Here is a 72089-nt window from a genome sequence, read left to right as displayed (position 1 = left end):
GTTCAATTCCCTATTCGACAACCCCATTTGAACATTATGATAGGTTCTATTTTACAAAAATGGTAACAAGCAATATTTCCAATCTCCTGTACTCCCGCTGTGTTGGGAGGATGTCTAAGCCACATGAAGAGATCACTTACATTGCTCTAGCCAACAATCACAGGCAAGGTTCCTGTTGACAGCTATTATAAAATATCAGACATGGAAGTCAGGGAGTGTAGATCATTCCATGCCCCAACTTTGAGCATTACTCAACCCCAGTCAACACACTGAAATAGAAATGGAACTGTTCCCTCCAGGCCATATCAAATAGCAGAATTTGAGCAAAAGAAATGTTGTTCTAAGACCCTACGTGATGGGGCAGTTTGTTGGCTAGAAGTAAATAACTGAAACAAGTAGGTCTTAATCATCACAAAGTTAATTTGTATCAAACTGAATTCCTAGTTTACCTTGCATCCTATACATGTGGCTTTCCGTAATCTTTCTCATCTTAGTGGTATCTCGATCCTTTTAGCTGCTCAGGCAAAACCAATCGAGTCACCCTTGATTCTCCTTTTTTTCATATCCCACGCCCAACGTGTAGGCAAATCCTGTTAGCACCACCATGAGGATATATCCAATATTTCAATCTCTTCTCATTACCTCTGGTGATACCAACCAGTCCCAACCACCTTCACCTCTCACATCGTCCTACCTTTGTAACTGCTTTCTCCTTTGTCCCTCCATAGTCTTTTCACAACACAGAACATGGAAAGTTGAGTCTGATCCCGTCATTACTCTGTGTGGAACTGTCCAATGGTTCAACATTTCACTGACAGTAACCACCAAGGTCCTTCCTGTCACAGACAAAAGTCCTGCATGATTTCTAGTCTTGTCTCACTCTCATCTACCTCCCCAACCTCATGTCCCACCGTGCTTCCTCTTGTTCTCACCGCCTCACCACATAGGTCTGGTTGATGTTCTTTGAACACATTAGGAATTCTCTGTCCTCTGGGTTTTTGCATGTGCTCTCTTTCCTTTACCTGGAAAACTTTTCATTCATTCCCAGTTTCTGCACCCTTATTGTTGTATTAATGGCGATCATATAGAAAATAGTCCCAGGGCACCTGGGTGGCCTGGTCCATTTAGCAACCGGCCCTTGATTTCTTCTCTGGTCATTAGGTCAAATCCACATCAGGCTCCCACTCAACAGGGAGTCTGCTTGAGAGTCTCTCCCTCTGCCCTTCCCTCCACTTACACCTTTTCTCTTGTTATCTCTCTCTAAAATAAATGTTAAAAAATAAAAAAAGGAAAATCATGTTTGCCCATCCAGCCCTCCATCCTCTGGAGATTCACCTTACTCTGCTTTAATTTTCTCTGGGGCACTTAAACATGACATATTTTACATGTTCATTTATATTTATATTCACTCCCCCTTTCCTACTAGAAGAGAAGCTGCATACAGAAACAACTTTGTATTACATGCTACTGTATCCCTAGAACCTTAGATAGTGCCTGGCACTCAAGTAGCTACTCAAAAAGTATTTGCTAAACATACAAATTGAGAAACATACTATGTATCTCTCTCTCTCTCTGTGTCTCTCTCTCTCTGTGTGTGTGTGTGTGTGTGTGTGTGTGTGTGTGTGAAACCTGGATGGTTGTATACAATTCATTTTATTTAAATCTGATAATAACACTGTCAAGTAAATGAGGCTGTTGTCATTTTGCAGAGGTGAGAACTGAAGGAAAAAAATGATCATTGAAAAATGTACTAGAGTGGATGGGGCCATGGAAGAGCATTCTGATGGTGTGCTAGTCCTTGCTCCATCCGTCACCACCTACGTGATGCTTGCCAAGTAGCAATTAGCCTTTCAGAATCTGCAATTTCATTACTTATCTGTCCATAAGAACTTTGCTGTCTACATAGTGCTTCTTGAGGAGCAAACTAAATAATAGATGTTAAAACGTTTTGCCAATTTGAACAATAGTGTACAAATGTGTGTGCCCATTATTCTTAAAACTTAACAAAAATAAATCTTTATACAAATGAACCCTCTCTCTGCCAATTGTGGACCTTCTCCCTCTGCCTTCTCTTCTTGCTGTCCTCTGGGCCCCTTCTATACAATGGTGCTCACTATCTGTCCCTGCCTACTTGTTTTCTTATCACCCAAGTGCAAATCTTTCCTTGAAGCACAATTTTTAATCGAGTCCTCCCTGACCATCAATTTCCCTGCCCTCTGAATGAATAGTCTGTGCTCTGCAGGATGTGGTTAATTATAATAACACCAGTTGCCAAATATATCTCCCCAGTGCCAGTCACCTATCATCACCTGGTGATTTATATTTTAATTACCTTATCTTAGATTGTCAGCCCAATGGGGAGATATTTTTTCCAACTCCTTTGTCTAGGAGTGGTCCTAGGACTTTTGTGTTTTAGTAAAAATTAAATCATAAGAGTCTTCCTGATGGAAAGAGCAGATAAATGAAAGAACTCAATATACTCATCTGAAAAATGGAAACATATATAACCCCTGCCCTGAAAAGGTTGTAGGATTTTTGTAAGGTTCAAGAGTGTTAAGGCAACTGGGCAACAGAAATTACTTTGAAAATTTCATAAGCCATATAAATGTAAATGCAAGTAATTGATAATAATAATAATAATAGTGAAATACGTGCATAATCATTACACATTGATGTCTAACCAGACAAGCCAAAAAAATTATTTTGTTTTCCTTTTAGGGAAATTTTTCTTTCGATGTGTCCTAAGACATCTATATTCCAGCTGCTAATCCTGATCTGGTGAGTTCTCTGCTAGAAGCCACAGTTTGTTTCGTGATTTTTTTTAAAGCTGAAATAGCCTGAGGGATATTACAGGGGGTTAATAGATACATACACTTTCTTCATTTTTGTTGGAGTAAAGAATCTGCTTGATATAAAACTTCAATCACAAAACCTTTGGGCTGGAGTAGCCCTCTAGAGACAATTCAGCCCATTACCCCACTTGGCAGGAGAATTTCAGTTCAGGTTGTGCCTAAATAAAGAGCAATCAGGGGATCCCTGGGTGGCGCAGCGGTTTGGCGCCTGTCTTTGGCCCAGGGCGCGATCCTGGAGACCCGGGATCGAATCCCACATCGGGCTCCCGGTGCATGGAGCCTGCTTCTCCCTCTGCCTGTGTCTCTGCCTCTCTCTCTCTCTCTCTGTGACTATCATAAATAAAATAATAAAATTTAAAAAAAAAAAAAAAAAGAGCAATCAGATGGTTTGGGCAGTTGAAAAAGCATGTCTCACGTAATTGTGTGATAAATCAGATTATGTCAATGAGGTGGTAGAGAAGTGTTACCGGAAGTGGTTCACTCACTGCTCAGGCATCATTATGCTTAAGACCATCTTGACTAACTTTGCAATTCTCTTCCACTTTGGTGAGTTATCATTCTCAGGAAGTTCTCTTTTCTTTTCTTTTCTTTCTTTCTTTCTTTCTTTTTTTTTTTTTTTTTTTTTTGAGTAAGTTCTCTTTTAGAACTTGGGACTCTGGAATCCAACTCCTGGAGTGGAATCATGGCTATTCTACTTAATAGCTGTGACTTTGAGCGAGTTATTTAACTTCTCTTGTGCTTCATTTTCCCCATCTATAATATGGTGATGTTTTTCCTATTTACATTTTAGGATTGTTGTGAGGATTGAAGCAATTAATACCTTTGAAATGCCTAGCAGATATGCAGTATGTAGCCAATAAAGATTTGTTGAAGAAAGGAAGTAGTACAGTCTGTGTTGTTTTTGTGGTTTTTGTTAGCTTTTAACAGAAAAAAAGAAGGATATATGCTATCTTATACTTGTTACTGGGTACAAGTGTTTACCCAGGACATATACCTAGAAGTGGAATTTTGTAGGGCTCTCTGGTATGTTTATCTCCTCCTTTTCCAGATAATGCCAACATGTTTCCCAAAGTTGTTGTACCAGTTTAAGCCCCTATAAGTAGTGTATGAGTTTGCTTTGCATCACATCTTGGGAAATTTTAATTTTTTTTTAGATCCAGGAAGGTGCCTTGTAGTTTTTAATTTGTATTTTTTGAGGCTTAATAATGTTGAACATTTTATAAAAATAGTGTTTACTGACATCTTCTGCAAAATACCTTTTGTGTCTTTTATACATTAAACAAATTTATACAGGGAAGAATTTCATTCTGAGTTTGATAATACTTGATATTTAATATTCCTTGAGTTTCAACAATGGACCATGTATATCTTGTTGATACAATAGTGAAACAAACAACAAAAAATACCTTCCTGGGGAGCTTACATTCATGTGGGGGAAAAAGACAGTAAGTAATAATGATTATTAATTAATAATTTTCCCAAAATAAACACAAAGTATATTCACACAGTGGGATATTTTACAGCAGTGGGAAAACACTATATATTTAATGAAGAAATAAAGTGTATACAATTCATTTTACTTAAATGTTAATGTTTAAATGTTAATTTATTAAATATTACATTTATTACTATTAATATGAGTATCATTAAAATATAATAAACATAAAATATATAAATATAAGAATATTAAAATATAAAATAAATGTAAAGTGATGTAAAATATAAATTTATTAATATTGAAATCTTAAATATATATATATATTTTGAAATCTTAAATATATATTTATATTAAAGGCAAAATCAATCAGCATGTATCTTTTTGGGGTAGGTAATACACATGTACTCAGACCTTAAAGTTAGCGAGAGTCTGCTTGACAGAAACTCAGGACAGTGGATCCTTCTGTATTGGAAGGAAGAGGTTGTGGTTGAGAAGGGACACATGAGGTTTTCAAATGTGCTGTGAATACACTATTTCTTAAGTTTATTGTGGGCACGTAAATGCCCATGTATTCAGGTTATTTTAAAACTCTGTATGCTGTATATATCTATTATGTCTTTGGTATAACTCATAAAAAATAATAAATATTGAAATTACAGTCAAGAATGGATCTCCCAAATGTGGCAAATATATGACTTGTTTTTAAAAGTGCTGTTGGGCTATTGACTGGATCTCAAAGCAAAATCAATGTGTATCTTTACCTCATACAGAACACCAAAATAAGTTTCAGATGTTTTAAAATCAAATCATAAGAAAGTTATAACTTTGAAGTTATTACATTTAGACTTTTTATGCTCCCAAGTTCCAAATAGTATAAGAGGGAATCAATAGGTATTGATGGATTTAAGGTCCAGATAGATAGGTTTGCTATTTTAAAAGGTAACATGGTGGATGGACCAGACAGCAGGCTGAACTGTTACCCCATGGAAACAGGAGCTCATGCCTCTTGAAGAGGAAATGTCCTAGTACCTAAGGCAGGTCAGCTGCATGGACTCACATCAAGTGTGCCATGTATCTTAAACTTAGAGGCCTTTTGCTGCGCTGGATCCTTCCTTACCGCTCAAAGAGAGGTAACAAATGAGAGCTAGCTATACAGACTAACTACTGAGATTCTCTGTTGACCAGACAAAAAAATCATAAATAGAACCTCTTTCAGGTTGTTTATTTAAAATATTTATCCTTAAGGAATTGTGAGTTTTCATATAACTAGATAGGACAGCCTATCAATTTAAGGCAGCAGAAGGAAATTTAGATAAGTCTGGGTATAACTATCCCAGTTAGAATATTGAACTTGAAGGTGTGTTATCCTCTATATGTAACATTACTGTGAGTTATATACCTTCACTGAGAATGTTGCAGAGCTCTTATCCATGGCTCCTTTTAGAGGGGACTATATTACAGATTTATGCCTTCAGATGACTCAGCAGAAGGCAAATCCTTTCCTAGTCCTAACCCAAGAGGCAGTGCCTGAGGTAATGGGAAATGTGCACTTAACGAAAATACAGGTTGATTATAGACAGGACACATCAGAATGCTCCTAATCTTTAACTCTGTTAAAACCACTTTTCTTTAGTCATTCTTTACATTTTCTAAAAGTCTTCTGATTAATCTAGAAATGTTCAAATTCCTTTCAAAGTCAGTATTGGACTTTATTTATCACACGCAATACAAGTTTGAAATGTTCCCTCATGGGCTCATTAAATTCATCTGCAACTGCTTTCCGGATCTTTTTGTTGAAATATGTACAACATTTCAAAGCAAAGTAAAACTAGCAGAAATAGCAAAGTATAGCGTACTAGTGAAGTCCGGTTTTCTATAATAGAGCGAAGGTCAGGAAATCGCGGTTTCCTTCAAGTGAACTTTGTGACTTTATAAATGTGATGACATAATGCAAGACAACTAATTGTTGCAGGAATGTCCAGCAGCAAGGTGTTCCCGGTAGACATTGGGCGGTTTCCTCAGTAGAATTTCTGGAAAGTGGAACTTTTTGCCCAGTTTTAAGGATACAAAAAAAAATGTTTCAATTCTCGAATTTCATGCAAGATTGTATTCTATGGAATGGAATGAAAAGTAGTATGGATTATGTCATAGGTCAACAAATTTTTCTTTAAAGGTCCTGATAATAAATATATTCAACTGTATAAGCCATAATATATGTGTCACAACCACTTGACTGTCAGTGTAGCGCAAAAGCTGCCATAGAAAATATGTAAATGATGGATATGTCTGTGGTTCAGTAAAACTGTATTTAATAAAACAGGTGGCAGGCCACATTTGGCCCATGTTCCATAATGTGCCAACCCCCAGATTAAACCATAAGAGTAGAATAAATGCAGACTCAGGAAAAGGTGGAATTGAATAAAGATGACGGTCAGCAGTAAAAGTCGTTAATAATCATAGTCAGATCTCATGAGTGGGAAAGAAGCTTTTTTTACAAATCTACAAAATTGCCACTCTTCCATGCGGAATTCAAGCACTCCTGTAAGTACAGTGTTTAAAAATGCATTCTCTCTTATTTATGATGTAAATGAAAAGGAAAATAATATCCTGGGTCAAAGCTTTGGCAGCCATATGACTACGTATTGTCTGTTACTAAGTATTCATAATAAAAAGCTGCAGAGATTGAGAGGGCACCAGTCAAAACAAAGAACAGAAAAGACTGAGGCTAATTAAATCATAAAGAAAAGTAAAAATTATGCAGAGACTCATTATGTCATGTAAATGTATTCCACTAAAATGTAGAAAAAGAGTTCCAACACATGGATGGCTCATGCTTTATAATAGGCTCTATTTAGAGAGATAAACCATGATCCTTATAATACCCTTTGTTACTTGTGAAAAGATCACATTTCAAAGCACAGAAGGGGACCTCAAAGGGCTGTATTGTTCAGCCTTTTATCTCCAGGCAGGATTAATTAGAGTAATAGCTAGCGTGTACCTAGTGCCTACTGTGTGCCAGACATTTGCCATATATCTCCAATGCTCCAATCCTTTGAATCACAACTGTGCTACTTACTACCTTTGTGAGTGTGTCGAATGAAATGTGTCTCTTTGGACGTCTGTTTCTGAAGGGGATCCTCTTGGAGTCAGCCAGTCCCCATGCCATGAAAGTCTGGGTAAAAAAGTCCTCCCTTTTGAAAGGTCTTTTTTCAGGGACTTGGAAACCGTATTAAGTATCTAAGATTAAAATATAGGGAAATATGTTGAAGCTAGAACACCTGTTGAAATGCTGAACGCATGTGGTCAATAGATAGATGCCTCTCTCGGAATGTCATGTGATCTGGGGCCAGTCTTGGAGACCTGGCTCCTCTTCCTTGCAGTGGCTACCAGAGAGTGTGGGGATAGAGGAAAGAAGATAGATCGTGGCATAACTGGCTATAGAGTGCAGTGGGCATTTTGTCGCTCTTAACCTTTAAAAGCTGTCACTATCTTCTGGGCTTTTAAATGCTCAGGACGTGCTAATTCATGCCTTTAAGGTCTCTGCTCTTTCAAAATCTCTTCCCTAGCCTCTTGCAGGTTATCACCTTTATTTTGTATTCCCCTCTCCTCTCACCTATAATGAGGAGGTGGGAACTGTACCACAGCATTGGGCATGTTGTTATTCAGCACTTAAGACATTTGCTTTACTTTATGGTACTACTAGTGTAAGATCCCCAGCTTTAAGTCTCACAAGGCTGGGATGATGACCTTTCCTTCTTCTGGGTTCCCAGTGTTTAACTCCCTACTTGGCAAAAAGTTGGTATGTGACTGCAGTTTTCATTATGTCCTTCATCTTTTCTTTGCCAGGCACTGAATTAGGTGCGAGGAACACAGTGTGGTGCAACAATAGACCCGTTTCTTGCTGCCATGGATAGCTCTTACATCGCAGTAGGGAGATAGACATCAATTCAGTAATCGGGCCAATGAATTTAAAACTGCAATGTGATAGTTTTATGAGGGGTGGGGGACGTTGAGAATGGAAAGTGATATGTCTCTGATCTTTAGGAGCTTCTAGTTTAAGGCACGTCAGTAGACAATCACGAGACACTGTGACAAGTGCAGTACTGAGGAAAGCACCAGGTACTGTGGGATCCCAAAGAAAGGCTGTCAGAAGGGAATGCTTCCACTGACTTTGGAAAATACAAGCACAAATGAACTTGATGGAGTTGGAGAAAGGAATTTCAGGTAGAGGGGAGACCATGGGTGGAAGTGTGGACATTGGATGCGACATGACACACGTGGGAGATAATAGTCATTTCGGAGCTTCCAGTGAATGACCTAAGAGGATGGAGCCCAGAGGAAGATGCTGCCAGGGAGAGAGGCAGAGACCAGATCATGAAGGGTTCCCTCTAGAGTCTCAGGTTTTGCAGAGAAGTGGAGTGGAATATTACAGGATTTTAAACAAATGAGCCATATGGTCAGCTTTGACTTTTTCGATACATTATGATGGAAGCATTATGAAAGTTGAATGGGAAGTGAGAAATGCTTAAAGGTGAAAGATCTGTGAACAGGTAACTGCAGTGTCCCAGACAAAAGATGATGAGAACTGCTCAAGTGGCAGGTGTAGTAGAATATATAGGGAGGCTGGGCAACCATGGAGAGAGGCTTAAACTTAAAGGATTTTGTGATTGATTGATTGCTTGGGTGACAGGTGTTGGGGGAGCAGTGCTAGGGAGAAGGAAAATGAGAGGAGAGAGGGTAAGGATAAGTAAAAGGGAGAGAGAGTTCAAGAACAATTGGTTAGATAGTGGCATCCCTGAGAAGGAACACTGGATGAGGTTCCAGAAGAGAGAGAACACAGCAGGTGTAAGTTCAGACATTGGAAAAAGGCCACCTTGATTTATAGCCCAGCTGTGACAATTATTTTCTGTGTGACCCTGGAGAAGACATTTCATACTCCTTTGCCTCAGTTTCCTCATCTGTAAAAGAGAGATAAAATAGTACCTATCTCATAGATTGGCTATTGAGATTGATTAGGTTAATGAATATAAAATTCTCAGAACGTTGGTTCTCAATAAGTACTCCATAACTGTTCGCTTATGATTCCGTTAGGAGAAAAAATGCACTTGTTCAGGTTTGAGTATGCTGATGTTTAGATGCCCGTGGGAGGTCCAAGTGTTGATGACCACATCTGTGTTTGCTCACCACTATACCCCTCCGTAGCTGGCAACGTGCCTGATTCATAGTAGGCACTTACTTGAGATCCGTCAATTCAGATGAGTAGATAAATGGATGAAAGGATAAGGTATAAAAGAGGGAATTAGCTATACATCTGAAACCTATGGAGAAGGTAAAGATGGAGTTAACAGATGTGGTAACGTGGGCCATTGGACAGGCTGAGACTTTTCCTTTAGGATGGAGAGAGCACAAGACAAAGGATGGGACACTCCATCGCTCATTTCAGGCTTCTATAACAAGTTACCATAGACTATGTGACTTATAAACAACAGACCTTTATTTAGCATAGTTCTGGAGGCTGGAAGGCCGAGATCCAGGTCAGACTCTGGTGAGGGTCCTTTTCTGGGTTGCAGACTGCAGACCTCACATTAGTCAGAAAGACAGTGCGAGTTCTCTGGAGATTTATTTATTTATTTATTTATTTATTTATTTATTTATTTATTTATTTTAATAAGGGCACTAATCCCATTAACAAGGGCTCCACCCTCATGACTTAATCATCCCAAAGGCCCCACACATGGTGGGGGGATAGGATTTCAATGTAGGAACTCTGGAGCGACACAAACTTTCACTCCATGACACTAAGGGACATTTAAGGGTCAGAGACATAACACTAAGAGACAGTAGCATTTAAGGGTCAGAGACAGCAAGGGAAAAGGAGAATAGAGAGAGGGTCTTCAAAGATCTGGTGAATGTGTTTTTCTGAAGCTACAAGAAAGTTTCTGTGAGAGATTCACAATGCCAAGTGCTGTAACAGCTTTTAGTATGTTAGACTATAATTTTTTTAAAGAAATTTATATTTTTGAGAGAGAGCGTGCATGCACGTGTATGATTGGGGTGAGTGAGGGAGGGGCAGGGATATCCTAAGCAGACTGGGGGAGAGCCCGACTCAAGGCGCCATCCCATGACCCTGAGATCATAACCTCATGTGAAATAGTTGGTCGCATAACTAACTGAGCTGCCCAGGCACCCCTAGAGTATAAATTTTCAAATCCTGCTTTGCCCCCTTAACCAACAGATTTTATCCCAGCCTGCTCTGTGCTACGTCTATACGCCATTCATATGCGTACTCCTTCCCTGTTCATTGCATGTGTGTCCAACTTTCTCCAGTAGATTTTGAGCCACTTGAAGGTAATCCTTCGTCTTCTTCATCTGTATGTCCCTTGTATCAAGTGCGATGTTTGGAATATAACGGTGGGCTGCTTGAATGCATCTTAAATGAACTACGTTTATTTTATGTCAAGAGACTAAATTGTCTCAGGGACATGATTTTCTAAGGGAAAAATAAATGGCATTGTTATTCATGCATAACTTAATTCCAACAAAACTAAATGGGTGGAAGGAGTAGTCCAAAACTGAAGGGACGTATGTCATCCACTATATTGACATTTTGTTCTCTCTTGCTCATCCTACTGGGCTTTGGAGGAAGCACTGTCCTGGTGTAATAAGCTTTGGAAGGATTTGATTTAAAAATCATGGATCTGGTGAAACCCAGCATGTGAATAACTTACTTGAATTTGACAGACACTTCATCAAGGAGCATTTAATAGGTACACTCGCCAGTGACCTTTCAGACTCGAAGAAGGTAATATTTCTTCCCTTAGTGACAAAATTATACCCCAAGAATAGCTTACTCACTGGTGGTTTCTGTTCAGATTGATATTTTTCATACCCTCTATCAGATTATGATATCCCTATGGTTAGGATCCACATCTTGTTCGTCTTTATATCCCCAGCAGCCAACACAGGAACTGACAGCTTGTAGGCTATTGGTAAATGCTCACTGAATTAATCATTAGCTCTAAATCACTTATTATGTGTGTGAATTCAATTCAAAGGTAAGAAATAGTACAATTTTAAATGTCGGTCCTGGTTTAGAATACCCCCTTCTTAGAGTGTAGAAGAGAACAAAGCCATGGGGTTGTTCACTTCAATTTCATGGAAAGACCAAGAAACTTGTTCACTGTAGTGCTTGTGTGGGTGGGCTCATAGCAAGATGAAGGAATGAAAGAATTACTGGTAAACAAAACAAAATAAAACAAACCATGGTTAAAAAAAACATGATGGAGGGGCAGCCCGGGTGGCTCAGCGGTTCAGCGCCGCCTTCAATCCAGTGCGTGATCCCCCCGGGATCGAGTCCCACGTCGGGCTCCCTGCATGGAGCCTGCTTCTCTCTCTGCCTGTGTCTCTGCCTCTCTCTCTCTCTCTCTCTCTCTCTCTGTGTCTCTCATGAATAAATAACAAAATCTAAAAAAAACCCAAAACAACAAAAAAAACCATGATGGAATATCTGTGCACCACTCAGAGGGATTGTTGAGATGACTCAGAAATTTTCAAAAGGAAGGTTATATAATTAGTTGATTTTATTTTTTAAAAAAATCCCTCAGAATGAATATAGCTAATAATTACCTAAATGGAATCCTGCATGAGTTTTACTGATTTTACCTGAATTCATGAAAAAAAAAAAGTCATGCTAAATAATTGGTGTTTAAATCTCAATTACACAGGTTGAATGAGGGAGGCCAGTAATTCATTTTTAACATTTTACATTTAGTATCAAGAAACATTTTTAATGTACAGTTCTATGGATTTTTAAAAAGGTTTATTTATTTATTTGAGAGCAAGGGGTGGGAGAAGGGCAGAGGGAGAGAATTTTTCAAGCAGACTCTCCCTCTGAGCATAAAGCCCAGTGAGGCGCTTCATCTCACAACCCACGAACTATGTATGACCTGAGCTGAAACCAAGAGCCAGTTAGCCAATTGAACAACCGACCCAGGCACCCCTACAGTTCTATGGATTTTTAAAAAAGATTTTATTTATTTATTCATGAGAGACACACAGAGATAGGCAGAGACATAGGCAGAGGGAGAAGCAGGCTCCATGCACAGAGCCCGATGCGGGACTCGATCCCAGGTCCCCAGGATCACAATCTGAGCCGAAGGCAGGTGCTCAACCACTGAGCCACCCAGGTGCCCCTCCAGTTCTGTGGATTTAAACACATATAGATTTGTGCAGCCACCACCATAATCAGGATACAGAACTATTCTCTTACCCCCATAACTCCTTTGTGCTACCTTTGCGATTACATTCTCCTCTCACCCTGGCAACTATTGATCTGTTCTCTATCTCTATAGCTTTATCTATCAAGGAAGCCATATATTGGAATCATACGTGTGCTTTTTTCTTGAGATTGGCTTTTGTTCAGTCCACGTGATTCCTTTGATATTCATCCAAACTGTTGTCTGTGTTGTATATGTGTGTATTCATAGTTTGTTTTTTTTTTTTTTTTTTTTTGGTGCTGTGTAGTATTCCAGTGCAAAGATATATTGCAATTCATTTATCCATTTACCGCTTGAAGGTCATCTGAAGTATTCCCAGTGTTCAGAGATTATCAATAGGACTTCCATAAGTATTTGTTTTTTAGGAATTTATGTTAACATAAGTTTTTATTTCTTGGGCGTAACTATCTTGCATTGGAATTTCTGGATTATATGATATATGCATGTTCACCTTTAATTCATTTTTAAAAGCTTTTATCTATATATTTTATACTTTTATTTTCATTTTAAACGGTTTATTTATCTATTTGACAGAATGAGCACGAGCAGCGGGGAGAGGTAGAAACAGGCTCCCCGCTAAGCAGGGAGCCTGACACAGGGCTCTGTCCCAAGACCCGGGGATCATGACCTTGGCTAAAGGCAGACGCTTGACAGACTGACCCACCCAGGAGCCCCTATCTATCCATTTTAGGGAGAGAGTGGGAGAAAATGAGTTGGGGGGGGGGATAGCAGAGGGAGAGAGACAAGTAGATTCTGTGATGCACATGGAGCCCAACATGGGCCAAGTCCCACAACCCCGAGATAAGGACTTGAGCCGAAATTCATTGTCAGCTGCCTAACTGACCGAGGCACCCAGGTCCTCCTTATTTTATTTTTTTTTAACTATTTATTTATTTATTTATTTGAGACAGAGTGCTTGGAGCTGGGGGGAGAGGGTCAGATAGAGATGGAGAGAGAATCTCCAGCAGATTCCCCACTGAGTGAGGAGCCTGACATGGGGCTTGATCCCACGAGCCTGAGATCATGACTCTGGCCAGAATCAAGAGTTGGGCGCCCAACCAACTGAGCCACCCAGGTCCCCAAATATTCCCCTTTATATAAGATGTCACATTGTTTTCTTGAGTGGCTCTACCATTTTGCCTTCCTATGAGCAATGAATGGAAGGTCCATTTTCTCCCCACCCTCACCAGCATTTGGTATTGCCATAATTTTTAATTGTAGGTATTCTAATGTGTGTGTAGGACAATCCCATCATGTTTTTTTTTTTTAAGATTTATTTATTTATTTGAGAATGAGAGGGAGAGGGAAAGAATTTCAAGCAGACCCGCAGGTGAGCAGGCATCCTGAGGCAGGGCTGGCTCTCACAACTCTGAGATCATGCCTTGAGCTTAAATCAAGAGTTTGAAGCCCAACCAACTGAGCCACCCTGTCAGTATGGTTTTAATTTACATTTCCCCAATGACTAATGTTGACCATATTTAATTAGCTTATGTGGGGATCCCTGGGTGGCGTAGCGGTTTGGCGCCTGCCTTTGGCCCAGGGCGCGATCCTGGAGACCCGGGATCGAATCCCACATCAGGCTCCCGGCGCATGGAGCCTGCTTCTCCCTCTGCCTGTGTCTCTGCCTCTCTCTCTTTCTCTCTGTATGACTATCATAAATAAATAAAATTAAAAAAAAAATAATTAGCTTATGTGTCAGCCATATTTCCTCTTGGTTGAATTGTCCCTTCACATGTTTTGCTCATTTGTCAATTGGTCTTTTGTTTTCTTGCTGTTGAGTGTAGTGAGTTCTTTGTATATTCTGGATACAAGTCCTTTGTCACATATGTGATATATTTTCTGTAAACTGCCATTTCATATCCATATGTCATGAAGATTTTTCTCTTATGTTTTAGAGATTTTTTTTAAGATTTTATTTATTTATTCATGAGAGACACAGAGAGAGAGAGAGAGAGAGAGAGAGAGAGAGAGAGAGAGGCAGGGACACAGGCAGATGGAGAAACAGGCTCCATGCAGGGAGCCCGATGTGGGACTCTATCCCGGGTCCCCGGGATCACACCCTGGGCTGAAGGCGGCACTAACCCCCTGAGCCACCCAGGCTGCCCTGTTTTAGAGATTCTACAGGTCTACATTTTAAATTTAAATATATGAGTTAATTTTTTAAAAAGATTTATTTATTTATGAGAGACACAGACACAGAAAGAGAGGCAGAGACATCGGCAGAGGGAGAAGCAGGCTCCTCACAGGGAGCCTGATGCGGGACTCGATCCCGGACTCCGGGATCATGTCCTGAGACGAAGTCAGGTGCCCAACCGCTGAGCCACCCAGGCGTCCTGATATATCAGTTAATTTTTATATCAAGTCTAGGGTTCATTACTTGCATATGGATGTCCAATATTTCCAACCCCATTTTTGAAAACTATCTTTTCTCCATTGAAATTCTTTTGTATCATTGTACAAAATCATTTGTCATATATATTTTTTAAAGATTTTATTTATTTATTCATGAGCAACACAGACAGAGGCAGAGACATAGGCAGAGGGAGAAGCAGGCTCCCCGTGGGGAGCCCAATGTGGGACTCGATCCCAGGATCCCAGGATCACAACCTGAGCTGAAGGCAGACGCTCAACCGCTGAGCCACCAAGGTGCCCCTCATTTGTCATAGGCTTGTTGGGGTATAGTGTCAAAAAGAAACAAAACCGGACATTATTTAAGTGGTAAGGACCGATTTGAATCAGTAACATACTAGTACAGTATGGAACAGATACCAGTGCTTATTTAACTTCCTCTGTGTAGACGTGATGAGGCATTTTAAAGGGAGAATGAGGGAATACGGAGGACGGAAGTGAGGGCTCAATAGAGTGAAGGAACTGAAAGCTGACAAAAAGTGTGAAAGGGGTGTTGGTCCCTGTGCCAACCATCTGGGTTTGTTAACTGATGCTTATCAAAGTTAGGCTCCTCCCCTCCCACAGAAGCTGGGAGTCCGGCTGGATCTTTAGTTGTTGCCTGGCACAAATGGTTAAGTTTTGGCTACCCTGAGTTTTCTTGGACAGGCATTTTAAGGGGGCTGGGATCTTCCTAGGGGTGCGGCCTGGAGCTGTTAGACACTGTGTTCCTGTTTGTTCAAGTCTTCCAGACCAAGGTTGAGTCCTCATGGAGAAGAGGGCTCAGAGCCTGCCTAGAGTTCAGTGAAGCAGATGTAAGCGTTGTCAGTAGTGAACACTTCCTTCTGTTCCTTTGGTTTTTGTGTCTCTCCCTTCACCAGTATCGCATTGTGTCAGTTACTGTGGCCTTCGAGTGAGTCTTGAATGGAGTAATACGCATCCTATCATCGTATTCTTCATTTTATTTTTTATTTTTATTTTTATTTTTTTTAAACATTTATTTTATTTATTTATGATAGTCACAGAGAGAGAGAGAGAGAGGCAGAGACATGGCAGAGGGAGAAGCAGGCTCCATGCACCGGGAGCCTGATGTGGGATTCGATCCCGGGTCTCCAGGATCGCGCCCTGGGCCAAAGGCAGGCGCCAAACCACTGCGCCACACAGGGATCCCCTCGTATTCTTCATTTTAAACATATTTTGTTTCTCCCGCTTACCTTGTCTTCCACCTAATGTTATTTTTAGGAAGTCAACTGAACTGGAGAGGGACAAATTACCAGCAGTTTGAGTAAAACAAAAACCAATTGCTCAATCTCTTTCTCTCAAATAAATTAAATCTTAAAAAAAAAAAAAAAAAAAAAAAAAAAAGACAGGGGGGTAGTACCTGGGTGCTTCCGTCGGTTAAAACAACAACCAAAGCTGCAGTAACAGGCCAATTTTTTATCACTTGCTGTGATAATATAGGCAAGAAGCTACGCCGGAGAAGGCACTGACTTCCCCATGTTTGATTTTCATCCATGGAGTAGTATGCCATGGAGTAGACTGAGGATTAGGTGGAGCAGCACACAGACATGGGGTTCATCTCACTGTAAAGAGATCTTGAGAGAGAATGAATATCAATGAATGAAGCATGACAACAGAGATACGATCTTTGAGGCAAGAGGGGCTGGACTCCAGTGCGCCGGTGGTGATGATGGGCCTTGTCTCAGTAGGAGCACTTGTAAGAGACAAGAGGGAAGGCAGATAAAATTGGCCCAGAAAGCACAGAGGTAGCTTGATGGTTGATAAGATCACATCTCTGGGCTTTTATCTTCTTAATAAAATATGAAGCCAAGTCATTAGCTCAGTGAGGTATCATGGGATACTTGAGAGAGCCAATTTCAGAACAGTGGTTTGCAGATTAAGAAAATAAACCCACAGGGGAAATAGATAGAGTAGGATGGCCCGCCAGTGTTGGGTTGGGTGCCCATTTAAATTATATGTGTATGCTGCACAACATGTTCTAGCCAGAAAATGAATGTGGGTCCTTTAAAAATACAAAAGGCTCACACTAAGCACGCTCTTGGAAATTTACTTTTATCTTGTAACTTAATGTAATTTACACGTTTCTTTTCGCAGCACATTGCACATGGCTTAGCTACATTCATTTAGTTGCTACATTGTATTTTGAAGAGTGGACATCTTCTAATTTTTTTTAGTCAATGCGAACATTGGAAAATCTAAGGTTAAAAAAAAAAAAAAAAAAAAGGAAAATCTAAGGTTGACTTCATAGCCATGTCCTAGAGGCAGGTTAACAGGGAACGATTTGAGAACACAGGCATTTGGGGATGTGGATGATTTGGGAATAACGAAAATAATTCATGTATTCAGTTTTTCAAATATTCTTTTATTTCCTGCAAACTATTTAATGGGTGTATACAGTGGGCCACTTGACCACGAGTGAGCTCGTGAATGTGACATAATTGCTGTACGTGAAAAAGAGTCACACGTACGCGAGACCACATTAAAATACCTCCACACCCCCCCTTTTTTATTTTTTATTTTTACTTTTTATTTATTAATTTTTTTTACCCCCTCTTTTTTAAAAAAAATAACCTCTTAAAGAGGATTACAATCTTTCTTCGTGGTCGCTCATTTAGTATTATCTACTTGTGGTGAGGTTTGTTCCCTACTGAATAGACTCTCATAGTCTTTTTTTTTTTTTTCTCTCCTTACATGATGTATCTTTTTCATTTAGTTTTTCTTTAAAAGTTCCTGGAACATCTCCAGTGGTGATGAGCAACAAGGCACTTGAGTCAAAGTTCTGAAATCCCACATCTGTCTCTTTTCACATAGTCCTCCTTTTTTATGCTTAAGTCGGCTGCGGAGCAGCACCTGTGGTGGGAAGAAAATTCTGGACTGCTGGCCTGTTTAGCTTGAGCTTTCCTTTCTTCCTGACAAAGCTTCCCATTGCCCCCCACGAGGAATATGACAGTTCATTCCCTTCATTCAAACACTGTCTCTCTGCTCCTCTCTCCTCGTCTCCCCTATCTCTAACAAACATGCCTTCCTCTGAGTGATGGGCAGACTAATAGCTCAACATTGTTAGCAGCACTGCCCTCCTTACACCAGAAAATTAGAAAGTCAATGTCTAAATATAGAGTTGAAATTAGGAAGTATGCTTTCCAATTCTTGACTCGCTCCATCATTGGCTTGCTGTGGGGACCGCAGGGAACTGCTTGACCTCTTGGTTTCCTTTGGTTCAATGAAGGCAATAATTCCTGCCTTGCCTTCCAGATGTAGGTGAGTAATTAATGGTTGTGGAGGCCTTTGGAACTCGAAAAGGAAGCTGCGAAGGCTAATCACTCGCAGTATTCACCTATGTTTTTGGATTAACTGACACAGGAAAACAAGTGGCTGGGTTGTGAAATAGGAAACCATGAAAGTCAATACAAACTCACCTGCCAATTCACAAGAAGTTCCTCAAGGAAGCAGAAAGCTATGTTTTTCCTGCCTTTGCCTCGTCTTCCTCTCCTGAACTTTGGTTTGTGTACTTCCTCCTGGACTTCCTCTCCGCCACCTCTCCTAAATTATTGATTAGCAAGATGCACTTGAAAAGCAGCATCACTTTGGAGCTGGAAAGACCCAGTTCCATACCTGATTCCACCACTTTCCAGCCGTGAGAACTCGGGCAAGTGACTGGTTACATGTTTCACCTCCCCGTGCCTCAGTTTCCTTCTTTTGTACAAGCGCAATAACCTTTACAACACAGAGCTACCACTGAGGATTGCATGCGTGCCTCTCAGCATGCGTGTGTGGATGCTAGGACATCAGTGAGTTTCGAGGATGCTCATTCCCTTTCAGTTTTTCGGAAGGAGGTCGACGGAGAGGTCTTCCAGCAAAGCTGCAGACACTTGAGAGCCAGCTCCTATGGACAGGAGTTGGGTCAGGCTTGGTACAGGCCTCAATGTTCCACTATGACTTTTCACCACATGGAAAGAAGCGTCTCACATCAGACCAAACTCCCTCCTTCTGCAACCACAAACATGATCAGATCAGCTATGTGCTAAACAGAGGAAAGCAATGGACATTTTTTAAAATGAAGATGTTCTTTGTTGAGCTCTAGAAACTAAGGCAGTAAATGTGACGATCCCATGAAGGACACGTATCGGAGTACATGGTTTCTGCGAAGATCCCTTTTTTTGGGAGGAAAAGATGCACGTAAGTGGACAACGTTTCCAACGTGCCAACACCATAAATGACGATGTTGCACATTTTAAGGACTTTTTTAAAAGATTTTATTTATTTATTTGTTTATTTATTTATTTATGAGAGACACCTGGAGAGATTGGCAGAGACACAGGCAGAGGGAGAAGCAGGCTCCATGCAGGGAGCCCAATGTGGGACTCGATCCTGGGACCCCAGGATCATGCCCTGGCCTGAAGACTGGCGCTAAACTGCTGAGCCACCCAGGGATCCCCATTTTAAGGACTTTTTAAAGGCTTTTGTACAGGATCCTCAGGGTAATTAATTTTTTCTTCAGTGTATAATCTGAATTTTCTGAAAGAAGTGAGTGTTTGACCTAAGCCTCTGAATCCTGCTCTGTTCTCAGATCAGTGCTGCATTTGGGAAAGTCGTTTTGTTTTTTTTTTTTTTTCCTGTGGGGGGGGATAGTTTTGATAATGTCACATGTAGCAGAGAAACATTTCATCTTATAATCACATTACGTAAGAAGACAAACATATAATATCAGCCCAACAGAGGAAAGGATTCCTTTAGTCATTAGCAAAGGGACTAATAAAATATGGAAACCTCGAGGTATTGCTCATTCCTAACTCTTGTAAATTAAGAATATTTTAGGGGCCCCTGGGTGGCTCAGTGTCTACCTTCCCCTCAGGTAATGATCCCAGGGTCTTGAGATCCAGCCCTGCATCTCTGCTCAGCGGGGAGCCTGCTTCTCATCCTCTCTCTGCCTGCTGCTCCCTCTGCTTGTACCCTCTCTCTGTGTCAGGTAGGTAAATAAAATCTTAAAAAAAAAAAAAACTTTGTATTACAAAACATGCCAAAAATAGTAAAATGTTGAGTCCAATACTAATGCAGATTATAGTGCTATAGTATAGATATTTATGCATGTGGCAGTTTTCTTCCCTAGAAGTTGGCATCAGAATATTATTTATTTCTCTGTTCCTCCATTACATCTCATGGTACTAAATGTTAGAATGTCTCAAATTCTAGTACAAAAAAAAAATTATGTTTTGAAGATATATAACAAGAATGATCATTAGAAACAAAATTTAAGTATCATAGATATAAAACTCAATAAGGGACCCCTGGGTGGCTCAGTGGTTGATCCTCTGCCTTCAGCTCAGGGTGTGATCCCGAGCCCAAGAATTGAGTCCCGCATCCAGCTCCCTGCATGGAGCCTGCTTCTCTCCCTGCCTATGTCTCTGCCTCTCTCTGTGTGTCTCTCATGAATAAATAACAAATAAAAATCTTTAAAAAAATTAATCAAACTCAATGATTGTTAAATGTTACTATTTCTTTCTTTTTTTTTTGTAAAATTTAAAAATTTATTTACAAGCGTTCCTGATCATGCAGATAGAGGCTCATGACAGAGAGAAAATGTGCTTGTGAATGATTTTTTTTAATTGAAATGTAATTGGCATACAATGTTGCATTAGTTTTAGGTGTATAACATAGTGATTTGACAAGTTTACACTATAGTCGTAGCGTAGCTACCATCCGTCACCATACAACACTATTACAAGACGACATTGACTTCATGAGTCCCTTTCTGCCTTTTATTTGTCCATTTGTTTTGTGTTTTAGATTCCATATATAAATGAAATCTTACAGTATTTGTCTTTTTCTAACTTGTTTCAGTTAACATAAGATCTTCTAGGTCAACCCCTATTTTTTTTCAACCCCTATTTTTGCAAATGGCAAGATGTCATTCTTTTTTGATGGCTGAGTAATATCACATTGTATGTATATGTACACACACACACACACACACATACACACAGTCATAGTTTAATGATTTTTTAAAAAATCAGGGGCACCTGCGTGTCTCAGTTGATTAAGCATTCAACTCTTGATTTTGGCTCAGGTCATGATCTCAGGGTTGTGAGTTCAAAGCTCCACGGTGGGCTCTGCATTGGACGTGGAGCCTGTTTAAATTTTTCTCTCCCTCTCTCTCTGTCTTTCCCCACTCCTCTAAAGAATTTAAATGATTTTTTTAAAATCAGTTATCTTTTTTTTTTTTTAGTTTTTTATCATTTTTACATAGAGATGATTTGTAACTATGGACTTTATGATTTTATATTTTGTTTTATGTGTAAAAATTCTGGAATTCAGTTGTGACTTAGTAATACAATTTTAAATAATTTATTGACTAATTCTTCTATGGATTAGACATTACTACCTGTATCATCATATCATAAATTTGAATATATGCTATGGTTAGTTTCTGAAATAGGGCTAGTAAATTGTTTTGCTGTTAAGGGCTTTATATTCATAGAGCAGTTTTAAAGGGTCACAGCAAAATTGACAGGAAGTTACAGATATTTCTCATATGGCCCCTGTCCTCACCTATGCATAGCTTCTCTCATTATCAACATCCTCCACCAGGCTGGCATATTTGTTACAGTGGATCAACCTGTGTTGACACATTATCAATGTCTATAGTTTCCATTAGGGTTCAGTCTTGGTGTTGTACACTCAATGGGTTTGGATAAATGTATAATGACACATATCTATGTTTATAGTATCATATAGAATTTTTTCAGTGCCCCAGATATCTTCTGTGTGTCCTCACCTATTCATCCCTCCCAGCTATTCTTACCCGGCCAACCACCAATCTTTTTACTGTCTTCATAGTTTTGTCTTTTTTAGAATGTCATATGGTTGGAATCTTACAGTATGTAGCCTTTTCACATTGGCTTCTTTCACTTAATAATAATGCATCCAGGGCCCTTCTTTGTCTTTTCATATTTTGAAGGGCCATTTCTTGTTTAGGCTGAAATATATTTTATTGTCTGGCTTATCAATCCTTATTTGTTTATTCAGCTACTAAAGGACATCTTAGTTGCTTCCCAGTTTGGACTATTATGAATAAAGCAGATATAAACATCCATGTGCAGGTTTTTGTGTGTGGACATTGCTCTCAACTCCTTTGGGCAGCTTCCAGGGAGCACGGTTGCTCAATCATATGTAAGAGTATGTGTAGTTTACAGAAACACTAACCTGGCTTCCAAACTAGCTGTACTATTTTACCTTCCCGTCAGTAATAAATGAGTTTCTGTTGCTCCACATACTTGCCAGTTTGGTGTTACAGTGGCCTGGGTTTTCGCCATTTTGATAGGTATGTAGTTGTGTCACATTGTTGTTTTTAATTTGTATTCCCCTAACGACCTACAATGTGGAGCATCTTTTCATATGTTGATTTGCCATCTTCTATCTGTATATCATCTATTAAGATCTTTGTCCCATTTTTTCTAAAAAAAGATTTTATTTATTTATTTGAGAGAGGGAGCGTGAGAGAGAGCACAAGAGGGAGGAGGTTCAGAGGGAGAAGCAGACTCCCTGCTGAGCAGGGAGCCTGATGTGGGATTTGATCCTGGGACCCAGATCCTGACCTGAGGAGAAGGCAGACACTTATCTGACTGAGTCACCCAGGTACCCCCCTCCCAATTTTTTTTTTAAGATTTTATTTATTTATTCATTAGAGACACAGAGAGAGAGAGAGAGAAGCAGAGACATAGGCAGAGAGAGAGGCAGGCCCCATGCAGGGAGCCTGATGTGGGACTCGATCCCAGGACTCCAGGACCACACTGTGGGCCAAAGATCAATTTTTTAATCAAGTAGTTTTCCTGTTGAGTTTCTTTGTATATTTTGGATAAGAGCCCTTTATCAGGTGTGTCTTTTGTGTTTTTTGTTGTTGTTTGTTGGTGGAGAGGGGCAGAGAGAAAGAGAATCTTAAGCAGGCTGTTTGCCTGATGCTGGGCTCTATCTCACTACCCTGAAATCGTGACCTGACCCGAAATCAAGAGCTGGACATTTAACCAACTGAGCCACCCAGGCACCCTCGGCTGTCTTTTGTAAGACATATTTTCTCCCAGTCTGTAGCTTGTCTCTTAATTCGCTGGGCATTGTTTTTCACAGCAGAAGATTTTAATTTTAATGAAATCCAGCTTATCAATTATTTATCTTATGGATCATATCTTTGGTGTTGTATCTCAAGCCATTGCCATACTCAAGGTCATCTAGGTGTTCTTCTACATTTTGTTCTCGGAGTTTTCTAATTTTGCATTTTAAATTTAGGTCAGTGATCCATGTCGAGTAACTTTGTGTTAAGGTTATAATGTCGGTGTTTAATGTCTGGCTTAAATGAATCTTTGCTCCCCTTCGGCCTTTTGACCATATCTCTGCTGCTGTAGTTTCCATATAGGCCTTATTCCCCATCTACAATTATCATTCTATTTGACTTATTTCCATAACCGATTCCTACCTGCTACTTACCCCTTCACACTCTCCCAAGTGCTAGCTTGACGCAGCATTCATGAACAGCTATAATTTATGTCACATCTTTTTATTACTTCATTAGTAGTTACCTGTGGTGCTGGAGACATCTTGATAAATAAGATAGATTTCCTGTCACCAACGTGATAAATACACAAATGTACAGTTTCAAATTGTTTATAAGGGCCATTTTATAGAAGTGTACATAATGTATTAGAGCACTGAAGTTGTGCACACAACTTCCTAGGGCAACCATGGGGAAAACAGCAGAGTGGGGGTTATTTCAAGAAAAGAGATCAACATGGGATGCCTGGGTTGCTGAGCGTCCACCTGTGGTGATCCTGGGGTCCTGAGAACGAGTCCCTGTAGGCAGCCTGCTTCTCCCTCTGCCCATGTCTCTGCCTCTCTCTGTGTGTCTCTCATGAATAAATAAAATCTTTACAAAAAGAAAAGGGAACGACATATACAAAGGTATTGGGATACTGTGTAGGTAGGGCTTAGAGATTTGCCGCAAAGATGAGGTTAGAAAGTAGGTTGGGAGAGATTTTTAGATTAATACTAATGTTTTTTTACTCTATTTTGCACGAAATAGTTGGAATGACTGTATTGGAGCTGGGGGCAGAGGTGGAAGGATTGTGGTGTTTTAGCAGGTAGTGGCACAGTTAGATGTGTATTTTAGGAAATCAAATGGATGGATGAATGAATGAATAAATAAACAAGTCTTCCAAAAAACAAAAATTCAAACCCTACGTCCCCACAGAATTTTCTGTAGATTAGGGCACTGTCTTTGATTATTCTCCAATCTTGTATAATAACCTGTGTATGTGGCCCAAGTCTTCAAATTATGTGGTCATTTTAGCCACTGACAGACATCATGGACCTTTTTAAGTTGCATGCATGAGGTTTTAACAAAACTGCCCAGATGCGACTGTTTTGATATACAGACCTGATATTTCATACAGCAACAAGTCTATTGAAAGCAAACGATGGGAATTTAAAAAAAAAATTACATTTCAAGGAAAGTGTGAGCATCAGATGGCCTTCACTGTGAAGAGCTACAGAGAGACTCAGTTGGACTCCTAAGAGGAAGATGCAACATATTATTACCAACAGCTCCTCAGGCATAGGCTTAGATGATTGCTGACTGCTGATCCTTTAAAAAAAAAAATGAGCTGGACTGAATCTGGGAATTGTAGATTAGGCATCTGACTTTGATATCAGTAAGACCAGATAAGGAAAATCTCTAAAGAGCACCTTGTTGAGTGTAAATTTCAGAACCTGCCACTACCTTTTCCACCAGAGTAAATCATGTCTCACACGAAAGTGCTCTTGAAACAAAGAAAACGAAAACTATGGTCCAAAGAAAATCAGTGAGTAAATTTTCTGTAAAACATTTCTACAACTTTTGAAAATGGATTCCTAAGAGCTTTCAGCGAAATGTGGCAATAATGCTCGTTTCTGCCTTTTGCTTGGTATTCACGTGACAAATCACCGGGAGAGGCAAAGTATTGCACTTTTTTTTTTTGAACGAATTAAAATGGAGAACATGATCCAATGTTAGGAATATTCCTCAATCTCTGAAACAATATTGCTTGCAGGATCCCCTGACCCTCAGCTTACAGATAGAGTAATTAAGGGCCAGAGTGGGGAAATGGCTTATGCGGAGTCATATATTGACAGAGACAGTTCTTAATATCATATGCCATTTACTGTATCCGGATCAGTTTCCAGGCACTGTGGCGAGACACTGTAAAGTGTATTATCTCTTTGTTAACTCCATCACCTCCAGAGAATGAAGACCAGAAAGAGACTTACCTTGCCCAAGGTAACATAGATTTTTAAGATATAGACCTGGGATTCAAACTTGGTTTTGTCTCATTCCAGGGCCTTTGCTCTTCCCGGTGAGGACATGTGTCTTGCCTAGATCAGACTAGTATTACCGCCTGTGCTGGACTCTTCCCCCATTACCACTAAGTGATTTCAGTTCTTGGAATTCTGAGAAACACAGTAAGCAGTGAGGTTTGTGCACTTTTCCCCCAAAATGACATATGTAGTATGTGAAGGAAGTAACACAGATCGATAGGCTGTGTTGGAAAATGAAAAAATAAAAATAAAAATAAAAATTAAAAAAAATCAACCATTTTCCTTTCTCTGGTCATGAGGTATCTCTACCAAGAATAGTGCTTTTATCTTGTCTTTCCAGATATGGAAAGGAGATGGAGAACACTGCCCATCACCGTCATACCCGTGTAGGTAGCTAAATGGCCTAACTGGAGGGAAGGTGTAACCAGTTTATTAAATGGGCTGGATGTACTCTTTCTGGCCTCCTTAAACATTATGGACCCGTCCCATAGTTTTCCAGGTGTTTTGAGGAATAAGAACATTTGATCTTACATTATACGATGACAAGTAAATGACATACTCAATAGCCCTGATTCCAGGCCTAAAATCTGCATAAATTTGCTTATTCCTCTGCCTATTTTCCTGTCCAATTTTTCTTCTATAGCCTAGCTAGAGTAGTCTTTTAAGGAAAAGGTGCTAATTAGCTGGAGTAAGAGAAAGAATTTGTGCGTATTTGCGCATGTATGTTGGGGGGGGGGGGGGGTCCAGGAGCACGTGGTAAGACAGGAGCTTCAACACACCATCACTGTTAACACCAGATCCCTCGAATGGAACCACTCTGCTATTAAACATGGAAGCTAGAAACATGCCTCAGAGCTTACCCAATATCCCTTGGTGGCGGCCTCCCTGAGGAAACCCAGTTTATTTAAATAATTTATGCCACTATAGTTACCAGTTACTCACTTCATCTCCTTCCATTTCAGGAGTGGGGTGTCATTCCCCAGGATGCTCGTTGGCTTCATTTTTGGCATGAAAGGTGACAAAGCAAACTAGTTTCACATGTCAGTGGAGGTTTAAAATATTTCATTTCAGCAAGAATTTCTTTCCCCTGATCTTAACTTCTCAGATCCTGAGCTTTGTAAAAGTGGACTTTTTGGCTGTGTGCTGAAGGCTCAGTAACTCCCCTGGGCTCTTACACTCATTGATCAGAGTTTGGTAGATTCTGCTATTATAGTAGAATTAATGAATGAATGAAGAGCTGCTCGGAGAAACAGCCACAGATTGTGCACTTAGCGACTGGTGGTATCGTGGGTGTGAACAGGGTTAATTGTAAATCTAGGTGCACCTTTGCCAACTATGGGGATCATTAAATATATCTGGGACATTTTTCCAAAGACTTGGGGCTTTAAATTCCAATGCCTTCCTCTTTAATATTCACAGCCGCACCAAGGCTTGATGGGTAAGGAAATGCATGTTTGTCCTTTTCCCTGGTAAAAACTGTTTCTACCTTAATCTTTATTTTTCCCCTCTGCGATTCGACATAGACACCATTATGAGTTTAATTGGGGATGCTTATTAATTGACAACTCTATTTTTGTCATCACTGACTTTAAAACACGTTTTCCTACAAAATGGGTTTGAAGATAAGGTTGCAAAGCCTGCTTTTGTGTCAATTTTCTGTCATTCAATTATGATCTACTAAAATGTAAAATCCCTTCTCGCTTTTATGTCATTCAAGAGAGCTGAGATCCTTCTTGCTTAGTATTCTGGCCAGGTGATTTCTTTTAGCTGTCATTTTAAAAATGCATGAGGCTAAATTAAAAGTTGCAAAGGCTTTGGGGATGATAATTAGGTAATCATCTTCTTGAGATGTGATTAAAACCTTTAACCATAACACATTTTCATCACCACTTTTGCTAGGTGTGTTATGAACAACGTCCCTAATACTATGTGATTCGTATGGATCTTTACCACTTAATTGTATGCAAATTATATCTCACCAAGCAATCACGGAGCCAGACAGTATAGATGGCAACGAAATAATTCCTATTCAATATCACAGATCACAGTTAAAGATGAGAGACCTTGGGAGACCTGGAATCGCCAAGAAGATTCTGAATCATAAATTTCACTTGCCCACTCAAAAAGTGGGCTTGTTCTCCAACAGTCATCAAGTCTTCTTTTTTTTTTTTTTTTTCCAGTTAACACCTATTTCGATACCTTTGCCAGATACATCCATAGTTCGAAATGCTTTAACATCATCAGTTACGTCTTGATTAGGAGGAAAAAATGAAAAAAAACAAACTGATCAACAAGCTAGCTAATTGGCAGTGAACACTTCTGCTAAGCATGAAGTAGCCTCCCTAAGCGTCCATCCCTGGAAGACTAAGAGCCATCGTGCAGTGGAAAGAGCCAGGTTTGGGGACCACAGAGCCCTGCGTTCAGTTCTTTGTTCTTACACGTGCATACACAGATGTGTGATTTTAGGCAGGTTGCCTTGATTCTGAGCTTCCGTTCCTTTTTCTGCAATATGACAATAGCAATTGCTTTGTCCTACATGTCTTAGGAGAATTGCACTTAGCTTAGGACATGGCACATAAGCCCTAAACGACTGGAACTATTGTCTTTATTATCAATTTAAGCAAACATTTACTTTTTCTGAGCATCCTGTTATTCTCCTTTAATATTAAATTCATAACTCCTCCCCACCCTTGCAGGGTAGTTAGGAAGATTAGTCATGCCTTATGAAAATAATCCCCTTTATTCTTGGCACATATTAGGTACTCATTAATGATTGCAACCATGTTATTTTACTGCTAGTATTTTAGTTGAATTTCATTTATTGAAGAAATATTTATTCGCAATCTGCTCCATGTCATGATTTAGGTGCTGATGATGTGGTGAATGAGCCACACTCGATCCCTGCCTCGAGGAGATTAGAACTGAGTGGGGGGCACAGTGCTGGTGGCATGAGGGGGTGCTGGAGGGAGTGTGCAGAAGAGGAAGAGATCTGAGGTCCCTCTCAGCATTCTTAGGTCATCCTTAGAGTCATCTTTAGTGCTAGAGCTACAGTGAACCGCAGGGGGTCAGGTTTGGGAACTTGGCTCCCCACCCTTCCCCATTCGCAGGCAGCCTAATTTGGGATAATTACCTAAAAAAAAAAAAAAAAAAAATCTACTTTGTTAGACACAGAAACAATAAAATGTCCCTCATGCCTACATTTAGATTCTTCATGAAATTTTCATGTTTACTATATTAAAGAATTGCTTATTCTGACAAAAAAAAATTACCTGATGTCTCTATGCCTCAGTTTATTCATCCGCAAATGGGGCTGAGAAAGTGACTCATATGCTGTTGTGGCAACGCAGTTTAATATACTGAAAACTTTTAGGATTGCATGTGGTACATAGCAAGTATTCAATAAATGTTCATGGTCATTACAATTAATTTATTTGCTTGGATATACCTTGTCCCCACATGCGGTTCCTTCTTGGAAGGCTCTTTCCTTTCCCTCTTAACTGACCTCTCCATGACCCACACTTTACATCTCAGCTGGACACTGAAGCCCTGGTGGTGGTGGTGGTGGGGGGAGTCCCTGACAGGTCCTAGCAAGAATGTGCAGAGAGAGACCTGATGGGACTTGACAAAGCATTGAGAGACCCCAACATTTTAGATTTGGGGTCAGGAAGAGAAACCATGTACAGAGCCTGAAATGAAGCCCTGGAAAGGCTGGAGGAAAATCAAAAGACCATGGTATCACGGAGCACCCCCTGGAAGAGAGCCTTGTAAAGAGGAGTTGTTGTCGCCAGTGTCCACTGCTGCCTAGAGCCAAGTTCTACAAAGTCCCAAATACATCACCCATGGACTCTAGGGACTAAGAAGTCATTCCCGACCTTAACAAGATCAGCTTCTGGGGCCTCTCTTCTGGGTGGTAATGGAAGAGATAGTCTAGTAAATAAAAGAATACTTGAAGGCTGAGGGGATAGAAATAAGCTTATAAAATCATTTTTATTTCTGGTATGAGGGAGATTCCATAATTTTATTATTTTTTTTTAATTTTTTGCTTTTAAGGTAATTATTGGGAATTGAGAGAGTCCGGCCTCTGCTGGGATGATTCATCATCATCATGCCCTTGAGCATTCCTAGCGATGATCCTGTCCCCTTTCCTGATAATGAAAGAAAGGCAAACACGGGTGAAACCTGTGGGTTTGGCCACCATTTTGCTTTATTTGTCTTGAAGTTGGGGGGCCAGGGCTTCAGCCAGCCTTCACCAGGTCTAATCTCCACACCTCCTGGTTCCTTGGGAGATCTTTAATTTTTCATCTCCTTTATTTAACCCTCGTTCATTGAAGGTAACAAACTCCTGGTGTTTACCATCATTTGACCTTCCCTCTCTAGCTTGTCCTCCTCGCTGGCAAAAAGAGGTTAAAACTTTGTTGTTTTCTTTTCTGCCTCCTGTCAAATACCAGCACAGTTGGATTTTGTCTGAAGTGGAAGACATCACTGCGCCAGTTTTGGTCTCCAAGAAGTGTTCCACTTTTTATTTTCCATAATAGTGCTTCCCCATCCGAGTGGGGAAGGTGACCAGGGAGGCTTATAAGCTCAGCTGATTCCTTAAATCTTCCGTTGCTGTCATTTGCTCACTGTGTTTGAAATTATGTTGAACTTCTTCATTCCTGCTAATGGGGCCTTCCCGTTGATGTTGGGGAAGAGATACTCTGTAATCTGGCTTCATTCCATGACATTATTTTTAAAGCCGTAGTTCACACTTACTAGCTTGGTATAATAGGCAGATGATCACAATAAAATGTAGAGGAGGCTTTCAGGGTCCTGCCAGATGTCCTGTCAAGGGCGGGAACCGTCTTTCCTCCAGCTTCTGTGAGTGCTTACTGCTCCCAGCTGACCCCTTCCTCCAGGGAATGCTTGTCTGCCACGCAGAAGCCCCCCACTCACACTCCCAGGTAACCCCCCGCTAAGGATGGACTCACTAAAAAAATAAAAAATAAAAAATAAATTAAAAAAAAAAAGGATGGACTCACTGCATACAAGAACCCCACTCCCTTTCCTTAATGTGGGGCTATTGCTCTGATGCACTCTGTGTTTCCAAGCTCCCTTTGGGATCATGCTTAATCTACTCTGAATGAGAGACCATATTCTTGTTTAGCAACTTCCTCTGCCCTACCCTACTTCTCTTACCCACCCCCCCTTTTCTGAGACCGCCTTATCAATAATCTCTCATCAATAATCAATAATCTCTCACAAGAATGTCCACGGTAGGGTCTATCTCCAGGGCACCTAACCTCAGCCCATTGGCTAACATTTAAGGGTCTTAGCAATATGCCATTAACTCTGCTGATTGCATTACGTACGTGATGTCATTTAATCTGCCACACAGTCTCACTGGGCATGTAGTATTATCTCCATTTTGCAGGAGAGGAAACAGAGAAGTCTCCCTCCCCAGGTTCATGTCCTTCTCCCCAGGTTGCAGAACTGGAATTTGAGGAATTAACTGTAGCTTTAGGACAGTTAATAATGGACAATAATAATGGACAAAAAAAAAAGTCCCTGCCTTCAAAAGGATGTGTGCCCACAAATAGATAAAGAACCACAGTTTTAGAGAGAGTCTTGATCCCAGTATTAGAAATACTTGTACCATATAGAAGGTAAATAGTCTATGAACTCTCTTTCTTTTTTCTTTCTTTCTTTCTTCTTTCTTTCTTTCTTTCTTTCTTTCTTTCTTTCTTTCTTTCTTTTTTTGTGAACTTATTTCTTACTGTTAATTTTGCGTGTCGATTTCTGGGTTCCCTATTCTATCCATTGATTTCTGAGCTTATCCTTTCACCAGGCCCCCCCCCCCGTTTTAATCGCTGTAGCTTTGTAGTAAGTCCTGAACTCTGGGTCTTGTAAGAATTCCAGCTGCGTTCTTTTTTTGAACTCTTTTTGACTTTTCGAATTCCTTTGCCTTTCTGCGGGAATTTCAGAATCACCTTATTGATAAGTATTTTGAAAAGCGCCCTAGATTTTGATAGGGGCTGCAGGAAACAAATAGCTCTGATTGGGGAGAATTGATGTCTTCTTTGGTTTTTCTTTTGAATCGATACATAGTCGTTTTCAGCATACAGAGCCTGCTCTTTTGTAAGGTGCCAACCTGAGTGGTTTTTCTTTTCTTGTGCTATTGCCATGTTTTTGTTTGTTTTTAATATCGAGTCCCTATTTTTCATTGCTGGTAATAGAAACATGGTTGATTTTTGTACATTGATTTTGTATTATATGCCCTTGAAAAAAGTTACTACTTCTAGAAGCTTTTGGTAGAATCCTTAAGATTATCTATTTATACAAGCGTGTCCTCTGCAAAGAGAGACAGTTTTTCTTCCTTTCCATTCTGTATTCCTTTTACCTTTTTTTTTTGGGGGGGGGGGACATGGCACTGCCTAAGATGTCTAGTAAATTCTTGCATAGAAGCGATGAAAGAGGATGTCTTGGTATTGTTCATAAATTTAGAGAGACATATTTGGTCTTTTGCCATTAACTTATTTGTCTATACTAGGATTTAGTAGATATGCTTTATCAGATTGAAAAAGCTCCCCTCTGCTCCTAGTTTGCTGATTGTCTTTACCTCGATAATCTATTGATATGATCATATGGATTTTCTTGAGTCTATTAATATGACTAATTATATTGGGTGTATTTTCCAATATTGAACCAAACTTATATTCTTGGGATAGATCACACTTGCTCATGATGCATTGTCTTTTCTGTATTGTTGAATTTGATTGCCAATATTTTGTAGATTTTTGTAACTATCATTATAAAGGGTATTGTCCTATGGCCTTTTTTTTAAAATTTTTTTTATTTTTAAGTGATCTCCACACGCAGCATGGGGCTTGGACTCACAGCCCACTCCACTGACGGAGCCAGCCAGGCACCCCTGTACTATATGTTTTCTTTTCTTGGAAGGTCTTTGTCTGGATTTATTAGTGGAATTCTTGCCTCATAGAACAAGTATAAAAGTTCTCCCCCTATTCTGTTTTCTGGAGGAGATTGTATAGAATTGGTTTTATGCCTTCCTTAAATGTTTGGTAGAATTTGTCAGAGAAACTATGTGTGCTTGAGATTTCCTCTGTTGGAAGGTTTTAAACTAATAATTTCTAAAATAAATGTAGAAGTATTCAGGTTATCTATCATCCACTGAGTGGAATTTGTTGGCTTATGTCTTTCAAGGAATTGGACTATTTCATATAAGTTGTCAATTTTTTTTTATTAAAGATTTTATTTATTTAATCATGAAAGACACATGGAGAGAGGCAGAGACATAGGCAGAGGGAGAAGCAGGCTCCTTGCAGGGAGCCAGATGTGGGACTCGATCCCAGGACCCCAGGATCATGACCTGAGCTAAAGACAGCCACTCAACCACTGAGCCACCCAGGGGTCCCTAAGGTGTCAAATTTATGGACGTAGAATTGTTCCGAGTATTTTCTTGTTATCCTTTTCGTATCTGTGGTATCTATGGTAATGTTTTCATTTGTGTCTTTTCCTATTGTATTTCATTGTCGATCTGGCTAAAGCCACCACATTTTTTTTAAATTTTTTATTTATTTATGATAGTCACAGAGAGAGAGAGAGGCAGAGACACAGGCGGAGGGAGAAGCAGGCTCCATGAACCAGGAGCCTGATGTGGGATTCGATCCCGGGTCTCCAGGATCGCGCCCTGGGCCAAAGGCAGGCGCCAAACCGCTGCGCCACCCAGGGATCCCCAAGCCACCACATTTTTATTTTGAAGAACTGGTTATTACTTTTGCTTGCTTTGCTCTTTTTCATATTTTTTAAAAGATTTTTTATTTATTCATTTGAGAGAGGGAGAGTGTGAACAGGGGCAGAAGGAGAAACAAACTCCCCGCTGAGCAGGGAGCTGGATTTGGGGCTTAATCCCAAGACCCAGAGATCACAGCCTGAGGTGAAGGCAGACACTTAATCGACCAAGCAACCCAGGCGCCCCCTGATTTTTTTATATTGTTTTATATTTCAATGTCACTGATACTTACTCCCATCTTCTATTGTTTCCTTCTTTCTATTCTTTTTTCTTTTCTTTCTTTTTTTTTTTTTTAAGCAGGCTCCATGCTGGGTATGGAGTCCAGTGTAGGACTTGAACTCAGGACTCTGAGATCCTAAGACCTGAGCTGTGATTAAGAGACTGACATTTAACCGACTGAACTACCCAGGCACCACTCACCCTTCTTTTTACTTCTTAATGGACAATTTTCCTTCCTCTAGTTACCTAAAATAGCTTAGATTCTTTAAATGCCATATTAATATATCAACAAATTGTCATATGTTGTATTTTCAATTTCCTTTAGTTCACTTATTTTAGAATTTCCATTAAGACACCTTCCTTAAAACATATATTATTTGGATCTGTTTTCTAAAAAAATTATGGGTTCCAGGCCCCTAGCCAGTCTCACTTTTTCTTTCTATCCTTCAAAGAGTTCATACATTTGTTTTATAGGTACTACCCAGCATTTTTAGTTGTAGTTAGCAGTTGAAAGAGGCAAAATTATATCTATTTTATCTTCCAGAGGAAGGAGTGACTTTCACATGCATTTTTAAAATTTGATTTTGACAATTACTTCAAGTCCACAATTCATATGACAATTGCTTAAATGAGAAACTTAATACTCAGAGCATTTCAGTAAGTTAGTTTTACTTGCCGAATCACTGACACTTATATATATGTTTTAGCCAAGACACCTAGCATTCTTGCATTTTATGATGTTAACTTGTACAATATAATTTGTTTTTCCTCCATTTCTTCAGATTCAGACTGTGTCTCAGTGTCATGGTGTCTCTCACACATGGTTTAGTGGGCCTATGGGTATATTAAGTATTGAGTAAAATAGTTGCTGAAAAATCCCAATGATGCATGCATTCTTTTTTTTTTTAATTAATTAATTAATTAATTTATTTATGATAGTCACAGAGAGAGAGAGAGGCAGAGACACAGGCAGAGGGAGAAGCAGGCTCCATGCACCGGGAGCCCGACGTGGGATTCGATCCCGGGTCTCCAGGATCGCGCCCTGGGCCAAAGGCAGGCGCCAAACCGCTGCGCCACCCAGGGATCCCTGATGCATGCATTCTTATACGTTTGTTGTTACTTTTTTTTTTTTTAATTTCATGAATAATTTCATCTGTAACCTTTTGCTTTTGCAGCTTGTACATAGCCTGATTCTAATAGGTGGTTTAGGAGGCTATACCGCGAGGCACCCCTGCAGCCACACAGGGTAAAAGAACCACCGATTTCAAAATTGGCTGTCGCTGCAATTCAGAGTCCCTTTGAAACTGTGTATATCTGCAAATCAGGGTCGGCCTGTAATGGCATTTTTGGAAGTAAAGATTTGTGAGCCTCTTCTTGGTTCACAGCAACTCGATTCAGCGTCACCCCTCACCTTGAAGTCAGCCCTTTCACAATCACATGCACTAATAGCATTTTTTTCCTTTCATTGATTTTTCAAACTGAATGCACAGCCTTCCTCTGACTGGCACATGCTTTTGTACCATGCTGCAGTTCATCCTGGCCCCCTCTATTACTCTGTGTGATGCTGCTCAAATCCCTAATTACCCTTCTAGATACTGCTATGGCAGCTAATAAAAGGATTTTGCGGGCTGGGACTGCCATGATTTTTCAGCAGCTACGTACTCTTCGACTGTTGTTGTATTAGTTTCAACGTATGTTCACTGCTCCACCTGTTGTTTCCAGCACTGGCGTGTTTCGGTTTTTCTCCATTATGCTTTGCAGTGTCTTAGTTGAACTTCTTTCAGAATGAGGATTCAATCAGTAGGACACAGTAACATGCTTTGAGCTCGCAACCTTTTGGGTGTATACTTATAAGTACATCTCAATTCAGATTGAACAAGTATCCTCTGTTGTCTTAAATTATGGAAAACAGGTATGTTGATGCTTTGTGAGTCACAAGGAGCAAAGTCTGCAGAATCATACAATTTTGTTGACAGTGGTAGAGCAGGATAATATGGGGCTTTGACTTTTTGTGACAGGTGGTCCTGGAGGTGGCCTAATCTTGACATCTTAAATATGCTGCTATCTCCTGTGAATGCAACCCCAAATGCACTCCCTCCTGCCCCACTGAGATCTTAACCATAATTAATAATAAATGTTAATGTAAGAGGCAGTGTATAGAGTGGAAAAAGCGTGTCCTTTGCGGGTAAAACAGACTTGTAGTCGATGCTTGATCCTCTCACTTGTGGCTATGTGATTCAGGTGAGTTACCTAAAATACCTGGGCCTGAGTTTTCTTATCTGTGAAATAAAGATAATAAATACAGATTAAAAATAATGTATATACAGTTCCTGGAGATTTTTTAAAAATTTTTATTTATTTATTCATGAGAGACAGAGAGAGAGAGAGAGAGGCAAAGACAGAGGCCAAGGGGGAAGCAGGCCCCAGACAGGAAGCCCGATGTGGGACTCGATCTCGGGTCTCCAGGATCATGCCCTGGACTGAAGGCCACGCTAAACCACTGAGCTACCCAGGATGCCCCAGTTCCTGAAGATTTGAGTTTAATGTAGTGTAGACTGATATGCTTAATTACATAAAGTCTTGATTGGTTATAATAACTATATATAAACTTTATTGAACACTTACTCTATGTCAGATACTGTATAAATGCTTTACATGGGTTATTATATTTAATCCTCATACAACCTCTATGATATAAATGCTATCAGTACTCCACTCCCAGTTAAAGAAAGTCATAGAGTGGGCAGCCCCGGTGGCGCAGCAGTTTAGCACCGCCTGCAGCCCAGGGCGTGATCCTGGAGACCCTGGATCGAGTCCCACGTCAGGCTGTCTGCATGGAGCCTGCTTCTCCCTCTGTCTGTGTCTCTGCCTCTCATTCTCTCTCTGTGTTTCTATGAATAAATAAACAAAATCTTAAAAAAAAAGAGAAAGTCATAGAGTAACTATGATGTAAGAAGTTATATAGATAGTAAGAGACAGATCCAGGATTTAAGTCCCGGTGCATATAACCTAGCCTGTAAGCCCATACTGTTCAAGTATATATTGTACTACCTCTCATCAACCTCGGTACATTGTTATTTGATTGGTCTCAGTCACGATGTGCTTAGAACTGTCCTGAAATCAAAGCATGAATAGAATTTAAGCAGTAGTAGGAAGATCAGAGCAACAGCTTTACTTACTTGTTATAAAAAATAAAAATAAATATTGAAATATTTAAAAATGAGTATATAAAGGAATTCTCCTGGTATTCTAAATATTAGTAATTTAGTGTTCAGGAGTTTAAATCACTATATTCATTGCATTGGTGCCTATTGTTGTAATAGTAGGAAGTCCTTCTTTAACAGCCTACCAATAGTCTGGCTATGAGAAATTTTTTTTTTTATTTTTTTTTATTTATGATAGTCACAGAGAGAGAGAGAGAGAGGCAGAGACACAGGCGGAGGGAGAAGCAGGCTCCATGCACCGGGAGCCTGATATGGGATTCGATCCCGGGTCTCCAGGATCGCGCCCTGGGCCAAAGACAGGCGCCAAACCGCTGCGCCACCCAGGGATCCCTATGAGAAATTAAAATAGGGGTGTCTGTGTTTGAAAACATGCCCTACTGAACTAAGTACATGTATATTCTCATAAGCTTAAGACTCTTTATATTCACTTTATCTTCTTCAACAAAAGCCCTAGTTATCCTCTGCTTTTGCTTTTCAGCATGACAGCTAACTAATCTAACAGATTACTTGCTTTGTGTGGATCGATGGTACTTGCATTCTAATGGATTCGGGCCATCCTTATGCAAGTATCATTTTACCAATTTCAGTTGCATAGAAAGCTAATGCGGAAAAGATTTTGGGCAGAACCCAAGAATTATGTCCTTTATATTACTGTTGATCTTTTTTTTTTAAATTTTTTTAATAGGTCCTGTTGATAGTTCAGAACCTTTTAGGCAATATTTGAATTTCTAGTTTGAAAATGAACATTCATTTAAGGGCTTTGGCGAGGAGAGGTGAATAATGTGCGAATTACCTGGCCAACAGTCCTTCTCTGCTTTATGTGGACTCTCAGATATAACTTATGACCAGCATAAGTGTTAAGTACTGTATATACTACTAATTTTGGATTTTTAGTGGGAATCAGGTAAATGAACAAAAAGAATATGGGTGTTGTACAGACCTTCTTTGAAAATGAAGGTTCAGTTTCCTCTACTTATATTCTTTATCAAAGTCATTAAAATTCCTCTGAATGGACAGAGACATTCTGCTCTTTTTTTTTTTTTTTTTTTAAGATTTTATTTATGTTTTTTGAAGGAGACAGAGAGTGAGCTAGAATGGAGGAGGAGCAGAGGGAAAGGGACAAGCAGACTCCACAATGAGTGTGGAGCCTCTTATGGGGCTCAATCCCAAGACCCTGAGGACATGACTGGAGCTGAAATAAGAGTCAGATGTTTAACCGACTGCACCACCCAGGTGTCCCTTAGACTTTCTACTCGTTAATTTTCTCTTTCCAGCCACTGGTGAAGATCGTAATGAATCTTCAGCTAAAAGGCAGCCAAGAAGAAAGAGGGAACATGCAATCTGAATTATTGGTCTTCAGGGGATACCTGGGTGGTTCAGTGGTTTAGAGCTTGCCTTTGGGCCAGGGTGTGCTCCTGGAGTCCTGGGATCGAGTTTCACTTTGGGCTCCTGGCATGGAGCGTGCTTCTCCCTCTACTTGTCTCTGCATTTCCCCCTTTCTCTTTCATGAATATATAAATTTAAAAAAATCTTCAAAAAATGCATTATTTGTCTTCAGATAATTAAGCATTGACTATGTATTTTTCTCTGATCTTTTAATTACCACTTTTATTTCAGACTTTTTTCTTATAATTTTTATTTTCTTGAATCATCAGATAATCATCATGGGAGATTTGGTCGGTATCCCCACTAAGGTCCTATTATATATGATGCCATTACTAATAAATGTGATACCGGTCTACTTAATCTAGCTTTTTAAATTCCACATTTAAAAAAAACTTAGTATTTTGCGTGTGTGTGTGGTTGTTTTTTTTTTTTTTTTAACCTGTTTTATTTTTTAGGGTATGTCATAAGATAGTATTGATGCTTTTGATTTTTTGCTGTCTGGGGATGTGGTACAAAGGCAAAGAAGTAGAAGTGTGGGGAAAAAAGGCATAAACGTTAGACTCTGAATTTCAAAAAGGGGAAGATTAACTTTTTCATCTTTATAAATAGATCTATAAGTTCACATATGGGGATTCTTACCTTTTACTTTTCAGAGCATCTACCAGATAATTCGCACTCTTAGTTTTCACCCTAGATTCTGTTCATAAGAATTAAAACACCTGGAAGGGGTTTTGGGGTATATATTAAACAGTATATTTTTACTGCAGACAGTGTATTTTGGGTGCTATGGGACTACCATTGAAGTAGAGTACAAGTTTTCTGCTTAGAGTAAGCTCAAAAACCAGGAAGGGAGGCAAATTTACACATAAAAAGAAACTGAAAAAAATATACAAATAAATATACAAAGCCAACCACTATATACACTAATGAAAATTTTATGTAATCAATAATAGCTTTCCACTTCAAGTATGGCAGAAAATGTTCTCTGAAGGTTCCTGTCACTGCAAAACAACTAATTTTATATGAAACTGTCTTCAGGAAAAATTGTAGTTCTTAGGTGTGGGAATTCTCTTAGGTCTCTTTCCCATCAACAAATATGAACTGAGCTCAGTACGCATAGTAAGTAAAAGAGGAAAGTTGCCTTGAGTTAATATGCTCATATCAGGGACACCTGGGCACCTCAGTGGTTGAGCATCTGCCTGCAGCTCAGGGCTTGATCCTGGGGTCTTGGGATCAAGTTTGACATTGTGCTCCCTGGAGGGAGCCTGCTTCTCCCACTGCCTATGTCTCTGTGGATCTCTCATGAGTAAATAAATAAAATCTTTTTTTTTTTAAGCGCCCAACACAAAAGAAAACAATAAATGGTGGATGAGTCTAGGAATACTAATACTGCATTTAAATTTCAAGGGAATTATATATTAAAATTATTTGACACAAAGTATAAAATGACTGCAGAAAATAGTTAAGGAAATCAAAAAATGAGAGGCTGTTAAAAATAACCATAAATATTTGAAAAAGAATGCAATTGAAATCCTAGAAGAAAATGTGTAATTGCAGACGTAAAAATAACAAAGAACGACTGACTTGCAGACTAGACACAGAAGAACAGTGAGTTGATTTTTTGGGAAGATAGTTGTGAAGAAATTTTATAGGAAGCTGTGCACAGAGACCAATGAAATATGTCAGGTTAAGCAGTATGGAGGATAGAAGATCTGATGTGTAACAAGTAAAAAGTAAGAAAGTGGAGATTCTGGCACATAAATATTATAAATAATGATTTGGTATTTTTCAGAACTGACAATATACATAAAGCCAAAGACTCTAAGCACAGAATATTCCCGGTTAAATTATTTAAAGCGATGAACATTGGCAGCTCTTCCTGCCTCTGGGTTCTGTCCCCATGCTTTATTTTGTTTTCAAGATTTTATGAATTTGTTCATGCGACACACAGAGAGAGGCAGAGACATAGGCAGAGGGAGAAACAGGCTCCATGCAGGGAGCTCAACTCGGGATTCAATCCCAGGACTCCAGGATCACAACCTGGGACGAAGGCAGCCGCCCAACCACTGAGCCACCCGGGTGTCCCATTTTATCTGTATCTTAAACACTAAACTAAGGACAGAGTCCCTAGAACTACTTCAAATTTCTTTCCTTCTTTTATTCATTTTCCTCACATTTTAAAGCTATTTCCATGACTATGTCCTCAGAAAATCCTGAGATGTGAGGGGCACCTGGGTGGCTCAGTAGGTTAAGTATCCAACTTTTTTTTTTTAAGAGTTTCTTTATTCATGAGAGACCCACAAAGAGAGGCAGAGACATAGGCAGAGGGAGAAGCAGGCTCCCCATGCGGGACTCAATCCTAGGACCCGGGGATCTCGCCCTGAGTGGAAGGCAGATGCTCAACCAATGAGCAACCCAGGCGCCCCTGTCCCCATGCTTTAATACAAACACCTTTTGGCCCTGGAGGGGAAAAAAAGCAACATACTTGCATTTTTTAAAAGATTTTATTTATTTATTTATTTATTTATTTATTTATTTGAGGGAGGCAAAACAAGCGGGGAGCGAAGCGGAGGGAGAGAGAAAAACAGACTCTGCTGAGTACGAGCCTGAACACAGAGCTTTATCCCTTGACCTTGCGATCATGACCTGAGCCAAATTCAAGAGTTGTCCACTTCACTGGCATCCCACAGTATACATTTAGACACAAGATAGTGAAATGGCTAAACGTGAAAGTCAAATAAAGTTATTTAACAGCAGCCAGGGAGAGGAAAAAGACAGAAAACCTACCAAGAAACCAAATTTGACCGATAGCAGATCTTTTAACAGCAACACTGTATGCCAGAGAACACTGTATTTATATTGTCAAAGTGCTGAGAGACCATAACTATGAATTAGTGGTGCATCCAGTATTGTGTTTAAAAGTACACGAGTTATACTTGTGATGACCCTGGTGACAGATAATATTAATCTGTCTGAGAACTGGATGGTTACTGAAATAAATACTCTAATTTGCCCAGGCCAATGTTCTAGTTAATAGTGGAGCTGGTGTCGAACCCAGATCTGTCTCCACCCCATGCTCTTCTATGCAATGCTATTTCCCATTCTAAAGATGTATAATTTATTTTGTGCTGATTAGAGATTCCCATTCTATTTTTCCCCCAATTCTATCTTTAGGCACATTAGCAATACTGATTATTCATTCTTGTAGTAACTCTTTATGAAGGATTTTTTTTTTTTTTTTTGGTGCAACGTGCAGGTTATCGCACCAGCTATTCTGGGGGGCAGTGGAATGAACAGTTCCACAGTCACTTTAACAAGACTTTAGCAGAATAGAGAAAATAAGATATTTAAATTAATATATTACCTAGAACACAGAAAGAAGTAAAAGATGATTAATTCCATAAAATACAGTTAGATAAGGGGCTATCAGAGATCATAAAAGAGATAAGATACTTCCAGTTGGGAAGGTAGATGGAAAGAGGGTGAGGAATTCCCAAAAAATGAGTTTTAGAATATGGCATTTGAACTGAATGTTGAACAAGGAATAGAATTTAGTTAGGAGCTCCTGGGTAGCTCAATTGCTTAAGCATCTGCCTTTGGCTCCCATCAGGATCCCAGGGTCCAGGGTTGGAGCTGTGCATTGGGCTCCCTGCTGAGCGGTGAGCTTGCTTCTTCCTCTTCTCCCAGCTTGTGTTCTTTGTCACTATTTCTGTCTCTCTCTCAAATAAATATATAAAATCTTAAATAGAATTTAGTTATGAAGTAATGGGAGAAAAGATCATCCTTAGGATAATTAGTAGAGGCACATGCCATGTGTTAGACTTTGAATAGTAGATATGGTATGGGAAGGGGAGGCACTGAAGAAGAGTCTAAGAAGGTGGAGGTGGCAGGTGGAGGTACTTGCATAAGAACACACTGTAGGATTTTGAACAGGGGAATGGCATGATCAGTCATAGGGGCAGGGAATATTGGCAAGGTTAATAACTAAAAACATTGCTGAGATATTAAGAGGGAATGAATTAAGCTTTCTGCAATGGCAAAATTAAATAGGTAGGGGTATTGGTCAGGATTCTCCAGAGAAACAGAACCAATGGGATAGATAATAGGAGATACACACACACACACACACACACACACACACACACATACACACACACGTGACCCTTGAACAACATGGATTTTTTTCAGTAAATACTACAGTGTTGTAAATGCATTTTCTCTTTATGATTTATCTAATAACTTTCTTTTCTCTAATTTTATTGTATGTATATAATACATACATTATATTATATGTATATAATACATATACAAAATATGTGTTAATCGACTTTTCATATCAGTGAGGCTTCCAGTCAACAGCAGGCTCTTGGTAGTTAAGTTTTGAGGAGCCAGAGTTCTATAGGAGATTTTCAAATGCGCAGGAGAGGATAGGTGCCTCTAAATCTAACATTTTTCAAGGGTCAACTATATATGTTTTTACAGAGAGAAAGAGAGAGAGAGAGAGAGAGAGAGAGAGAGATTTTTTAGGAATTGGCTCACACAGTTATGGAGGTTGAGAAGTCCTACAGTCTGCAGCATGCAAGCTGGAGAACCAGGAAAGGTGATAGTAAAATCCACTTTCCACCTAAAGGCCTGAGAACAAGGGGGCTGCTGGTGTAAGTCTTGGAGTCGAAAGGCCCAAAACCCAGGAGCTCTGATTTCTGAAGACATGAAATCATGATAAAATTAAAGGAGCTGCTACTCAGTTGTTCTGTTGTAGCTCAAAGGTAAACCTCTGGTCATGAATAGGGTGGCTTAGGTCCTGGCTTGAATATATAAATATAATTAAATAAATATATAACCATATTTCCACATATCATGTACATCTTTGTAGTGGGAGGTAAGCTGACGTTTGCGCTCCAGAGAGAACCAAATGGGTTATTCTTCTTGCCCAAGGGATGATGGGATAAGGACTGATGGTGAACATTGAAGGAGATTTGTCTTTCCTTGGAGCCTAGAGAATCTTACCATTAGAATTTTCCTGGACTCCTCCATCTTCCATCCACATATAAAAAAGAAATCAAGTGTAAATGGGTCATTTATATTAAGGAAAATAATTAATTGCTAGAAAATTGCCAGAAAACTAGTGGGGGAAACGGGCGTACTTCTAATCAAAGTGTATCATATAACACAATAATAATATCACTAAGATAAGTCCATTTCCAAGAGAAAAAGCATCCCTTTCTCTCTCAATCCATTCAGGTTGCTATAACAAAATCACCATAAACTGGGTGTCTTACACAACAGGAATCTATTTCTTGTAGTTCTGGAGGCTGCGATTTCCAAGACGGCACAGTTAGATTTGACGTCTGGTGAGGGTCTTGCTTCCTAGGTCATAGTTGGCCATCATTTTCTGTGTCTTTGTGTGGTGGAAGGGGCAAGGGAGCTCTCTAAGTTCTCTTTTTTTATAAGGGCTCTAACCCCATTTAACAGTGTCAGAGCCCTTATGACCAACTCCATTCCCAAGGCTTCATCTCCAAATCCCAACACACTTGGAAGTAGGATTCAGCATAGGAATTTGGAGGGGACACACACACTCAGTCGATAGTACTTTCAAATTATCAGTTGAGAAGAATGAATAAACAGTAAAGTCAACCCAATAAGTTTGGAAACTTCAATTACTTTAGTCAGATTCTCCAAATTCGATCTAACAAACTTTTTGACACAGACATCAAAACACAAGAGGGAGTTTAAGCAATTATGGGGAGCTGGGGATAACTAAAGGTGGCTTATTTTACAGCTGTCCTTAGATAAACATAAAAGTTATGGGCAACTTGCATGGATCATTTTTTTGTTTAATTCTCTTCCATAATCTTTATTTTTATTTATTTATATATATATTTAAAGATTTTAGTTTTTTTTCTTTAAATTTTTATTTATTTATGATAGTCACACAGAGAGAGAGAGAGGCAGAGACACAGGCAGAGGGAGAAGCAGGCTCCATGCATTGGGAGCCCGACGTGGGATTCGATCCCGGGACTCCAGGATCGCACCCCGGGCCAAAGGCAGGCGCTAAACCGCTGCGCCACCCAGGGATCCCTCTTCTATAATTTTTAAATCAACATTTATCTTGAAGACAAGGGAGCGAGATTTACAGCAAGATCGCAGTCCTATAATTGGACTAGCTTTGAATGTAAAGTAACAGTTTTATATTCATACGGTTCAAGTCCCAGTGTGCAATTTAATAAGACTGTATTTTTTAAGGAAAAAATATCTATGTTGTTTTATTGCCAAAATGAGAAAAATTACAGAAAATGGTTTGTCTTATTTGCTTAGGGGGCTGGGGAAACTATCAAATTCTTTACCTTCTTGTACAGGCAAATATATAATCTATGTCTTTATTTTTAAAAATGCATAAAGATAATTTATCTTCCAGATGTTGGGGTGAATATAATATTTTAATCTTCCTTGAAAGCAACATTAATTTTCCAGGGATATTTTTATGCACCCACCTTATTCATTGGCTTGAATCTCCAATGTTTAATTATTTCTTGCTTTTTCAACCAAGATAATACTTTTAAGCTACTTTTTCTTTGTTTCTAATAACAATGCCATGTGGAGTTCTGAGTACATTTTTTGTTTTACTGATACTGCTTAGAAGATTGTGAGCATTATTCTTTGGGTAGTGCAGAGAGCCACTAAAGTGCACTCTTTCAGTTTTCCCCCCAATTTTAGCTCCAAAAGTGAGGAAAGGCAGATCCAATCCTTTTTGAACCTGTACGCTGTACATTTCCATAATAGTCATGTCTATTTACATTGAAAATAACTGAAGACATGATCCCTGGTGCAAGTTTTTTCTCTTCCTTCACCTCAAATGTGCTGAAATTCTCACTGTCAAATATCTCATAAAGGAGTTAACAGAAAAGAAATCTGCTTTTAGTTTTGCTGAGAGGTCCTTCTGCCTTTCCTTAGAAGATAAGCTCCTTGATGACAACAGTGGCTTATCTAGTTTTCCTAAGGGACTAGCCTATGACTGACAGGATTGCAGTAAAAGGTAAAGGTAATCAGAGGTAAAAATTAATTAAATGTATTGTTGTTATTGAGGCTTTCTATTTCCACCTCAAAACATTGCAGAGGATTTGAAAAGATCAAATTTCTTTTATCGCATATGTATTCAGATTTAATTCGCTATCTACCTAATTGAGTTAACCAGTTTGTTCAAAAGAACAAACATGTAGTTAATCTAACGTCACTCATGAAAGAGAATATATATACGTACATAATAGTGTTAGCTATCACGTATCACATCACTCCAAGATAAACCCCCAGTTATTTTTTTCAATTTATTATTATTTTTTAAAGATTTTATTTATTTCTTTGGCAGAGAGCACAAGTAGGCAGTAGGCAGAGTGGCAGGCAGGGAGAGGGAGAGAAGCAGACTCCCTGCTGAGCAGAGAGCCCAATGCGGGGCTTCATCCCAGGACCCTGGGATCATGACCCGAGCCCAAGACAGATGCTTGACCGACTGAGCAACCCAGACGCCCCAATAAATCTCCAGTTGTAATTAATAGCCTCAATCCTCTAGAATTTTCTTTTTGTCTCTATTCTTCTGACTTTCATTTATTCCTACTCCCTTCGTTTACCCTCAGTTACCATTTCTCTTTGGTTGACCAAAGCTGTGATGTAGACCTTCCCACATGTGTCTTTGTCTCTGATTTCTAATTGCCTACTAGACATTTCTACCGCCAAAATCCTGACAGCTTCCCTGTATCATGTATACGGCTAAATTTTATTTTCTGACCTGTCCTTTTCAACCCTTTTTTATTTTGTTAGGTTCATTCAGGCCACTATGAGCTTTCCTATCAGATTTTAAAATTAAGAATCATCTTTGATTTCTCTTTCTCTTGATCGCCTTTATTGCAGTCTTCCATCCAAACCCTTCCTTTCTTCCTTCCAAATCTCCATGGTATTAGCCATGCTCTTTGCTTTTCTACTACCAACACCCCAGTGTAGACCCTTCTTACCTTTCTGCCTGGATTATTGGAATTGCTGCCACCTTCTTCTCCTTTTTCTTTTTGAGAGAGACAGAGAGCGCATGATTGAGTGGTTGGGGGGAAGGGTTAGCAGAGCGGGGAGAGAGAATCTGAAGCAGGCTCTAAGCCCAGTGCAGAGCCCAGGGTCTTGACCCTGAGATCATGACCTGAGCAGAAATCAAGAGCCCGGTTGATACTTCTCCCACTGAACCACCCAGGTGCACCTGGAATTGCACGCCTTAATGGAATACCTTCCTTGACTTTATTTATTCATGAGAGACACAGAGAGAGAGGCAGAGACCTAGGCAGAGGGAGGAGCAGGCTCCTCATGGGGAGCCTGATACGGGACTCGATCCCAGTATCCTGGGATCATGACCTGAGCCGAAGGCAGACACTCAAACCACTGAGCCACCCAGGTGCCCCAGATACCTTCCTTTATTTAGCCTCTTCCTCTCTGAACCTGTCGCAGCATTTTAATTGTTGACAGCATTATTGATCGTGCAGTTGCTGCATTAGTCAGGGTTCTCCAGAGAAATGGAGCCAATAGCATATATAGAGAGAGATATTAAATGGGATTTATTATGAGGAATTGGCTCATACTGTTGTGGAGACTGTGTACTCCCATTTTCTGCCATCTGCAAGCTGGAGGCCCACCAAAGCCTGTGGTGTAGATCCAGTTCAATCCCGAAGGCCTGAGAACCATGAAGGTCAGGGGTGTAAGTCCCAGACCTGAGCCAAGTTGGAAGACCCGAGAACGAGGAGTCCTGATGTCAGAGAGCAGTTCAAGCAGGGAAAACAAATTTGCCCTTTTTCCAACCTTTTGTTCTATTCAGTCCCTCAGTAGATTACAGGATTCACACCCACACTAATGAGGACCATCTTCTTTACTTTGTCTAATGGGTCAAATGCTAATCTCTTCCCCAAACATCCTTGTAGACCCAGTCAGAAAAATGTTTTCCAGGCTATCTGGGCATCCCTTAGCCCCATGTAGTCAACACATGAAATTAATGATCACATTTGCCTTTAGCAGAAGAGGCTGTTCGTATTGAAGATTTTTGTTCCTGAAGACTGAGCACCAAGTGCAGCTCCCTCCACATAATCTTCACCTTATTATCCTTGGCAGAATGGCATTTCTGCATTCTGCTGTCTTATGGCTGTTTATCAATACCATTAACATGTGCTCCTTTGTGTTGTGGTGGATTACAGCCACATTCTCTTTCTGGATGGCATCCTAATTGAGGATAGAAACATTAATATATGAGATGATTAATAGATGAATAATAGATGAATAATTGTAGATGGATTTTTTCAGTGATTAATGGGCCCTGTTTTATTTACCAATATCTAGGGAAGGTCTGAGCTAATTTTTTTTTTTTTTTACCCAAGATTAAAGGGACTCATAGGATATTAGAGCTACAGGGGTCATTAAAATTTACACATTAAAGATTTTCTCGACATTACAGGGGAGAAAACTGAAGCCCAGAGAGGTTAAGTGACTTATGTGCAAGTTCAGGCAGCAAGTTAAATGCCTCCTCACTTGTACTCCAGTCATTCCAGTTACCAGTGAATTGCCTTCCAGTAGAGGCCTTACTTCCAGTCGTAGCAATGGTGATACAAAAATCAAGTGCCGTTACTTACTCCTCTAAACATTCATTTTTAATAGTCTTCATTCAGAATCTATTTATATTAAGAGGTTTCATATCTGCAATTGATAATGAATTCAAAATGAATCTGCATTTAGGAGACAGAATTTTCTATATCATGAAGAGAAATATTCTGCTGAATGTTAAATGTTTATTTTTATTATTATTATTATTATTTTATGTTAAATGTTTAAAGGTAAATAATGACAAACAAAAAGCCCCCATGGTGTTAATTGGCATAGTGTACTTTGGGGGGAGTAATATTTAATACACTGGGGAAAGATATCTTTTCCTGTGATGAGATTCCATGCACTATTATGCAAATTTTTTATAGCATTTCAGGAAAGATACAATTTCATGAACAATACAGTATGTTGTAAAAAAGTAGTAAAAATAAACAAATCTACCTCTAAGCCAAGGACATAAATCATATGAAATATTTATGAATCACATTTTGTAACCTTTAATAATATCAAACCAAATCCAGTGGTTTTAAATTAGATTTCAATCCAGCGCTCTGCTCTTCAAACAATGCTAGATATAGCAAGTCTTCGCTATCAAGTGTACTTTTAAATAACTAGGTGTCTCATAAAATGCCTTCTTCACAGAGGAACCTTGTTTCGTGTTGTCTGTCGTAAACAAGATGAACTGCATTGCTATTTTCTTCCTTTTAACAACATCATCAGATTGTTTTGATTTATATCTCTCTCATAAAATATTATTATCAAGCAAAATAAAGCACAAAACCCTTGTTCTTGTTTTACAAGCAAGAGAGAGTCTTGCTTTTAGGCTGTGGTTGGTTAAGCAGTCTGGCTTCTTTTGCCTTCTATTTTCCTTTCTTTTCTTTTTTTTTTTTTTCCTTCTGTATATCAGAATATTCTGAAATAGGTATTCAGTCTGCCTCTTTTCAGGTGGTCTCTTTCCTTGACATTCTGAAGCAGGCTGTGTTCTGCACACTGTGTTATGGCAAAATTTCCAGAGTCTTCGCCCCAGTGAAGGCACCTTAATAGACCGACTCTTTCTTTTCAATTAAAATTAAAAAATAAAAATTACAGGGTGACCTTGCAGGACAAAATCATCATGCATATTCTGAGCTATGTTTTGGATTTGAAATCCAAAGATGTTCCTGAAGTCCTTTGTATTTAATTTTATTTAAGTACTTGCAATTTTAGATAGATTGGCAACGAAGACGTGCCAACAAAGGAACAGCTTCTTCCCTTAGTAGTTAGCAGCAAATTATTAGCTTTTAAAGAAAATTGCCTCCTTCACCCTGCTTTAAAATATGCAGTCTTTGTTGATAGCACATTTTGTCTTTAATGCTGTGTGGCACCATATATGTTATTTGTTTGCTTCCCTTCGTATTGATTCCAAAGCACAGCAACCAAGGTAACATTAAAGGGAATGATGCTTACATTAGCGTATTCTCTATTTACTCATAGACCCAAATTACCATTCTATGCCTCAGATAAGCCACACTGGTATTACCGAGTGCGGTTGCTGGCACTACTATTTTTGCAAAGTAAATATTATGTTTCATGGAAATCACGAAATATAGAGTCAAATATATTTATATCTGCACATAGATAAATAGTCACAGTGGATCATGGCCAGGGAAGAGCAACTGAATAGGGATCCTACCAGAAACCCTTTTCCACGATAGGTAGTTGAAGTGACTGAAGTAGCTTAATTTGAAGGACAAGATAACATGATTAGAATCTTTAAAATCTGAAGAGCTCGCATGATTAAGAAAACCCCAAAAGTAAGGCAGCGTTGTGAATTGGAGGGAGTCCAGCTGTGGAGTGTGGCAAACCTTCTTATTCATTGTGAGACTGGGTGGATGCTTAACGTGCCTCTCTGAATCTTTTTTTTTTTTTTTAAGCTTTTATTTATTTATTTGAGAGAGAGTGAGGGATAGTAAGTATGAGTCGGGTGAAGGGGCAGAGAGAGAGGGAAAAGCAGACTCGGCGCTGAGCAGGAGATCATGACCTGAGCTGAAGGCAGATGCTTAACCGACTGAGCCATCCAGGTGCCCTCCCTCTTGGAATCCTGATTCGGTGATAAAATTGATTGTCACTTGACTGTTGTGAAGATTAATGCCGATCACTTGCATAGAGCACCTCAGTGGAGGGCCTTATATTCAGGAAGAAAGTCAACCGTATCTGAAAGTCCTTCTTGGGTAAAGGGGGACCCTAGGGGCTGTGCCTGGGCTGATAGTAGGAACTAGGGCTGGGGCATGTATGGAGCGGGCCTCGACTTCTGAGCAAGGAACATAAATCATAAATCATTAGGATACTTTTGGTGAAGCCAGGTAGGTGGGAGACCTAGGAACTAATTCATATCGTCAAATCAAAGGCAAAGAGCCAAGGAAGCTCTATCAGTAAGTAAAGGTCCTGCAAAGGGGATGGGCAGGATGGATCGCATAGTTGGAAGGTACAAGAAGGCAGAGCCAGGTGACATCCACCTTGGGAGATTAGGGTCACGATTATTCTTAGGGACTGAGTGATCACATCCAACCCTCAAAGCCTACTCAAACCTACTTATTATTAGCAGGGTCTTCATCACGTGAAACCCTACTCTGCTGCAACTGATCTTCTCGACCTCTGGGAGAATTATTTGGGTTTGGGTCTGAATTCAATTAACAATGGGCTCACCTTCCCTAAGCTACCTTTTAAAAGTTATACCTAATGATTTTCTTCTGAAGCCTGTGCTCCATTCCGGCTGGTTTCCAAATTCACTTGGCATATTTCTGTCTCTGTGTGTGTGTTTTTTTTTTTTTAAATGCCATTTGTTATTTTTACTCTCCATTAAATCCTACCCCAAGCATCAAGAACAAGCTCAAATCCTAGTTTAGATACAGTCCCTTCTGGACTGTTTGGAAAATTGGCAGTTTAAAATATTTTTACTAATATATAACAAAATATTTTTATTAAAATATTCATATGCTATATTTTGATATGTGTAACATGACTTTCTTGAAATACTGTGTGCAATTTCTAATGTTCAGAGACCCAGAATCTATGTATCCCCCCCCACCCCATTCCTCCATGTTTTAGTCGCATGGGATACATTCTCAAGAAATACATATCACGCTGAATTTACTTAAGTTACTTTAAACAGGTTATGTATTCTCTTTTCTAATTTAAAGATCAGAGATAAAAGGCTTGGGACGCCTGGGTGGATCAGCGATTGAGCATCTGCCTTCAGCCCAGGGCGTGATCCTGGAGTCCTGGGATCGAGTCCCACGTCGGGCTCCCTGTGTGGAGCCTGCTTCTCCCTCTGCCTGTGTCTCTGCCCTCCCCCCCTGTGTGTGTGTGTGTGTGTGTGTGTGTGTGTGTGTGATGAATAAATAAGTAAAATCTTTTACAAAAAAAAAAAAAAGGAAAGAAAGAAAAGACTTGGCGAGGTTTAGTGGCATTGGGGTAAACTTGCCTGTGGGCTGCACACTTGACTGTAGGCATTGCAGAAGCCAAATCGAATAATGTTAGGAGACCAGCTCTTTCTTCTGCAGACTTTGACTGCATCCCCAAGTTTTCTGCCCTGTGACTCTTTCTTTCTGTACCTGGGTAGGGCTTTGTGAATATTCGATTATTAAATCGGGAGACACATTCCTGCTAGAACAAAGAGAAGCTTGCTCTCAGGCCATTTGGTTTATTTAGAGACAGAGCCCTTGCTTTTTTTTTTTTTTTTTTTTCCTGCCTGTGTATGTGCTTGGCTACTGTGAATATCATAATTTCAGGAAAAGGTATGAAAATGTTTGAGCGAGTGGCATGTTTCCTATGAATCCCCCAGTCTTTCAACCTTTGATAATGAGCTTCTCTTCTACTGGACGAGATCCTTCTGTATGTGGGTTTCTATGCTTCAGTTCTCTGGTCACCAGACCCCGCCCTCCAGCACTTTCCATATATGATGAATTTGTTAGTGCCCCTTGCCTACTAATGTTTTTAAATGCTCATCACTGTTTTAATGTGGTCATTTTTGGCAAACGAGTTAAGGGTGTTTTTTATTCTTTCATTTTTACCTGTCCACTGATTGACGACACTGACCCCAGATAGTTTTTTTTGAAGCCAGTCTTAAAAACACTGTGCTTGACCTTTGCTCAAAACTTTTCACCCTGTCCTCAGTGCCTTTCCCCAGTTTATTCAAGCAATATTTATTTATTTATCTTTAAAGATTTTATTTATTTTTTCATAAGAGACGCACAGAGAGAGAGGTAGAGACATAGGCAGAGGGAGAAACAGGCCCTCCATGTGGAGCCCAACGCGGGACTCGATCCCGGGTCTCCAGGATCACGACCTGAGCCGAAGGCAGACGCTCAGCCACTGAACTGCCCAGGTGCCCTTAGCAATATTTATTTTTAAAAAATCCATATTCAATCTTTCAAAACATTTAATTTAATTGTCCCTGTGGAGACCAAATGTCTCTATTCCTTCAAACCCCACAGGATGATTTCTCAACCTCTCTTATAGCTTTTATAATCAATGGCTTTATGACTGGAATAATTTCTGTATCTCTGACTTTCCAGTTAGACTCCAAGCTCCAGGACGTAGGGTCTATCCGTTTTTAATCTCGATATTCTCAAATGGTGCTTTGCCCGTTGGAGGTAATAAATGTTGGTTCAATTGAATTGAACTAGTGTATTCCACTTGTCATTGTGTATTTCATTTATTCATGTCTAATAAGTGCTTTGATTTGTTTTATGATTAAAAACACTAATATATTCTTTTCTCAAGAGTTCTTGATTTTCCGAATCTAACATTCTGTGCCTCCGAAACTCCTATCTGTTAGGTTACCAAAGTAAAATGAAAACACATAGCAGAAAGGGAAATAAAGGCCATGGCTGGTATATCATGTCAGCAAAGACATCGGAATCAGAAGGACCAGCACTCTAATCCGGCTCCATCTCTTTCTTGCTGTGTGATCTAGGGCCAGTCATGAAACTTCTCTTATCTTTAGTTTCTTCATCATTAAATTGAGCGCGGCGATCTCTCCTTCTTGTGGTTATCAGAATGAGATGATTTTGCTAAATCTAACCTTTCAAGTCCCAGTTGTTGTTCTTCCCATGAAACTTGGCCATGGCAGGTGCTCCTCAGTGACTCACTAGGTTGAGTGTCTGCCTTTGGCTCCCGTCATGATCCTGGGGTCCCTGGATTGGACCCCGCATTGGGCTCCGTGTTCGGTGAGAGGGATCTGCTTCTCTCTCTCTCTGCCTCCTCCGCCTGGCTCATGCTCTGTCTCTCTTTCAAATAAATAAATAAATAAAATCTTAAAAAAAAAAAAAAAAGGAAACCTTGGACATGGTAAATGTCCTTTCTCAGACATGCTCCTGTTCTCCCCACCCCTGGCACAGGGCCTGCCACATAGTAGGTGCTTTCTATATATTTGCAGAACGAAGAAATATGGAGGAAAGAAAAAGAGGAGACAGAGAAGTAGAAAAAGAACTAGGTTATATAATACCTTTGATCCTGATCTCCAACAATTAGGATAGAAATTCTGCTCTTTGGAAGAAGGAAATTTTCTCCATGACCTAGCAGGGTCTACGTCTGTCCTGACACGCGAGTTTATATTCATCAAACAGTAGGAACTATTTTTGCAATGCACATCAATTGCACGGAAAGTGGAACTAGTTTTCCTTGCCTTTTGTGAGACATAAAGATTCAGACGTGTGTTCCCAGTCTATGAGCTCAACTCACATCTGAGAGATAAAAAAGATTTTAAAAAAAGAAAAAAGCAATTTTTTTCCCCTTCCTTTCCACTTTCTTAACAACAGTAGTTCTAGGGAGAAGAAGCAAGAAAAATGATTAGAATCCCACCTTGTTCTTTATCTCACTGCTGTGCTGTAACCACTTGTCTTCCTGGTCTTGAAGCTCCACTGAATCAAGACCAGAGTCAGGGGATCCCTGGGTGGCGCAGCAGTTTGGCGCCTGCCTTTGGCCCAGGCTGCGATCCTGGAGACCCGGGATCGAATCCCACGTCGGGCTCCTGGTGCATGGAGCCTGCTTCTCCCTCTGCCCCCCACCCCTCTCTCTCTCTCTCTGTGACTATCATAAATAAATAAAAATTAAAAAAAAAAAAAAAAAAAAAGACCAGAGTCAGATGAAGGGAATACCAGTTTGGAGCATCTCACTTGGTCCAGTAGTAGACAATGTAGAGCCGCATGCAATCCTTCTGTTTCTGGTGCAGAGGCCTCCAAAGGGACAGGGCTTGAGAATAGAGAAGAAAAACTAGTCTGAGGAACTTAAAGGCATCTTGGAGTCGTGCATCCAAAAATAGCTCGGGGAGCCAGACCAATTCCGTTGCTTCGTATCTGAATATCTTGCAGAGGGTACTTCGAAAACTAAACTCCTCAGTTTCTTCCTCTCATGAAAGTACTCATAATCTCGACTTTTTTAGGGGAGTCATTTTTTTTAATAATACATTTATTTTTTATTGGTGTTCAATTTGCCAACATACAGAATAACACCCAGTGCTCATCCCATCAAGTGCCCCCCTCAGTGCCCATCATCCATTCACAGCCACCCCCCGCCCTCCTCCCCTTCCACCACCCCTTGTTTGTTTCTCAGAGTTAGGGGTCTCTCATGGTTTGTCATCCTCTCTGATATTTCCCACTCAGTTCCCCTCCTTTCCCTTATAATCCCTTTCACTATTTCTTATATTCCCCGTATGAGTGAAACCATATGATGATTGTCCTTCTCCGATTGACTTACTTCACTCAGCATAATACCCTCCAGTTCCGTCCATTTTGAAGCAAATGGTGGGTATTTGTCATTTCTAATGGCTGAGTAATATTTTTTTAGGGGAGTCTTAACGATGAAGTAATATATGAGAGATTGGTGCATAATTAATGCATATTGCTTTACTTTTTTTTACCTTTTTTAGTTGGAAAGACCCTTAGGAAAGACACAACTAATGGCCGCAACTGGGTCTATAAGCAGGTTTTATTTGCAAGACAGCTGAGTACGTAGTGTCTGGTTCTAGAGGAGGAAGGGCTGGAGAAATTCACATAGGGAAGCAGTAGAAATTCTAGGATTTAATTATGCTTCTGGAAGTTCATATTTTTTTTGTTTTTTAAAGATTTATTTATTTATTCATGAGAGACACAGAGGGAAAGGCAGAGACATAGGCTGAGGGAGAAGTAGGCTCCTTGTAGGGAGTCTGATTTGGGACTGGATCCCAGATCCCAGGATCACACCCTGAGCCGAAGGCAGATGCTCAGCTACTGAGTCACCCAGGCGTCCCCTCTGGAACTTCTTATAAATATAAGGAGATTCGAAGTGTGTTAGAAAGAAGCCTCCTGCTCATGTCTTGATAAAATCAGACTCAATACAAGTTATAATTAGCTCAGTCATTCAGTAAAATTTGAGGATGTCAAGCCCAAGCCTAAATTTAATACTTAGACCAGTCTTTTGTATTTGAACACAAAATACTAAATTATGATCCATTGTCAAGAAGTTGGAAGAAGAGCATGATACTTGCCATGAACTCATTCCTTTAAGATATGCTTGAGTTGGGCAGCATCCTTTGGAATATGGTATTTCTTCATGCATTTTGTATAGTTAATTGTTAGGCAAATATTATCAGTCTAAAAACACTGTTATTACTAAAAAATTCAAGCAGTCCACCACTTGGATGGCTAAAACCTGAGTCTTTCGGGGATCCCTGGGTGGCGCAGCGGTTTGGCGCCTGCCTTTGTCCCAGGGCGCGATCCTGGAGACCTGGGATCGAGTCCCACATCAGGCTCCCGGTGCATGGAGCCTGCTTCTCCCTCCGCCTGTGTCTCTGACTCTCTCTCTCTGTCTTTGTGACTATCATAAATAAATAAAAAAAAAAATTAAAAAAAAACCTGAGTCTTTCACCCCTAAGTGCCTGAGCGGACCTAGTGGCAACCTACTGAAAAATGCAAGGAAATTATTTACTCCTCAGCTCCCTATCTGAGCCACAAAACCAAAACCAGTTGAAACTTCACAAACACTATCAACACTTTGGGAAAAGGAAACTGGCCATGCGTGTGAAGAGGCCCAAGTTTTGGGTACCATTTGATTAAATGATTCTATATCTAGGAAGCTATGCTGAAGAAATGATCAGAAACACAAAAATTAACCAATCCACCAAAAGCTTCGCTACAACTTTGTCCCTACTAGCACATTTGGATTACTTTGATATTTAGCAGAAGAATAAAGAATCTGTGATCTCCATATTATAGTCTTGTACATAGGCATCACAGTGGTATTTCGAACGAATTCTCAATGACCTGGAGAACACTCATTGTATGCTGTGAGGCTAAATACAGGCAAGCTTTGAAATTTTCATGAAACATCAATGTTGTGTGTTTATGGGTGTATGCCTGTATGTGTATACCCCGATGTATACGTTATTTTAAAAACTGAAATAAAGTCTCCAAAATATTACTGTACTAAACTAAATTCTGTTACCATGAGTATATTTTAAATTTTACAATAGACATTTATTACACTTGTAGTAAGAAAAACACAAAATTGTTTAGAACCGTTCCTATAATGAAGATCGCCTGTTATTTAAAAGTTTATGTCAAGCATAAACTTAAAATAGCTTTTGATGAATAAATATTCATGTAGGTCCCACTGAAATGGAAAATGTCTTTGTTAACCTGTGCCCACATTGAAGTGACTTACCTAATACTTATCTACTACTAATAGGTAAAGAGCTGGAGCACTAGAAGCTGCCTCATAAATAATCCTTCTCCTTTTGATGAATCCTCCTTGGTCTGATGCAATTCAGTAATTCTTGTCATGTGTCTTACTTGCCAGCTGCTCCTCTCTCTCATGCCACAGAGGTCACTGACATTCATGCTTCTTGTGGTACAGCATGAACAGGAAAGAATATTATAAGTCTGGGTCACAATTTTAGCGCAAACCTCAAATACACACACACTGACAAAATAAGATCTGCACTGTGTTTTACAAAGCAGTGTTTTCTTATTTTTTTTTTTAAGTTTTTAATTCCATGATAGTTAACATACGGTCTTATATTAGTTTCCGTTGTACCATCACCTATTTAAGCCGTCCCTCCCCTACCTCCCCTCTGGTAACCATCAGTTTGTTGTCTGTAGTCTAGAGTGTGTTTCTTGGTTTGTTTATCATTCACTCGCTCACTCATTTTTTTTCCTTTGCTTGTTTTGTTTCTTAAATTCCATATGAGGGAAATCATATGGTATTTGTCTTTCTCTGACTTGTTTCACTCAGCATTATATTCTTTAACTTCATCCATGTTGTTTCAAATGGCAAGATTTCATTCTTTATGGCTAAGTAATATTCCATTCATTCTTTATCCTTTCATCTATGGATGGGCACTTGGGCTGCTTCCCCAGTTTGGCTGTTGTAAATAATGCTGCTGTAAACATTGGGGTGCATGTATCCCTTTCAATTAATGTTATTTTATTTTTAGCATAAACAGTAGTATGATTGCTGGATAATAAGGAAGTTCAATTTTTAACATTTTGGGGGCTCTCTGTACTCTTTTCCACGGTGGTTGCACCCATTTGCATTCCCACCAACAGTGCGCAAGGGTTCTTTTTTCTCCACATCCTCGCGGACACCTCTTTCCTCTGTTGTAGATTTTAGCTATTCTGACGAGGTGAGTATTTTCTTGTTTTATTTATTCATTTGTTGTTGTTGTTATGTTAAACAGGACATCTGAAATCAGTCTTACTATGACTGATCACTTTTTTAAAATAAAAATTTGTAGCAGGTTTCAAAAGATTGTTTGAGCAGACTTGGAATAAACTGAGAATGAGTTGGGAAACATGGGTTCTATTTGTGATACAGATTAGCTACATGTTCTGAGGCTGTCACTTCTCTTTGAGCAAGTGTCCCAATCTGGAAAAGTACGTATTGGGGACCATGAATACTAGATCCCCTCTCCTCCTAATCCACATTCCCTCTGGGTATTAAAAAGTATTCGAGGCCCAGAAATCTGAGATCATGGAATCCAATGTTTTCCGTGTCATAAGCTTTTCATACATTGAAATTTTCATTGCTCCTAAAAACAGGCTGATTACTATGCTGTTATTCAAGGCTCAAGATGACTTGTGAACAAAGAGTTTGACTCAGTGGCACTTCATCTAGATGACTTATAAGCCTAAAAGAACTTAATTGTGGCAAATTAATCAAGAAGCATATTTATTGTTTATTTATGCCCTTTTGAGACTGAGTTTCTGTAGTGCACTTGAAAGACATGATCATTGCTCACTTGTGAAACTGACATGTTTGTTCTTGGGTAGAAAATGCATTTTGGATGTAGGCCAAGTTTAATTATGCCTCCTAGAAAACACCCCCTTTACCACAAATGACAAATTCTCTCCTAAAACAAATTGCTGTATTCACAAACCTGCTCATTGCAAATTGTTTCAGTATTGCCCCCCAGTCCATCATTTACTTTCAGTTTAAAAATGAAATATTTTTTAGTCAAGGAGAAAAATACTTAGAAGTGAAGACAAGAAATATATTTCTCGTCTCACTGTGATTAGGCTGGGCTGTCTTCTGGGTATTTCTTATCAAGTTTAGGGCACAACTTTAAAAAGTTTACAAAGCAAAATACTAGTTATTGTGAAATCATAACATTAAAACCCAGGATAAAAGAAGAACTGGGTTGTGACAATCCCAGAAATCCATAGAGGGCTTCATAGTACAGATGGACACAACATATCTTTGAGGAAAAACTGTGATGCAGCCCCTTCTACAAGGTCATAGAGGTTATTCATCAAAAATTCTACCCTGTATATGGCAAGATTTCATTCTTTTTTGTTGGTAATATTCTATTGTTTATATGTACCACATCATCTTTATCCATTCATCCGTTGATGGACATTTGGGCTGCTTCCATATCTTGGCTATTGTAAATAATGCTGCAATAAATGTAGGGGTGCATATGTCTTTTTAAATTCATGTTTTCATCTTCTTTGGGTAAATACTCAGTAGTGGAATTAATGGATCATATAGATCATATGGTAATTCTATTTTTATTTTTTTGAGGATGCTCCATGATTTTTTTTCCTTAGTGGCTCTATCAGCTTGCTTTCCCACCAACAGTGTGTGATGATTCCTTTTTTTCCCACATCCTTGCCAACACTTGGTATTTCTTGTGTTTTTTATTTTAGCCATTCTGACAGGGTGTGAGGTGCCATTTGTACCAATATGGATGGATGTGGAGGGTATATTGCTAAATGAAATTAGTCAATTCAAAGAAAGGCAAATACCATATGATTTCATTCATATGTGGAATTTTTTTTATTTTTATTTTTATTTATTTATTTTTTATTATTTTTATTTTATTATTATTATTTTTTTTTTATTTATGATAGTCACACACAGAGAGAGAGAGAGGCAGAGACACAGGCGGAGGGAGAAGCAGGCTCCATGCACCAGGAGCCCGATGTGGGACTCGATCCCGGGTCTCCAGGATCGCGCCCTGGGCCAAAGGCAGGCGTCAAACCGCTGCGCCACCCAGGGATCCCCATATGTGGAATTTTTTTTAAGATTTCATTCGTTTATTCATCAGAGACACACAGAGAGAGGCAGAGACATAGGCAGAGCGAGAAGCAGGCTCCCCGGGATGAGGCTGATGTGGGACTCAATCCCATGATTCCGAACTCAATCCCAAGACCATCTGGGAGCATGACCTGAGCCAAAGACAGACGCTCAGCCACTGAGCCACCCAGGTGCCCCCATTTGTGGAATTTAAGAAACAAAGGAACAATGAAAAAAAGAGATAAACAGAAAAAAAGACTCTTAACTATGAAGAACAAACTGATGGTTACCAGAGGGGAAGTGGGTGGGTGTATGGGTGAAATAGATTATGGGAAATAGAGACATTGCGATGAGCACTCAGTAATGTATAGAATTGTTGAATCATGCTGTATGTTAATTATACTTGAATAAAGAATTCTCCGTTGTAAATGAATTCCTGCCTAGATTTAATCCTTGGACTCTGTATATAGAGGTATTAAATCTTTTTCCACTTTCTAGAATTAAAATTTCTTTTGTGTTTATAATTGTATGGAAATATCAATCAAGACTAGCCAACTAATTTCTAAAACCTAACTGAACATAGCTATGGTTAAATTGATTAGAATACACATTTCTATGATATTTTATATAGAAAGTGAAAATGATGTACTTTATATACTTTCCCCCCATTTAATATTCATGTATTCATTCATCCACTCATTTCACCAATATGTATTGAGTACTTACTATGCTAATATCTGAGTGAGTACAATAATGACCCTCACCCCCCCAAAAAAATAAAAACCCCAACAAGCAATAGCCAATGTGCTGCTCTTGTGCAGGTTTGATCTTAATGTATAGTGTATGTGTCTGTGTTAGTCACTGTATATGTCTATGCCTGTGTCTGTGGTTACACACTTGCATATATATGAAGCAGAGATTTAAGAATTAGCAAAATCCCCCCCCCCAAAAAAAAAAAGAATTAGCAAAATCCAGGGGTCATGAGGTCCTAGTTTTTAGTCTTGACACTTCTGGCATGTTGTATTTCCTAAAGAAGCCACCCCCCGCCCCCGCCGCCAAATTTCTCTTTTACATTATGACTTTGACACATTCCAATCAAAGAGGTGGAATCTAGTTTGCTTCCCTTTCAAACTGGGTAGGTGATAGGACTTGCTTGTAATTGCTAGAAATGCAGCAGCATGGAGGCTCTGGGACTTCTAAGGCTAAGTTTGAAAAGGTGAATCACCTGCCTGGTGGTCTTCAGATAGTTTCTCTAGGGGAAGCCAACCACAGTATCAGAAATGTGATTTTCCTGAGACCACCATGGGGGGGGGGGGCGCACATGTAGATACTTTGGTCAGACGTCCCCAGCTGACATACAGGTTGATAGCTATGATGGAACTGTCATAAAGTTACTGTCTCTGGACTTTATTGTTCTCATTGGTAAAAGGAAAGTATCAATCTCTCCTTCCCACCCAACATAAAATAAGAAGAGATCGTGGAGGGTAAGGGCCATGCAACTGCACAGTGAATCATATGATGGGACATGATGGTAAAGCATTATCTGTAGCTCTGTGTATCCATCTAACTTACAAGTCGGCCTGCTTTTTCTAACACCAAAGATACTCTAACCCTCTGCGTTAAATGGTGAAGGCCAGATGATTTTAAGGCAGGTGCCCTGTTACCTGAGCTTCAAGCTCAGTCCCAATTGGAGGCTACACTTTGCAGACTTTCCTTCTTCCAAAGAAACATGTTCATCAATCCCCCTAGTTCAGGTGCTTCTGGTCTCTGGGAGTCACAGGGACTCAGTCCTGAAATCTCCTTGATTTGAATGCTAATAAAGTACAATTAGAGATGTCATTTTAGCACCTGTTTTCCTCCCGCCCGCATTTCTCTTTTGCATGGTCTTCAGCAAATTAAATACCGAGTCGGTGTCGTTTCTTCGCCCTTCCCTCACCCAAGCCCTTTCCAGTCCACAGTCAAGTTGCAAACAAGGTCAGAGGGTAGTGCCACCATGTTTAATTCTCAGAGCTGATTGGTGGTTCCATGCAGCCTCTGCTACACTGCTTCTAGGTTCAAGCTGCCAGAGTTGCGGCAACTTAATTTTGGTTATTTTCCTGAGCCTTCTTTCCACAGCTAATCTAAGGGACATGTTAGACGTGTTTTCAGAAACGATTTTCCAATCTGAATCCCAGGCAGGTTACTAGGTTCTTTTGCCTTAGTTCTTCTAGTTTGCAAATGTCAAAATTGACTTTTCCATTACAAGAAAAAACTGAACACATACTACACCATGTCTGCTAACCCGACCTGCCCTTTCTCATGCCAATAATATGGATATATAGAAATTCGCACTATTTTGTGTCTTTTATGTCTCTCTGATAGTCAATGAAGTATTCCTGGTGGTGGCTACGATCTGACCCATTGGTCACACATCTCTGATAAGGAAGCAAATTCTAGGCTATGAGACTGATTTGCATATACCTCGGGTTGGGGAGGGTGTCAAAGATTGAAAGACAAGTTCCTCATTGAAAAAAACATAATATTGGGATCCCTGGGTGGCTCAGCGGTTTGGTGCCTGCCTTTGGCCCAAGGCGCGATCCTGGAGACCCGGGATCTAATCCCATGTCGGGCTCCTGGTGCATGGAGCCTGCTTCTCCCTCTGCCTATGTCTCTGCCCCGCCCCCCCTCTCTCTCTGTGTGACTATCATAAATAAAAATTAAAAAAAAAAAACATAATATTTTGGGGTGTGTGTGTGTTCCAGTGGTTTAGGTGTCAGGCTCTTGATCTTGGCTCAGGTCTTGATCTTGGGGTTGTTGTGAGTTTTGGTCCCATATTGGGCTCTGTGCTAGGCATGGAACTGCATAAAAAAAAAATACATGATGTTTGAAAATCTGGATTTAGGAAAGGAGAACATTGAGGAAATTGGGTGAAATTATTCTTTTCTGAAGTTTTATCTATAGCATTTCTTTAAATACTGATCCATAGAGACACATTCAAATGCAACATTAGGTACAAAATATGTCTGTGTTCATAAGGAGATTTAGCATTACATATATTATGCAGAGTAGGTTGTATTTGTATAAATTATAACTATATACAATAATGTTTCAGGACAGAAAGCTAAGGAAGTGGGTATTCTCTTATTCATTGTCTATGAATAAGAAAGAGGCTAGGATGCTCTTTATGTAAATATTTTTTAAAATCTTGTTATCCCCATTTTAAAAAGACAGAGAAATGGGCTCAGATCACTTAGGTAAATTATTCAATGTCACTCAATTGGTAAAGGGGGGGGCACTTGATTTAAATTATAATTCAACTTTAGGAGCACCTGGCTGGATCAATCGGAAAAGGATGCGGTTCTTGATCTTGGGGTTGTAAGTTTGAGCCCCACATTGGATGTAGAGATTACTTAAAAAATGAAATCCTTAAGGATCGCCTGCATGGCTCAGTCGGTTGAGTGAGTGACTCTTGGTTTCAGCTCAGATCATGATGTCAGGGTGGTGAGATTGAGCTGTGTGTTAGGTTCCATGTACAGCTAGGAGGCTGCTTGAGATTTTCTCCCCCTCCATCTGTTCCTCCCTCCACTTGTGCTCTCTCTCTCTCTCTTTCTCCCTCAAATAAATAAATCTTTAAAACAATATTTTAGGGAAGCCTGGGTGGCTCCACGGTTGAGCGTCTGCCTTCAGCTCAGGGCGTGATCCTGGAGTCCCGGGATCAAGTCCCACATCGGGCTCCCTGTGGGGAGCCTGCTTCTCCCTCTGCCTGTGTGTCTGCCTCTCCCTCAATCTGTGTCTCTCATGAATAAATAAATAAAGTCTTCATAAAAAATAAATTAAAAAATCTTTAAGGGACGCCTGGATGGCTCAGTGGTTGAGTATCCTTCATCACAAAACTGCCTCACTTTCCTGACTTATCATGGCATTTTGTGGAACCTTTCTCATAATGCGTGATCATATCTTGCCTTTATATGTTATTTTTGTCCATGTCTTAGCTTCCCAACCAAACAGCCTGTAATAATAATCATCAGATCTGTTTGTGCATTAAAGCTACATCATACTTTCACATTTTTCTTTTTCTTTCTTTCATTCACTTTCTTTTTTTCTTTTTCCAAGTAGGTTCCAAGCCCAGTGTGAGAGCCCAAGGCAGTGCTTGAACTTACCACTCTGAGATCAAGACCTGAGCTGAGATCAAGAGTCCAAGGCTTGGGGTTCCTGGGTGACTCAGTCAGTTAAGCGTCAGCTCCGTTCATGATCTCAGGGTCATAAGATGGAGTCCTGGGTTGGGCTCTCCACTCAGCCTGGAGCTGCCTAGGATTATCCTTCCCTCTCCTACTCACTCCTTTTATCCCTCCCCCTGCTCTTGTGTGATAACACACTCTTTCTCTCTAAATAATTAATGAAAATTTGTTTTTTTCTTTTTGTTGGAGAGGGCTAGAGGAGAAGGAGAAAGAACCCCAAGCAGGCTCCATGCCCAGCACAGAGCCCGATGTGGAGCTCGAGTCCACAACCCCAAGTTCACCACTGGAGTTGAAATCCAGAGTCTGGTGTGCAACCAACCGTGCTACCCAGGCACCTCAGTGTCATTTTAAAACCAAGATTAGGGTAGATATGAAAAATTCAAATTACCATGGAGTATATTCTTTTCTAGAGAGTTGTAAGTATTCAAAAATCATAACAAAAATTATCTCTATGGATTATCTATTTGTACCTGTCAGTTCATCTGTCTCTCTTCCAGAATGTCAATCAGAATTGACCTTCTGGAACTTTACTTTATAATATTAATTTGAAGTTAGCAATTTGGGGGCACCTACAAAGTTCACGATAGGCCACAATGGACACTTTTAAATTATGGTTTGTGAACGTGGGCAACCAATCTTAGCATCTGCATCTCTTCTTGGCTTTGCTATTCTCTGCTCCTTTTCTGAACACCTATGCTAGAATTCTCATAAACGAGTTAAAGCGTTATTTCTTTGTGGGGAAAAAATGAGTCCAAAAATAAAAGCTAGCTGATGTTTCTCTTGTTTTTCTCGTGATGAAAGGAGTGAAGGAGCCTACAGTGGAGCTTAGGAAAATGACAGTCCTTAGAAAGAAAACAAAAGCAACACACTGTGCCTAAATTAAAGAGGAAGAATGAATTTCATGGTAGCTCACATCTTTGGCATCGACAAGCCAGCCAACCATATGGTCTCTATAGAAATGAGAAAAATATAATTTCCCTATTTAATTTGATGAGAAACACTGCTCATGGAGTGCTAGATAAAACATTATGTGTCTAAAAGAGTTGTTAACTTTTTGGAGATCTATTGCATTGCATTTGATGGGGAGAAACATGTATTATAGTGGTATGTGTCAAGCGAGAGCTTCATGAAGGTCTTATGACAGCTATTATTCCCTAAAAGTTCTCAGATACAGTCATTATTATGCCCTGTTTACTTATCATCAAACTACATTTAAGTAGGGTAAAGTGACAAGGTCTGGATTCCATGAAACCTCCATAGTTCAGTGCAGAAAAACTCAGTTTATTTGGACCTTTTGAGGCTTATTCTTTCACTTCCATGTGAGCTGTTGATCTGAAAGCTTTACTTGCCCCCTCTAAATCTCTGTACATTAGGAGTTAACATTTTTTGTATGCTGTGGTCATTTTTCCCTCACATTTCTTGAGATATACAAACGATATCTATTGAACTTCCTTTTTCAACTATGTAAAGAAAACACAACTAATTAAAGCACATTTCTAGCTTAGCTGTCTCTTATTTATTTATTTATTTAAACACATCAGGGATTTTATTTTAAAGATTTTATTTATTTATTTGAGAGAGAGAGAGAGACAGAGAGCACAAGCAGGGGGATTGGCAGGCAGAGGGAGAGAGAGAGAGAGAGAAGGAGATTCCCCACTGAGCAGGGAGCCCAACATGGGGCTCCATCCCAGGACCCCAGGATCTTGACCTGAGCCGAAGGCAGATGCTTAATAGACTGAGCCACCTAGGCACCCCTCATCAGGAATTATTTTTAAGTGAATTTTCATGAGCATATGTATTGACTTGAGAAATATTTTCAATGAAAGACCTAAGCAAGAATCTTTTTTTTAAGTTCTTCATTGTTTAACTTCCCGGCAGTCACTGCTCAGTAACCTCCATCTATTTTACAGTTAAGTAATACAAGTGTCCTCCAGACTGTATAACTTTAGGAGAAACTGTTGATTTCTAATTGCATATTGGATTTTGCCACCATACAAGTTAGAGAAAATAAGAAGGAATTATGTTTGCAGAAGGCTTGTATTGGAAGTGGTATTTTTTTTGTTTGCTATAGTGAGTTACTTCATTGATTTTATAGCACTGTTTGCTTTATTCCTTACAATATGTATTCTGTGATTTGGTTAAATCTGAATGGTTAACTCAAGAATCTGTAGAACGTCTATTTAAATATCCTGAATAAGAGGGGCAGGAAACACAATGCTATAGCTTCCTATTCCTAGGAATAGTCTGTGACTGGGAGCGTGTGAGCGCATGTGTGTGCATGTGCTCATGACCAGTAAATAAGTCAATTCCTTAGCTCACAGTAGATTTAACATCTACCACCTTTTTATAATTATTCTATTTTTTGATAAAATGATGACTAAGAGTCTTGGCCCAAAAAGCCTTCACAGTCTGTTTTTCGTCCCAGCTCAGCTATCTCATCTGAGCTCAAGACACATGGACTGGCCAACACCTAACACAATGCTTGACACATAATAGACACGGACTAAATCTCTTTTTTATGAATACTTGTCCTTTTCAGGGGCCTTGAATAGCGAAGTTCCTTTGAACATTGACCTTATTCCCTCTTTGATCTCTTATATTCTCATATGCCAGCTGCCAATATACGCTGACAGCCTTTTCAATTTACTTCTCCAGCCTGAAATTCTGTTCCAAATTTCAGATCTGTATTTTCTACTCTATGCATCTGTAAATAGATGCCTCAAGGGCTCTTTCAATTCAATATACCTTTTAGGGACCTCGTGATCTTCGAGCTCACTCTTTTGTAGTCCCACTAGAAACTTGTTCTTATTCTTAGTAAATGGCATCACCCTCCGCCTGGCTGCAATGTGAGCATTGCAAACAAGACTCTGACCTCTTGGGAGGTGGTCTGATCCCTAGCTCTGGATATTCACACCTTCTTATTATTCCCTCTTCCTTGGGTATGGGCAGGATCTGGGACTTACTTCTAAGTCATACAATGTGACTGAGGTGATGGATGTCACTCCCGTGATAATGTCATGTCGTATAAGACTCCATCTTGCTAGCTAACTCACTGTACAAACCCCCCTTCTTGCCTTGATGAAGTACATGCCTGTGTTGGAAAGACCCATGTGGGAAGGAACTGTGGGCGGCCTCTGGGAACATGGTGGGTTCTTGATGCCACAAGATTAAATTAGAGCGTAGAGATTATGGGCAACGTGCCTGGAAAGGTGGTTTAGTGCTAGGTTGTGAAAGACACTTTCCTGCCTGAGAAGGATAATTTGCTACCATGACAACAAATTAGTTTATTAATTCAATAGTTGTCCGATGCCTAATTAAAGTGGAAACACTTTTCTAATCGCTGGAGATACAGTTTAGAACAAAACAAATGAAAATTTCTGGCTTCTCAAGTTTATGCTTGTAGGCGTATTGCCTCTGAGTGGTTAAAGTAGGGTAGGTGGAGGTCACACTTGGATTTCAGAAGAATAACTTTAAGAGAAAGATTAAAAGAGTGGGGAATGGAGGCAGGGAGAACTGGACTCCAATTCTGGGGAATTGTAAATTAATTAAAAAATAGACAATACTACATAGGAAGAAGATGGGTGAATGCAGCAGGGCTAGAAGTATCGCTGCTCGCCACAGGTGAGCACGCCGCCAGGCACGTGGCAGGGCATTGAATGATTGTTGACTTGAATCCAGGTCTTGCCATCTTTCCAGCTTTTTCCTACTCTTAGCCACTGGAGCTAAGCTCCTTGGATTTGGGTTCATTCGTGCATATTCTGTGACTGGTCTTTTCCAACAGATAAAAGTTTGGGCCTTTAATTTGACACCTCCTATTCTGATGTAATAGTTTTTATCCAGGGATCCGTTGGCCTTGTGTTGGCATTATTCAAGCAGTCCTCTTCTGCCAGTTGGAAATACAATCTGTTCCTGAGAGTAGCTGCTTGTCTTTGATAAAAGAAATGGCTTTATCTGAATTCTACAGTTTCCCTACTTGACTCTGGGTCTTCATTTCCTGACCCGATCCATATTTGGAAGAGCTCAGTAGAATTTTTATCAGGATCATATTTAAGGCAAGGTTACGTTTTCAAAGCAAGTTACATATACTTCAGTGTGCCTTTCAGCATGTATTATAGGAAAAGAATATGCGAGCCTAATTTTAAGGGTAAAGGTATTTTTCCCATCTTTCTCTTACTTGTATATGTCATTAGCGTCCCAAAATGTAGGTCAGAGGTGGGAAGTAAAAAAGGGGTGAGACAGCATCCTAATGAAGAAGATTAGCATATTTACAGGAAATTAACCCCATGTGAGAACTTCTGTCAACAGACAATATAGCCAGCTTCGTAAACTGCACGCAGCCACCTTAAAATTTGGGGCCCACAGTAAAATGTAATTTGGGTTGCTTCATAGCATTAGCATTGACAGGTTCCTTTTTTATGCTGCCTTAATCTAAAGTGGTTTTGTGAATTGAATTTAAATGCTGCTACTAGGCTGATAATACACAATACATTCGAAAACACGAGTTCTCTATTGTCTGTAAGGTACAAGTTTCACTTGTAAGGGAGATAGAGTATTTCTATTAACGCTGGGCTCATTTCCGGTTCTGAGGGCCAGTAAGCACCACAGATGATAGAATTCAGTTTGTCACAGGAAGGATCATGCAGGCAACATTCCCTTTCGATTGTTTTGGAAAATGAGTTGGATCCAGCTGTGCTGAATTGTCTGCACTCATTCAGGTCCGCCTTTGCTCTTGTTCTCTTTAATGTGACATAATCACTTAAAACCTATTCCTCTGTATGTAGTTGTTGATAGCTTCATCCTAGATTATGATTCCCTAAACTAGTTTCTTCCATAAATAGCAGGTCCCGTGGTCATATATTACTCTTTTTTTAAATATTGTTTTTTTTTTTTTTTTTACATTTTGTCATATTTGAAATCATGTTGCACTTAGTCCTTCAGACAAACAAATACTCTTGCCTTTGTGGGAGTTATGTTTGGAGGACAGAGGGGGACAGTACAAAAACAAAACAAGAAAACAAAACAAAAACCCAAAAAGCGTATATAGCATGTTTGATGGTCCGAGGTCCAAGAGAAGGAATAGGATAACAGTTAAAAGTGGATCTCATGGGTGCTTGGGTGGCTCAGCGGTTGAGCATCTGCATTTGGCTCAGGGTGTATCCTGGGATCCCAGGATCAGGTTCCTCATCAGGCTTCCCGCAGGCAGCCTGCTTCTCCCTCTGCCTATGTCTCTGCCTCTCTCTGTGTGTATCTTTCATGAATAAATAAATAAAATCTTTTAATAAATAAAAAAAAGTGGGGAGCCCTGGGTGGCTCAGCGGTTCGGCACCTGCCTTCGGCCCAGGGCATGATCCTGGGTCCTGAGATCGAGGTCCGCATCGGGCTTCCTGCAAGGAGCCTGCTTCTCCCTCTGCTTGTGTCTCTGCCTCTCTCTCTGTGTGTGTGTGTGTGTGTGTGTGTGTCTCATGAATAAATAAATAAAATCTTAAAAAAAAAAAAAAAAGTAGTGCACCTGGTTGGTTGGAAGAGTTGAAAGGCAATGAGGTGAGAGCGCCCAGGAATACGCAAGGAGAAAAGTAGAAGCAGCGGTCAGAGAGGTTAAGTGCAGACATAAAACTAAGGAGGAAGCAAGAGATACTGACACATCAGGGTTGGGAAGTGTTTGCTTAGTATACGTGCAATTAACTGTGAGCAATTTGTACAGGCAATAGGATGAGCTAATTTGGTCATCATTATTGATCCAAGCAACCTGTTATTAATGTTAGTCCATAGATAGTGCTGAAGGTTTCCAGTTAGTACTGGTATCATAATTAGAAACATATTACATGGCATAATTTTCTGTTCGCAGAGCTAAGCTGAGGCTAACACTATATTAGAGGGTGGGCCGAGGAGGAGAACTTCTTTTTTTTATAAATTTCCACTGGAAAAAGTGAAAGTCTTTTCGACAAGACATCAAAATGTCTTATTGATCAGTGAAGAAATGAAACAGTCACAGGTCTTCAGGTAGATGAAATATATGTTCTGTCTTTAAATTCACTTATTTGAAATGAGTTCGGTTAAGCAGGTGGATATATTTGTAGATAATCAAGCTTCACAAACCTCAGTCTTAGGAAACGAGAGCCACGTTCATCTTCCCCATTACTTCTGGGTCTGGGAATTAATTCTTGTACGCCAAAACAGATTTGGGCTTATGCTACAGATCCCTCGAGGTGAGCCCAAATGCTGTTTACACTTATTTAACTCATTTGTGCTCTAGTTTATATCCTATCTTAGGTGAACTTGTCATCAAACTTCATTCCTTCAGTCACTTTATAAAATAAACTTCTGACTTAAACTTGCCTTTCCTTTGCATTTTGCAATACTGGAGTTGTACCCTACCGTTTGGATTGCCATGACCCCTTAAGAAAAAGAGGAGAACCGTGATGCAAGCTTTCACCATGAGGCATTTACATTCCTGTGCTTAAAAAAACACAGGACAAACAATTACATACGAGTTACTCGTCTTTCAGTGATTTATTAAAATCTAGGATTAACCACTGGAGCAGAATAGTATCTTGTGGGATGCCTGGGTGGCTCAGCAGTTGAGTGTCTTCCTTTGGCTCAGGTCATGATCATCGTGGGGTCCTAGGATCGAGTTCCACATTGGGCTCCCTATGGGAGCTTCTCCCTCTGCCTATGTCTCTGCCTCTCTCTCTATCTCTCATGAATAAATAAAGAAATCTTAAAAAAAAAAAAAAAAGAAGAATAGTATCTTGTGATGGTCTATGTTATGCTGTTGCCTTGTAGGGAGATAACTTGGGTTTGGGAAGTTTGGTTATTCACTGGCTCTGAGCCACTACTTCCCAACTGTAAAAGAAGAGGCTGTACTAGTTCAGTGGTTTCAAAACTTTTCTAGCAGATGCAGAGAAGACACTTGCAGGGCTGCTGCTGGGGTTGAGTAGGGTGACATGATAAGGGGCTGCACAGCTGTTCCAAGCGCATCTGTTTTATGTATTGAGATTCCTTGTAAGATTTCATTTGAACGAAGCTTTCCCCTGCGAAAATAATTTGACAGTTGTTGTCTTGGAATGGTGTTCATCAAACTGTTTTTTGCTTTTATAGACCATAAAAAACTTTTAATATACTCACTCCCTCCCAAACTTATACATTAAAAGCTAGAAATTTTCACTATGTGTTTCAATGGTCACAGAGTATACTTCCGAGCATATTACAGAGGCTGAATTTTTAAAACAAAAATATTGCATCATCCTTTTAAAGTTGTCCAATAGTATCTATATGTCAAAACAATTGGATACACACCATTATCCGTTAAAATGAACAGGAACAATATGTACTAAAACTGTCAGAAATTTAACATTGTTCTTTTAGTCTTGTAACTCATATAGCCATTTCCACAGTATTTTATACTAGTGTGATACATTTTATGCTTAAGTCTTTTACGGAACAGCAGATCACATTTCTTTGGCATAAAAATGTGCATATACATTATATACATTAAAATGCTCAATTAAACATTTCCTGTAAGTATATATTCATATGGGTCGAAAAAGATCATTCAGGACTGAGCGATCATTACACTTATTTAGTAGTACATAATTGATCAAAATAAAACAGATTGCACATTTGAATAAAAAATTAAAAACGTACAGCGGGTATTTATTAGAAATGCATTTCTTAAGTGCATTGGATAAGAATAAATTTTTCAGGGCGCCTGGGTGGCTCAGTTGGTTGAGTGTCTGCCTTCACCTTGGGTCATGATCCCAGGGTCCTGAGATTGAGCCCCTTGTCTGGCTCCCTGCTCAGCGGTGAACCAGTTTCTCCCTCTGCACCCCCCACCACCTTGCTTGTGCACACTTGCACTCACTCTCTGAAATAAATAAAATCTTTTAAAAAAAGAATTAAATAATATTTTCACTGAGTTCTTATGCCCCTAGATAAATGCGTTGGGAAAGGAGTTTCATTTTGCTTATGTCTCACACTCATTTAAACTCTGACTTATATGTCAAAGGTTTATCAGCTGTTTTAACTGCTTTAGCTCTTCCTTCAGTGGTTGAAAGGAAAGAATTGGAAAGCACGGGAATTGCAAAGAATGTGTCACTGTGTGGTATTTTGACTCACATTGTGGACATTTACAACAGTGTTTCAAACAGTCTGTGGCTGGTACCTTGTAGGTTTTACTCCTCCAAGGAAATACCCCATGCTGTGGGTTTGGTGACAGTTCCCAGAGCCCTGCACTTCTTTTTTAAAGTGGGAGAAGAGGAGGCTTGTGAAAAGCTACTAGAAAGGAGAACCCGCTTGGAACCTACACTTGTGTTGCTTCCAGGCCCATCAAGTTTGCAAAAATGGCACGGAGAAGTAGGGGAACTGAAAATGCATTTTCTTAGAACTAGCCACATCCATGTACTCTTTAAAAAACATCTGATGGACCTCTACCCACAGATACGCACGCTCTAGTTTGAAAACTACTGCACTGGTGGATCTGTTGGGCCCCTTCTCATTTTAGAATCCCATGATTCCTTGTAGGATCATATTATAGATTCTAACCCTAAAATCCTTTTGCAATGGAGTAGCCGAAAGAAAACATACAGGTTTTGCAAATACAAAATGCAAATGCAACATATGCAGCCCCCTTTAATATTTTTCTTTTGTATTTACATCAGATTAAACCTCTGTCAATAATGGTATGCCCCCAAATTGTTCTTCTCGTGTGTATCTGATTGAAAACCGAACTTGAAAATTGAGTTTTCCAGTTTACTTGTAAGTAGATCCAGAGCAAATCAGCCCTGTTTCA

The sequence above is a fragment of the Vulpes lagopus genome, chromosome X (genome assembly GCF_018345385.1).
Source record: "Vulpes lagopus strain Blue_001 chromosome X, ASM1834538v1, whole genome shotgun sequence".
NCBI classification, from domain to species: domain Eukaryota; kingdom Metazoa; phylum Chordata; class Mammalia; order Carnivora; family Canidae; genus Vulpes; species Vulpes lagopus.
This window is presented reverse-complemented; position numbering follows the sequence as displayed.